At 42.0% G+C, this 68,201-nt stretch overlaps 2 long non-coding RNA genes across 2 annotated transcripts; both read left to right on the forward strand.

The window, feature by feature from the left end:
• Positions 1 to 40,997: 40,997 nt before the first annotated feature.
• Positions 40,998 to 42,356, forward strand: LOC128458113 (uncharacterized). The gene is made up of 2 exons (XR_008341986.1): positions 40,998 to 41,415; positions 42,126 to 42,356. It is a non-coding gene; the product is annotated as an uncharacterized LOC128458113 (long non-coding RNA).
• A 22,186-nt stretch (positions 42,357 to 64,542) lies between these two features.
• LOC128458111 (uncharacterized) lies at positions 64,543 to 67,382 on the forward strand. Its single transcript, XR_008341984.1, has 2 exons — positions 64,543 to 65,218; positions 65,954 to 67,382. It is a non-coding gene; the product is annotated as an uncharacterized LOC128458111 (long non-coding RNA).
• The last annotated feature ends 819 nt before the right edge of the window (positions 67,383 to 68,201 follow it).

The following is a 68,201-nucleotide window of genomic DNA, read 5'->3' on the forward strand; positions in this document are numbered from 1 at the left end:
TGGCATGGTGAATTTTTTTAGCCTTTTTTTTGTGAGTGAAACGATTTTTTTAACTATTTGACCCTGAATTGAATTAGATGCATATTTTTGAGTGACATGAACACATGGAGAACAAATTATTATCCAGCAATTCACTCTAATAATAAAAAGAATTAACTGAATATAATGAGAATCTTTCTTAAACAGAAACCTGTCTTGCTTAACTTAAAACCGTATACATTACTATAAAACAATAGATAGAAAGCAGAACATCCATCCTGAAATAGTGCATATTTTTGGTGCAATAACAAAACAGCAAACAGAACGTCTGTAGAATAATTATAAACAGATGTAAGCTATACCGCCCCGTAAAGCAGTGTCGGCATCTGTGTCACTATCAACCATGCTGCTTTGTTTTCTTCCAATATCTTCTCCTTATTCTTCCTCATCTTCCACTATCTTCTCCACGAGCAACAATACTGTCATATATGGTAGTTTAATGCACTTGCCCATATACTGCGGGTTATACGGTAGTTGCGGACGCATGTGGGTGACGCTGGTGATGGGAAGCTCGGATCATTTTACCGACTCGGTTCTTTGAATCTCGTTCAGTAAAATGTTTAATTCCTGCATTAAAATAATGTATCATGACAGTTTGGATGATTTTAAATGGTCTTTTATTATCACACTAGCATTTAATTATCACGGCAGACAATTACGCTGCACTGAACTGTAAGTAAAGTACCAAAAAGTTAAAATAACGAAACCTGTAATTATTACTTGTGAACGAATATAATTCACGTCTTACTAAACCTAGTCATGCGAAAGTGAACGAGGTAAACAAATCCTTTCTGTTTCCTCTTCTGAGCGATGCAGGTCACGTGGAAAATGATCCAAAGACTCGTACCCGGCAGATTAACTAATCGTTCACCTCCCGACTGTGTCTTCGGATCAATGATTCGTTCTTCTGCTGGATACGAGTCTTTGGATCCTTTTTCACGTGACCTGCATCAGCCTATGCAACAGTCCCGATGCGCGGCCACGAGAAAATGAACGAATCTCTCTTTGAAAGGACTCGTTACTCCCGAGTCCTTGTAAGGATTCGTTCAAAATGAACGAATCGTTCACGAACCACACATCACTAGGTGACGCATGTTGTGAGACACGAGATACATTAAAGGGAGCTGTGCAAATAAGAAGCCTCTATAGCATTGATTTACAAGTACCTCCTCGACCAATGGGATGAGCGTATTCTGTATCATCGTACTCGTGTGTGAATATGCTGTCAGCTCATTGATCCCAGAGCAGGATATTGTCTGGGAACAAGTTTACTGTAAATTTTCATATAAAGCGTTATTCATTTTCCATTGGCCTTTAACTGGCCATTTTTTTAAATCTCACAGTAATATGGGACAAAGTGCGTCTCTTTTCAGCTCAATACGGGACGATTCCGTTTTTCAAGGGACGGTTGTCAACCCTAGCTCTGGATCACTCCGGTTCCTCTGCTGAAACCTTGCTGCTTAGCTTAGCTGTAGCCGCTGTTTCCCTCTAAAATGACCGTGATAAGGTTAGCTAAATCCTAACAGTAACCGGGCCCATCTACTACCTAAACGTGTCAAAACTCCATTACATAATAAAACATTCAGAGTTTCCGTTTATTTCCCTGACGTCACTAAGTGTGTTTTCTTCTCATCTGAACCACGTTCTTCCTAAAGGACAGAAGTACAAGATGCTAAACTGCTTTAACATATTTAAACTAAGTGCATTTTAAAAAGTTTACCTGATGTGACATGATTTTATTCATGATTAATTTAAATGAATCACATTTCTAGTTAATTCGGCTGTCACGTGATCTATCTTTTAGTATCTTGATCTATAAATACCATTTTATTTGTGCATTTTTATTTTTTTATTGTTAATAAAAAGTTGAAAGAGTGAGTGTGTCGTGTTTTCTCCTGTGATGAAGGTGCAGCAGAGAACTGGTTCAGAAACAAACAGAGCAATCGTTTCAGATTAACTTCCTGTTGTAACGTGTTCATGACCTAGTTTCAGAAGCAGTTTGTTGATTTGTCTGGCATCATCGTGTTCAAACAGGTGGGAACACTGCGTGAGTCACGTTCAACTGGGAAAAACAAAGTGAACTGGGTCATAGTTCACTTTGTGACCCAGTTCACACATCATAATCACATTTCTCAGATATGAATCATCACCAATCTTCAGAGGCTGTTAGAAACATCCGAAATATAAAGCGAGACAGGGAGTGAACCTCAGACGATAGAAAATAAATTCACGCAACGTGATGCACTCTGACCTTTGACCTTTGACCTCTGAAATGTAATCAGTGAGTCTGTGAGTCCAAGTGAACGTTAGAGACAAAAGGATTCAGTCGAGGCGTTCGTAAGATAACAAGCTCACGTGAGTCAGAGTGAACGTTACGGGGGATTCGGATAAATGACCTTCACAAGAACATGTGGTCATCGTGACCTTGACCTTTGAACTAAAACACCAAAATCTATTCAGTTCATCTGTGAGTCAAACTGAGTGTTTGCACCAAATGTGAAGAGATTCCTTTAAGCTGTTGCTGAGATATCGTGTTCACAAGGACGGGACGAACAAACAACCTGGAAACACGACGCCTCGGTTTGTTAGATTGATGATTTCTGAACCAGTGTGTTGGAAAGTGAAGAATTGTATTGTCTGAGACGAAGGCACCGTCGACACATGAAAGAAGCACAGAGGAGAAACCTCATCACTGAAGAGTCACCACATGTTGTTCTCTCTGTGAAAAGCTGCAGCGAAGAATTCAGACGGGAACAAAGAAGTTCTCATCAGTGAATCTGAGTTAAATGCACTTTACCATCGAGTTAAACTGTTGCTGCATCTTTTTAAAGTTAAATCGACTTTTAGAACGGTTTGGTTCAAAGTGTCCCTTTCAAAATAAAGTCCCCTGGTTTGGTTCAGAATCATTATTCCTTCATCACACAAATAAAACAGATCAAAAGTCAAAGTGGAATCTTTCTCAAACCAGAGATATTGACGTGATCAGGGCTCATGGGACATCTCCTTGTTTTAATGCTCTGATCATGAAGTTTTTATGTTTATGAGTCTGTGACGCTTCAATTTCTTACTTTACATTTGAGTGAGTATTATATACATGATTGATATGGTTTAATTTTGAATTGTGCTTTTTACTCAGTAAAATTATTTGATCTTAAGAACGAGCTGCTTTCTCTATTCACAATTTAAAATGTTTCAAAGATTTAAAGAAAGCTTCACAAGAGGAAATTCAACCAAGCTGTCGTGCAATACAGACGCAGGAGTCATCCATTTAAAATGTGGTACAAAACAAGTTCATACTGGCCTGGATGTTCCTTTTTAATTTTGTTGTGAACCAGTCAGAGACGACAACCTGCTGCGTCACAAACTCGAAGTGAATAAATAAGAGCTGCTCTCTAAAAGTTTTCATCAGGACTCAGACACTTTTCACTGTCGAACACTCAGGTAAGTGAACAATTACTTTGTTACTCCTACAAATCTGGTTTACTGTAAATATCTTGGGAAGGAAGGAAGGATATCTGCATTATCCCCGAGGGGCCATTTGTTTTACAGCCAGTGGTAAGATATGAAGATCTTCATCTGTGTTCGTCGGATGGAAAGTTTGTTCTGAGACCTTCAGTGGAAGAAACAGATTCTTGTGTTCAGGGCTAAACCTGCAAAAATCTGAGCTCTGTTAAATCATGGGAAAAAACTTTTAAATTAAGTCAGGGCTGGAAAACTATTTTATATGCACAGAAGAAGAAGAAGTGATCTTTAGTTCATCACTGTGGAAACATCAGCAGCAGTTAAAGTCTGTCTGCTTCAGTATCACCGGCCAGTTCCAGTGCTCATGTTTCTGATCAGCTTGGTTTGAATGATATAAAACGGATGGAGTCCCTGTTTGACCCTGTTTAACACAAGATGGCCACCACGTGGACCATCTTTATTAACATAATGTTTCACATCAGCACTTCCTTTATTCAGCCCTAAACCTAAAAAGGCCTCATGGAAACTTCCTGATGATCTGGTGACACCTGCTGGTTGAAGGAAACAGAGTTTGAGAGGCAGAAGAACAAATGATTTTAGTTTGAATGAAGAAGCTGTCATTTGATATTATGTTGTGGGGGGGTCATCACACACAGATATTGAACACTGTCATCACTGGTTTCAGTGAATGTGATGGACCAGTACATGTTGTGATAAATAATATTATCATAATAATTTTTATAATACCATTAATTTCTGCAGAATCACTAAAACTAACATGGACGCCCCAGCCGCCGCCGTCGCAGCCACCGCCGCCAAAGCCAAAGCCGCCGCAGAAGCCACCGCCGCCATGGCTGCCAAAGCAGCAGCCGCCACCAAAGCTGCCGCGGCCCTTTTAGGATCATGGGCGTCTTGATGTGGGATCATGTGAACATCTGTGCAGCGAGATGTTACCAATCTGCTGAATAAACCTGAGAAGCTGTTTTTTGAAAACCAAGTGTCCTGTTCATTTCATCTCTGAAACTCCTTCACAGTTTCTGTAGATCATGTTTTTAACACATAAACCTCCAGAAATCATGATGCGTCACGTTTGGACTCAGGGTTTGAATAAATACATAAGATATGATATGTTAGTGATCTTAAAGAGGTTCTTGTTTCCATTATGCTAAGCTAACAGACGACGGACTGCAGCTTTGTATTTACACGTAGACTCCAGGAAGTGATGCCAATGTGCTGCCTGAAACCTGCATTCTCTGTCTAACCAGCAGAGGGCAACACAAAGAAGTCAGTTTCTAAAGAGGTCTACAAGGTTTCGTATCAATTGATTTAGATTTTAAAATTATTCACATTTCTGATTTCTCTACAAAAATAACGCATTTTAGTTCTCACCATCTCTATGAGTATTCCTACTTCAAATTCATATTCAGGTGAAGTTTTAAGTTTTCCCCTGAATCAAAAATGTGTCCCACACAGACAGGTCTGTGGAGTATACATGATTTATGTAGTCAAATTTTGAATTGTGCGTTTTAATCAGTAAAAGTATTTGATCTTAAGAACGAGCTCCTTTCTCTTTCTTCTCAGTCGATCCTCTTTTGGTTCAGAGGGTCGAAGAATAACATGAAGAACTTTGTGGGACACATTTTTGCACACAACACACACACACACTGAAGATAAGGTGAGTTTCCATTTGAAACACATAAAGACGAGTTCATCTCTTACATATGAAGATGTTGTCCCTCACAGATGTTTGAAGTCACATGTTGTTGTTGACAGGAAGTGAAATGCAACTGAGGTAATAAAAAATGATTTAAAAACACTTATTCAGTGATACAAAGCTCCAAGTGACACGGAGAAAGAAACATTCCCCTTGACTGCTCAGATTCAACCAAGCCGTTGCGTAATAATAATAGGGTTGCAAAATTCCGGGAATATTCAAAGTTGGAAACTTTCAATGGGAATTAACGGGAATATACGGGATTATACGGGAATAAACTGGAATTAACGGGAATGAACTGGAAATGTTGTGGATAATTTATACTAACTGTATTTACCTTGTCATATAAAGACGTAAATATAAACATTTTGTTTTGTCATAGGCTGATTTGAGTCCTGAGGAAACTTTGGGAACATGACTATATGCTTCTCCATCTTTGTGTCATTCTACACATAGGTCTTTGCACAGTATTTGCAAATGTACACAGACTTTCCTTCTACATTGACATTGAAATGTCTCCACACATGAGATAGTGCACAAGGCATTGTTCTGGAGAATAAGATGATAAAAAAGCTTGTCAAAAAACTGAGATATAAATAGTTAGTGTATTTTACAATATACAATACAGAATTTTACAATTGATGGATAAATTAATCGAAATAGGCTAGATGAACAGATGAACAATCCTCAATCAGCATGCTAATATATTTTCCCCAGTAATATCATTGAAACTTACCTGACTAGTCCTGCACAGTATAGCAGGCCTCAATAGCCCTGCTGTAGTGTTCAGGATGCTGGGAATTATCTGTGCATTTGATGGAAGAATGCAAAGTGGAGGATTGAAAATTCATCATGCATTGTGCATTCCTTACATCTTTAAAATATTATTAGTAAAGAATTGAATGATTTTTTTATTGCTCAGCATTTAAATTGTGTATTTTTTTGTTTTTTTTAATTCACAAAATTCAAGAGCTTAACTTCCCTTGGAAAGTTTCCGGAAATGTTCCACCCCTTTGCGGCACTAAATAATAATAATATTTTTTTACATGAGCCAAGCACAGACTAGCGACTTTTTTACACCTGCAGGTGATGAGTTACCATTTAAACACAAAAGATTAATTTTAACTAGAAAATTCCTCCTACTGAGAAATTTCGAATGGGTTCGCAAGTTTTTGGGGGAAGAGAGACATACTGTGTCAATTTGAGAGAGAGAGAGAAAATGTACCAGTAAGAGAGATAGAGAGAGAGATAAAGAGAGAGAGAGAGAGAGAGAGAGAGAGAGAGAGAGAGAGAGAGAGAGAGAGAGAGAGAGAGAGAGAACAAGAGGGAGAGAGAGAGAGAGAGAGAGACTGGCTGGTTTAAGATAGAGAGACAGACTTGATCAGTAGATGGCGCTGTTGGGACAGTGTCTTTATGAAACCAAAGGCCTTCTCTTCGCCTATACGTGAAGTCAAAAGCCTGAAACCACATGTTCCATTTTTCTGGAAAAAGCCAGAGCACAGCGAACTCAGTCTCCCAGGATTCCTCAACTTGACACAGAGGTGTGAAAAGCCACAAGGGTCACTCCTATTGGTCACTCTGGACCCCATGACCTGTGAGGTCCCGGGGCAATATAAGGCCACTTCTCCCCCTCCTCGATCTCTTTCTTCAATCCGTCTGAGGGCGGAAGGATGTCCAGCCTCTCTTGCTGCATTGCAGACAGGAGAAGCCTGATTTCTCCAGCTCGTATCTTCTCTACGCGTCCAACTCTACGAGAGGAGCGCAAAGGTTCAGCTTCCAGCTCATCTCACCAAGGAAACCTCCTCGCAACTCAAGCTCTACCAAACTCCTAGTAGCAACTCAATGTCCTGCAGGGGAACTTCAACCAGCAACTGAGTTCCACAGCTCAACAGAAACGCGAAGGCAGAAACCATACGACCAGCCAAAAGACTTCACAGAATTGCGAACTGAACTGCAACTTCCTTTTTCCCTTTTCCTCGGACGAGTAACACAACTGGGCTTAACAATTATACTAGGCTAAGCAAGACTGTTTATTCGATTTTGTGTGGTGTTTTTTAGTTTGATTTGTGTTGTGATACTTTGGTTATAAGTTATTCGAAAGTAATATTAGTTTGCTAGGCTCCTCAGAGTCTTTCTTTGCATTTCATTCTACACCCTTTGTCTAATTTAGCACCAACACAGACACACGCATATCTCTTCACATAGTTATCTCCTCCCCCGTTACCTGTCGTAAAACCACTTCAAAAGAAGGGGGGCTGTTTCTTTAGGTTGACCAGCGACCATCTTAGAAGCACACAGGAAGGTGCTATATATATTGTTGTTCAATATTTTTTTTTTTTTTTTATATTGTTGTTTTAAAATTGTTGTTTGTATATTGTTGTTTGTACAGTGCACAAACCACACCAAGGCAATTTCCTGTATGTGCAAATATATATGGCAATAAATGATTCTGATTCTGATTCTAACCTTTTGGACAGCCACCATTTTGGGAGAGCTCTGATCTACATAGACACACACACTCACATACACATCTTTTTTTAGTTAGCACATTGTTAGTAATTTGTGTTTTTATACTATATTATATTCATAAAATATTTTTCTTTCAGAAATGTTCTTTCATTAATGTTGCAGCAGAGAATTGGCGCAGAAACAAAGAGAGCCAAGTTTCAGTTTAACTTCCTGACGAAACGTGTTCATGACCTCGTTTCAGAAGCAGTTTGTTGATGTGACTGAACCATCGCTGGCATCATCGTGTTTCCCACAGGCTGGAACACTGTGTGAGTTCGTTAAACTGGGAAAAACAAAGTGAACTGGGTCACATTTAAACTATTGATTTAGTTCATGAGATGTGTAACCCTAACAAACAAACACTGTGGAACACAGTGTTTGTTTGTTCCACAGTGCTCCATCGCTTGGCTGTCGACCAATCTGCTCTGATTGGTCGACAGTCAAGCGATGACTCAGGCTCCAGTTACTACAAAATAGATTCACACTCACCTGGATGTTCACCACACCTTAATTTTGTAGTCAACCAGTGCTCCCTAAAAGTTCTCAAAATGACTCACTCACTGTTCACTGTCGGACAATTAATTTTCTTATTTTGGACAATAAGGTACGTGAACACTCACTTTGTTTCTTCTATAAATCTGGTTTTACTGCAAATATCTTGGGAAAGAAGGAAGGATATCTGCATTATCCCCGAGGGGCAGGCACGTGCACAGACATTTTGGGTGGCAGGTGCAAAAAAAAAAAAAAAAGGGCACCCATTTTCAACTTATACTACTGTTTATTATGAACCCTCATTTGTTTTACTAGTTGATGGCCTGATCTAAGATAAAAGAGAGCTGCTACCCTGAGCTGCTTGCTGCAGTTCCCTGTCCTGCTTTTGGAGTCTCTCTTTTCTGGGCATTATGCTGCAAATTTTTTAAATGAGATAAATCAATGTTGTGCATAATAATCAACAGTATTATGCACTTTTGCATAATCTCTATAAAGCTGACAACACAGTCCCCACATTTTTTTTTACTGTTTTCTGACAGAGTTGAAGTATTAGCAGCATTACACTAATAATATACCACAATATACCTCACCAGACTGGCATGTAGATCAACTTAAGACGTACCTCATTTCAATGATTATGATTTTAAATGAAACAAAACTAGGGAACTTGTCTAATTTGTAGAACAGTAAAACTGCCTTTAATTTCTCTGCCTGCCTGTCTGTCTGTCTGTCTGTCTGTCTGTCTCTCTCTCAGTCTTAATTAAACATGACAAACGTCAGTAAACAGCTGGACAAGGCTTTGAAATCCAGGTTTCCTGAGTTTTGGGGTTTGTTTATTTTTCAGGAATCACGGACCAGTTGTGATAATGTTTTCAGCGGCGCTAATGTTAGGGTTAAGGTTCATTTATCACCAAACACCGTCGGAGGATTGCACAATCACCGTCATTACCTGTTTGTCTGATGCTGCGGGTCAGAGAAGAAGTGGCTGCAGCCATTTGGCTTCAGCGCTGCATGAGGAGGAGGAGCAGGGAGGGGCGCGGGGGGGGGGGGCGACATTCTCACAAGAACTCAAATAAATGCCTCGTCAGATATCAAAACACATTTGGGGGGAATTGATGACAGAGAGAGTAAATTGTATTCTTAAATATTCATTGATGAAGAACAAATGATTTTAGTTTCAATGAAGAAGCTGTCATTTGATTTTATGTTGGGGGGGGGGGGGGGTCATCACACATAGACATTGAACACTGTCATCACTGGGTTCCGTATATGTTGTGATATATAATATTATCCTAATAATTATAATATACCTTTAATCTCTGCAGTATCACTGAAGCCAACATCGACCCCGCAGCCAAAGCCGCCGCAGCTGCAGCCGCTGCCGCCGCCGCAGCCACCGCCGCCGACGCTGCCGCAGCTGCCGCCACCATCGCCGCCAGCGCCGCCGCAGTCGCTGCGGCCACCGCCGCCGACGCCGCCGCCGCATCCATAGCAACCATCAACGCCGCCGCCGCCGCCGCCACAGCCAACGCCGCTGCCGCAGCAATAGCAGCCAAGGAAACCGCCACCGCCGCCGCCTCCGCTGCCGCCGCTGCCTCCGCCGCCGCCGCCGCAGCCCAAGCAACCATCAACGACAAAGCCACAGCCGCCGCAGCCACCACCGCCACCACTGCTGCCGCCGCGGCCGCTGCCACCGCCACCACTGCCGCAGCCGCCGCCGCAGCCACAGCAACCATCGAGAACGCCGCCGCTACCAAGGCAGCCGCCGCAGCCTCCGCTGTCGCAGCCGCCGCAGTCACCGCCGCCACTGCCGCCGCCACCGCCGCCGCAACCCTCGAGGCTGCCGCCGCAAAAGCCGCAGCCGTCGCCGTCTCTGCCGCCGCCGCTATCGCCGCCGCTGCCGCTTAAGGATCGTGTTCGTCTTGATGTGGGATCATGTGAACATCTGAGCAGCGAGATGTTACCAATCTGATGAATAAACCTGAGAAGCTGTTTGTTGAAAACCAAGTGTCCTGTTCATTTCATCTCTGGAACTCCTTCACAGTTTCTGTAGATCATGTTTTTATTTTGTCCAAACGATGTCGAACTGGAGCAGAAACCAGAAACGCTCCAACACATAAACCTCCAGAAATCATGATGCATCATGGTTGGACTTTGGGTTAAAATATATAAGATATGATATGTTAGTGATCTTAAAGAGGTTCTTGTTTCCATTATGCTAAGTTAACAGATGACGGGCTGCAGCTTCATATTTACACGTTTTGCTCACCTTGCGTGTCTTCTGGTGTAAGATCAATGGGCCAATCCGGCAGAGCAATAATCTAAAAAACGTCCTGGCGGATATTCAAACATACTGGTTGTGAATCCCATCAATTTCTCGTATCAGTGAACATTAGAAACTCACTGCCATTTTCACACCGTACACGATTGATTGGCCATACAGACAATATACATGGTAGCGCTGCCTCTTTCGCGTAATCTTAAAATTAACAAAACAGTAACCTCCTCGATTGTGGCACTTATTGTTCACGTCGTGCAATTCCAGAAGTCCTACACTGACTCAATCTCTTGCGTGCCCTCCAGTGGTATCTGCCGGAAACGCGCGTAGTACTCCGGCAAGTATACGAACAACATTTCAAGCGAAAAAATTTATCCCCTCATGTCCTCAGTGCACCGACAGCCAAGATGCATTATTCAACAGAGCTCCAATTCGAAATCATGAACTTGGGAGTTCATACTTTCAAACAGCTATTTCTTTAACAGCTACAATACATATGCATGAGACAAGCGTTTGTTCCAACCTCTCTGCGGTCCTGTTCTCCCTAACCACGAGGCAAATTAGACCTAGGCGGTCATCATAACAAATAAATGTTTAAGCTCGAAGGTCAAGGTGCTTGGTTCCCTAAAGCAGATATAACTCTCACTTTTATAATATTTCTCTGGCGACGGTGTGAATTACTTGTCTGACTTCAGGTGCAGAGCACCAATGAGCTGCCAAATTCTCAGCAATTCTGCGATGCATGCTAGGGTTACCTATTTAATGGGTTGATGATTCCCAGAATTCGGGGAGTTTGAGGGTAACAGCGTTTGTGAATACGTCAAGCAAACAAACGTTGGGGTCACCAATGTGGGAATCGCATTTAAACGCAGAAAACAATTCTCGAAGTTGGGAACACAAGTCTGTGTCCCGTTTATGTTTGTAGCTCAAAACAGAATACAAAATGGCGCTAAATTTCCCAGCAAGCCTTGGGCTCAACATTATCACGTTACCCATCAGGTACTGGGCTCGACGTCATCATGCACATATATATTTAAAGGGACACGATCCCGGCACAGTCATACTTAACATACTAATTAAATAATGGCATGAAAGAACAGTGTATAGAACTACACTGAGAACAAGGGTGAATTATGTAAGTCATATTCACTACAGGGTGAAAAACATAAATATATGCCGCTCTGTTCATTTTTACACTACCTGCGGGTGTCACGTGGCGTACTGAGCAAAAAAAGTATTTTTCATGACGTTTAAATACAGACTTATAAACTCTGGAGCGAATTCAAATGACATAAAGAACTCATGTGCTGATCAGGTCCTGTTCACCAGAGAAACCCAACCAACACACACAACACATTTTCTGTGGCTCCTGGTACTTCACTCGATGGTCTGCTACAATTATTTAAAATAATAAATAAATATATATATTTCAGACGCATGTTCCTGAGAGGTCCTGCGGTTTTCATCTGCTGGATGATAGTTCCACGGAGTCAGGCGCAGCCCTCTCCAACTACAGCGCTTCAATCACTCGGAGTCCCGCAGTCTGAAATAAAAATAATAAATTAAATAGTACAGCATATTCGCGACATCACAAAATCCTCCTATGCAGCTAATGTGTCACAAATCAGCAGTCGCTTTCCTTAGCACTTCGCGATGCATATCATCTCTCATGAAGCCCATTAACAATTCCATCTATGGGACACAGCATCTCACGCAAAAGGTGCCAGTCCGACCTGCGTCTGGACCCCTTCTGCCCGATCACTTAGCAACGTCACTAGTACTGATTATCTGCAGTTATTCACAAATGTACTGTGAGTTTTGGGGATTTTTAAGGACAATGGATGCAGCCTGGCCTTCTCCATTTGTCCTGTATTCCTCATTGCGGATACCTTCTCTCTAAAACAAAACATGGTTTTTCACCAGCATAAACAAGTTTAATCAAAGCAAACTCTTGCCTGCACTCTATTCAGCCATGCGTTCAGAATAGGAAATGCAACTTCTTCAGCCTACCAAGGTATTCCTTTGGCTCATTAGAACAATTGGGAAGATTATCTTCTGCCTTCACTCCCTATATCCGTCCTTGCATAAACACACTCCTTTTGAATCAAAGTTTGAAAACTTGATGTCGGCAAATACATATAACTGGTGGTGGTTCGGGATTATCTGCTCAATCTTTGAGTCATGCTAGCCTGGGCACTCTCCTCACTATATACCTACACTACACTGGTCGGAAGGACCCTTACGTGCGAGCGGCGTACGTGCACCCTATATTTTACTTTCGGTCCAGCGGACCTTATTTTAAGTCTGTCATATGACTTAACTTTTGTTACGGTGGCCGTGCCAAATTGCAATTTGGTGACATTTAATTTCATCCGGTGTTATTATTCATGCCTGGTCCTGGGTGACCGTTTTAAACCTACATATTGCACTCACATGGCTCTAACTCGGTCAGTGGACCTTCAGTTAAGTTTGCCATGCCATTTAATTTCTTTTGGCGGTGTGCCGTGCCGCTTTGCATTTCTGTTGTTATTTATTTAATTTGATCTTGGATTTTAAAATGTTTTCATTTTGCTCAAATGACCTTTTGATTTATGTTGGTTCCCTGCAACCTTTTATTCAGTTCTACATTTGGGACCTGCACTCACCATGGCTTTAACTCGGTCAGTGGACCTTCATTTAAGTTTTCCATGCCACTTTATTTCCTTTGGCTGTGTGCCGAGCCGCTTTTATTTTCTGTTCGTCTTACGACTTAATTTCTGTTGCGGTGTGCCGTGCCGCTTTACATTTCTGTTGTTATTTCTTTAATGTGGTCCTGGACCTTAAAAAATTCATTTGCGGTCAAATTACCTTTTATTTATGTTGTTCCTTGCTGACCTTTTATTCAGTTCTACATTTAGGACCTGCACTCACCATGGCTTTAACTCGGTCCAGCGGACCTTCATTTAAGTTTACCATGCCACTTTATTTCCTTTGGCGGTGTGCCGAGCTGCTTTAATTTATTGTCGTCATGCGACTTAATTTCTGTTGCGGTGTGCTGTACCGCTTTCAATTTCCTTTCAAAAGTTTATTTTATTCTGGTCTCTGGCCTTATTTCAGTTGGTCAACTGACCTTTTATTAAGTTCTACATTTAGAACCTGCACTCACCATGACATTTTACCTTCAGTCCAGCGGACCTAATTTTCATTAAGCAACTAAAAAATTTGTAGCGGTCGCTTTATCGAAATGTAATTACCGTTATATACTATTGATTTAATTATGTTTTACATTTTTTGATACCTGATTATACTTGTGCATACCTCGTCATTCCTCATATCTTGTCCACTTGGGGGTCTAGATGCACTCCAACGAGTCATCTTTATATACGACTCGATAAACGTATAACAATCATCGTTTCCAAAGTATGTATTATCCTCTAGGATACTACAACACAAGGTAAGACTCACCAGTATCTCACTTCCCCTGATCTACATTCTTTGTATTCCTTCTTTTTGGGGTATTCCTGTACTGCACTCTGTTCCACCCCCTTCCTAATCCTGATGACATCACACAGGGGTCTAAAATGCCAAACAACTATACATATTCGCATTCTTTGTGCACTGTAAAAAATAAACTCGTTAAAGTAAAAACCAAGTCTCTCCTGATTGAAATGGAGCTCAGCGTAAGTTCAATAAGGAAGACTTAAACCTGCATACAGATCAGCTGACTGCAGGCAGTCCTAAATATTGGGAACGCCACAGGAGGGCTTAACCTGCATGCTGTCAGCTGATTGTGGGCGTTCCCAAACATCCAATCAGGCCCGCACGGTTTCCTTCAGCCAGTCACATAGCAGCTGTCGAACTTTAAAAATCTCTTCTCTCTCTTCCTCAGCAGTGTCAATGCAGCGACTTGCACAACCCCTCCTCCACCCCAATCTCCTCCAGTCCTGAGATGAACATTCATCACCTCTTTCGGATCCCGATAACAACGGATCGCGGGCTATGGTGGCAGCTGACTGCCTGACAACATACTTGTTACTCGTGGCATCCATTGCACTTCTGTCCATCCTGGAAGAGGGATCCCTCGCATGCGGCTCTTCCTGAGATTTCTACGTTTTTCACTTCAAAAAGGGTTTTTGTAGTTTTTCCTTACTCTTGTGTGGGTAAAGGACAGAGGATGTCACACTTAGAAAGTCCAACAGGACAATGCTCATATATTGGCCATCCAAACAAACAATGACTGATGAACCACCACCAGTGTCTAGACTCCGGGGGGGGGGGGGGTATTCCTGTACGGCGCTCTGTTCCAACCCCTTCCTAATCCTGATGACATCACACAGGGGTCTTAAATGCCAAACAACTATAAATATTCACATTCTCTGTGCACTGTAAACAATAAACTCGTTAAAGTAAAAACCAAGTCTCTTCTGATTGAAATACTGACTAATTATTCACATTTTCATTCTCACCAGCTCTATGAGTATTTCTCCTTCAAGTACAGATGTGGACAGTGGTGGAGGAAGTACTGAAGTTTAGTACTTAAGTAAAAGTACAAGTACCCAGGAAAATAAATACTTAAGTAAAAGTAACAGTACTACATCAACAATCCTACTTAAGTAAAAGTAAAAAGTATTTACTTTTAAATTTACTTTAAGTACTAAAAGTAAGTAACTCTAAGTATTAAAAGTAAAAGTACTCACGCAATGGGTTGCCTCTCAATGTCTAGGCTGTGCCATTTTGATAAAGAATGCAGATATAGCTACTGGTAATACTCATGCCTCTACACATGTCACTACTAGTAATATTTATAAGCAACAACATCTGTTTATTGGAAAGGTTGGTGTACTTATTGTGCTTACCCTCTGTAATACTGTTCACACTCTATCTTACAGTTCAGCGAATGACAAGTTATCTACCAGGGATTATCTGCAAAGTGAATACCGTTAAGCTAAACCAATAAAGACAAGTAACTTGAATGGAAAATTTGACCATTGGTCAGGCAACAAAATATTCATCTTCTGAATATTTTGAAATGGTTTAGACGGAAGGAGAAATGTTATACTTTTATTTTGAAAAGTCAGTTCCTGAAAAAGGAAAAAGATCGCTAAATGGCAGGTGTTCCTCGTTGTTGCATGAAAAAGCATTACGCTTAGTTGTTTAGCACCTGGATGATAAAGGCACAAGGTTTGTGGTTATTTCGTTACTTGTTGTCATTATTATAAACATAATTCTAAACGTCTTTCTACATAAGTACAATAACGAAGTAAAAATACTTTGTAACATTCCACCTCTGGATGTGGATTATTAATAAATGAAACATCAGGATCGGATCTGGACAGAGGATAAACTTCACACACACTAGACGTGATTCACGCTGAGCGAGGAGGGAGATAAAGGTTGAAGGACGAAGATCCAGATCCAAGACTTCAGAATAAAAATAACTGAACCAACGAAAAAAAGAGATGGAGAAAGAAAGAAAGAAAGAAAGAAAGAAAGAAAGAAAGAAAGAAAGAAAAAAAGAAAGAAAGAAAGAAAGAAAGAAAGAAAGAAAGAATGAAAGTCGTGTTGACTCGACCACAGAAAGACACACTACCAAGATTTAAAAAACACTATATAAATGTATAATGTGATGGGATCTATGTTGTATCACAGACCTAATTCATCACACTGTGGGATGATGGACACACATACACACACACACCCACACACACACACACACACACAAACACACACACACACACACACACACAGCTACCTTTCTACCTAATTTTTAAACCAATGCATTTTACAAAATGCTTCTTCCAACTAAAAATCCCATAGAAACAGCCACGTTTTCAGCAGTTGATAAATTATTATCTTATATTTTCATACAGTTGCTGTTTTGCCTGCTGCTATGATCCATCAACTGACATGTTCAAGACTGCAGCGCCCTCTAGAGGACAGGGTGGGTGTTGCAAAAGTGTTCGATCAAACAATTAATTTTATTTGTGCAGATCATATTCACAAACCACAGTTTCCCAAATCGTACTCAACAAGGTGCAACATGTTCTGTCAAGAGAGAGGAAAGAATACATGTTTATTTTTGTATTTTATTTACTCCCTGTAATGTTGAGTTCTTCTTCCTCTAAACCAGGGGTGGGCAATTCATTTTCCAGAGGGGCCACATGAGAAACATGGACAGTTGCGGAGGGCCGGACCAATAAGTGAACTTAATTCTACTCATATTAATTTGATGAGCTTCTACAGATAAGAGTAAATGTTATGGTTAGGCAATGAAAAAGTGAGGCAGGCAAAGTAATAACGCCAACAATATATCACACTTTAATCAACATTTACAAGAACAGTTGTGAACAAATAATGCAATTTTTTGGCAGTATTCCAAACATCAGCTTTAAATTAACTGTATACGAAGCGCTATTACTATTTGCATATAGTCTAATCACCCCATTTGCGGTTTTTTTCTTGTTAAGTGAGAGATATCGAGTCTGTTCATGGGCATGAACAAGTGCACTGAAGTCAGGTTGAATATCTGAGGTGGATATGCGAAGGACAGCTGACAGGTGATTATCAGTGAGAAAGGATCAGTATCTGGATTTGTTAAACTTCATCACAGAAAACGTGTGTTCACATGTCAGTAGATCCAAAGAGAACTAACATCTTCTGAGCATGCCTCGTCACGTATGAAAAGTTCTCCTCTTTGAGAGAAGAATAAAACTCCAGCAGTGACGCTGACTTAAAGTGCTCTGCCAGCAGTGTCCCTGTGGAGGTGATCAACTGATGGTGTGGCTTCTTTCAGAGATGGCATGTGGTTGAGAATGTTACCCTCCAGCTGGCTTGAAAGAAACTGCAACTTTCTCATGAAAGTCTCACCAGGCTGTACATTTCATGTGCACATAGGCCCTTGCCTTGCAGTTTGGTATTTGGCTCATTCATTAATGCAGTGACATCAACAGCAAATGCAAGATCTTCCATCCAGTCCCAGAGCTCTGGGATGTCCTTGCCTTTCTTTTCACAAACTCTTGAATCTCTGCTCTCAGGTCCCATACTGTTTTAAGCACTTTGTCCAGACTGAGCCATCTGACAGCTGTGTGGGAGCCTATGTCCCCATGTTCAGTCTCATGCTCTTCCAAAAGTGCAACGAACTGTCTGTGATTCAGCTCTTGCCCTGATAAAGTTAACTTATTTAGTTACAACATCAGTAACATGATTCAATTTTAGCACTGACTTACACAACACCTCCTGATGTATAATACACAGGGTTCATACACATTTTGACCCATGGATTTCCATGACTTTTCCATGACTTTCAATATCTTTAAACCAACTTTCCATGACCAGACATTTTGTGAGATCTCAGTGTATACATGCTAAAGAGTCTAAATTTAGTATTTAAGCTAACATTGAGAATTTCAAAGCATACAGTAAACCTTCAATTACACAAATGAATGAGTCAATAGTTTGATTGACGTCTGTAGTAACACATGGCATGTACTTTTCCATTTGTAGCCAAGCATGGTTAAATCTACACTTCCCTGGCGTAGTGCATTATCTCACCTGCCTACCCACCGAACATTTAAATTAGTATGAGATAGTACGCCTGCTTATATTTTGAGCGTATTTCTTTTAAAAGCATTTGAATTGATTAAAACTCAGCGTAAATTAACGACATGAAAATATGAATATAACAAATCTCCATGACTTCTCCAAAACATTTGGGATTACATTTTTTTCAAGCACTTTTCCAGGACTGGAAATAAATATTTAACAATTCCATGACTTTTCCAGGTTTTTCATGACCGTGGGTTAATTTCCCTCACTTTATCTTGCATCCGCTTCAAAAGTCGTCCCTTTTATTGACCGCATTGCTGCCAGCTCCTCAGTAATCACAAAGTCTTTCGTCATCCCACGTACAAAGATGAGTAACTGGGCTGTGTCGCAGACATCACAGCCCTCATCCAGAGCCAAGGAGAAACAGTCAAAATCCACTACTTTCTTTAACAGCTGAAGCTCGAGATTTCCGGCGATGTCCTCGATCCTTCTCGTTACGTTTCGTCCGTAAAAGTCTCTCCGTGCTTTGTCTCGTAATGGCGGTTCAAATTGTAATCCTTAAAAACAGCGATCTTTTCTCCACAAACTAAGCACACGGCTTTCCCATCAATATTTCTTGTCTTAACGTGGTCTGACATTTTTGCGGACTTTAACAGCTAACTCCCATCTCTTCTTAACTCCGTTCGCCAAAACATCATCCGCTCGCGGGCATTCAGGATGTACGTCAGGTAGATGTTAAAAAAAGGCACCTTCAAAATAAAAGAAATGTTGTTGTATTCTTTGCATGATGTCCACCTATTTACATGTGATTCCTAATATTCCTTTGACCTCACGCGGGCCGGTCACAGACAGCCAAAGGGCCGGATGCGGCCCGGGGGCCGTACAATGCCCAGGTCTGCTCTAAATGTTTGACTTAAACATGATTTACTGCACAGACATGTTTTATTCAATCACTCTTAACAGATAAAATATGTTGTATGGTGGACGAGGGTTGTCTCTTTTTTTCATAGAACCACAGACATTATTATATTTGAAACTACCATATTGATCAACTCAACTTTACATATTTATTTACATATATGTATATTAATATACATTGATATTGATTGACGTGACCTAATGATAAATATTCAACATTTTAGAATCTAAATAATATTAAGAAAAAATGCTTCAATTTCCATAAAAATCAAATAAGGGACACCTCATTGGCAGGGCCGGCCGACCCGATTGCCTTCACCCTTCCTGGCATGGTGAATTTTTTTAGCCCCTTTTTTGTGAGTGAAACGATTTTTTTACTATTTGACCCTGAATTGAATTAGATGCATATTTTTGAGTGACATAAACACATGGAAAACCAATTATCATCCAGAATTCACTTTAATAATAATCTAAATTAACTGAATAAAATGAGAATCTTTCTTAAACAGAATTTAACAGGGCTGTCCTATTTAACAGGGCTGTCCTATGACAGGGCTGTCCTATGAGTCCCCTGCTGTTTGCTCTGGCGATTGAACCGCTTGCGGCTTCTATTCATCAATGCCAGGCAATTGAAGGAATAACTCGAGGAGACACAACACATAAGCTATCGCTTTATGCCGATGATTTACTTTTGTACATTGCTAACCCAGTATCTTCTTTTCCGCACGTCCTGTCTACTTTGGAACAATTTGGAAAGTTTTCAGGTTACAAACTGAATTTAGAAAAAAGTGAACTATATCCCATAAACAAAGCAGCTCTCGATATCCCATACCCTGCCTTCCCATTCAAGAGAGTGTCTTCCCATATTAAATTGGGGTGGTGGTACCGCAATCTTTTCCCAAGTTGTATAAATTAAACTTCACACCATTACTGGATCAGTGCAGGCAGGTCATAAACCGCTGGCACACGTTACCTTTATCATTAGCTGGCCGGATCAATCTAATTAAGATGAATATTCTTCCTAGGTTTCAGTATTTATATCAATGTATTCCGATTTTCATTCCTAAAAAACACTTTTCTAAACACAACCAAATACTATTTGCATTTATATGGGATAGCAAGACCCCCCGTATTCGCAGAACTTTTATACAAAAGGCCAAAAAAGTTAGGAGGTATGTCAATGCCTAATTTTTTTCACTATAACTGGGCTTGCAATCTTCAAAAGGTTATAATGTGGGCTAATAGTGGTGCAGATGTGGAAACTCCCGCTTGGGTTAAATTGGAATCTTTTAAATTACAACTCCATTCACTGGTTACAGCCCCCTTGCCTCTTAACTTAGCATTTTGGCTTGCAGAGTGCATCGATACAGGCTACTAACCCTAACCCATAAACCCGCAGTCTCTGAATAACCTAAGGACAATTTGGGAACAATACCTAGGCCTTTCATTTGCTGATGGTCAGTGGGCTCAATCCTTGACCGGGTTCAATCCTCGTCCCCCTGTGCGAGGCACGGTCTAATACAGTTTAAGATAGTTCATCGTCTCCATTTCACCAAAGAGAAATTAGCAAGAATATACCCTAATACTGATCCCACATGTGACCAATGTAAGCTAGCCACTGCAACCTGGCTACATATGTTTTGGCTATGTTCGAGCCTCCAAACATATTGGAAGAAAATCTTTGCATCGCTTAGTGACATCTATGACATGACGATTTAACCTCAACCTGTCATTGCACTCTTTGGGGTGATGCCTGAAGGCACAGTAGGGTCGGTTGACATGCATGTTGTGATCGCCTTTACCACTCTGCTAGCTCGACGCCTTACCCTCCTTAACTGGAAGAGGCCGGTGCCACCATCTCATACAAGAAGGCTTAAAGAGATCATGTTCTATTTGAAGCTTGAAAAGATTAAATATACACTGAGGGGAGTTACAGACACATTTGAAAGGGTATGGAGGCATTTTCTTACATATTATGACAATTTAACCCAAATAACAGACTGTGGTCTATTCATAATATCTTTAGCATAGCACAGTGCATTACATGTTTATTTATTTATTTATTGTTGTTGTTAAGGGGATGCTGGGTTGGGGTGGAGGGAGGGCACATGGGAAGGGAATTATGTAGAATGCATTTCAGATGCTGACTGAATTATCCTGCTTTCTAATGTGTTTTGTAATTTACGTTATTAGGATGGAGATTTCCTGCAGATCTTATAGATATCAAGTCAGTGTTCATTGCAGTGATAAAGCTCAATGGTGACCTCGTAATTTTAAAACCTGTCATGGACTGGAAAGTGTGTTTGAGACAAGAGACAATTTACTTGCTGTATAATGTGGCAATTCTAATATCCACAGATTTACAAATTGGAAAAATCATGGTATTATTATTATTATTATTATTATTATTATTATTATTATTATTATTATTATTATATATTTATTCATTATCTTTATCATTCTTTGCTTCTTTTTTTTTCTCAACACATTAACTCTGATTATGCCTGCAATTGAAATGTGATGCATGCTACGCTGCTCTTCTAATTGACTTTATCATGAAATGTATGTTTGGCAAAAAAAAGAATAAAAAACAAGAAAATAAAAAACAAGTAGACTTATTGTTTTTTGTTTCATTATTTTTGTTGGTGTTCATATTGTATTACAACAGTTAAAAATTGCATTTGATATAAACTGGGTCTGAACCTCATTTCCCTAGTAATTTTTTGGGCATATTGCATAATTTGGTTAATCATATGATATTTCATTGCCAAATTTTGTGGAACACTTTATGGAATCTTTCCATCAAGCAAATTGGCCTGATTGTGGGTGTAATTCTGTTCATGTCCAATAGGTATCTAAATTCACAAATTCCTGTAAGAAAAATTAAGGAAGTGTTGGATATGTTGGATATTGGTCACTCTGGACCCCATGACCTGTGAGGTCCCGGGGCCATATAAGCCCGCTTCTCCCCCTCCTCGATCTCTTTCTTCAATCCGTCTGAGGGCGGAAGGATGTCCAGCCTCTCTTCCTGCATCGCCGACAGGAGAAGCCTGATTTCTCCAGGTCGTATCTTCTCTTTGCATCCAACTCTACGAGAGGAGCGCAAAGGTGCAGCTTCCAGCTCATCTCACCAAGGAAACCTCCTCGCAACTCAAGCTCTACCAAACTCCTAGTAGCAACTCAATGTCCTGCAGGGGAACTTCAACCAGCAACTGAGTTCCACAGCCCAACAGAACCACGAAGGTAGAAACCATACGACCAGCCAAAAGACTTCAAAGAACTGCGAACTGAACTGCAACTTCCTTTTTCCCTTTTCCTCGCACGAGTAACACAACTGGGCTTAACAATTATACTAGGCTAAGCAAGACTGTTTATTTGATTTTGTGTGGTGTTTATAAGTTTGATTTGTGTTGTGATACTTTGGTTATAAGTTATTCGAAAGTAATGTTAGTTTGCTAGGCTCCTCCTCCCCAGTCTTTCTTTGCATTTCATTCTACACCCTTTTTCTAACTTAACACCAACACAGACACACGCATATCTCTTCACATAGTTAACTCCTCCCACGCTACCTGTCGTAAAACCACTTCAAAAGAAGGGGGGCTGTTTCTTTAGGTTGACCAGCGACCATCTTAGAAGCACACAGGAAGGTGCTAACCGATTAACATAGACACACACACACATACACATCTTTGTTTAGTTAGCACGTTGTTAGTAATTTGTGTTTTTATACTATATTATATTGATAATAAATATTTTTCTTTCACAAATGTTCTTTCATTAATGTTGCATTAGAGAACTGGTGCAGAAACAAAGAGAGCCACGTTTCAGTTTAACTTCCTGATCGTAACATGTTCATGACCTAGTTTCAGAAGCATTTTGTTGATGTGACTGAACCATCGCTGGCATCATCGTGTTTCCAACAGGTTGGAACACTGTGAGTTCATTAAACTGGGAAAAACAAAGTGAACTGGGTCACATTTCACTTTGTGCATTGCATTTCACAACACGGCAGCTCGCACACCGGGGAGAAACCGCACCGCTGTGACGTGTGTGGGAAAGATGAACGTGAGGCTGCACATGAAGAGTCACACCGATTGCAGATAGAAATTACTGTGGTGTTCTCTGAAAGTCTCACAATGTGCCTAGTTCACTTAGTTTGACATGAGGATGTATATTTTGATATATTTTATTTAGTATTTTTAATCCTTTATTTAAGCAGCGAGGCCACATTGAGGTACAACTTCTCTGAAAGATGTCGATTCATTGAAATAAGAGTGAAAAGCTATGTTTTTATTTGCTCCTGAACATGTGCATTTCTCCACAAAGATGATCAAGAAGCGAGAAGTCTTACTCGCCACCTTCAATCACCAGTTTGACAACTGACAATGAATATACTGGTTACCTGTTTGAACTCAATTCACATACTGGGGAGGACAGTGTTTTTGCATGAACTCACGCAACTTTTATGAGAAATGTGAACTGAAAGCAACTTAATGACAAATAATGAATTTGAACGGTGAACACGTTCATATTGTAGCGTCCTCGCGAATAGATGACAAGAAACTTCTCTCTTTATGTGTAACTTTATTAAAGTCCAACGAACACGACACACTTCTTGTTCGTAACTCCGACACTCCTATCATCCACCACCGTATTCTTCACTCCACTTCCTCATTCACCCTTGACATGCCAACTCATCAGCCAATGAGAGCCTGCCAATACCACAAAACCCTACAGCCATTGATGTAACAGTCTGGCAATTTAGGTTGTATTTGTCAGGCCAAATTCTGTAAGTGTTTTCTGGTTATGTGGTAGATCTCTGTTGTTTGTGTTTGAGTTGTTTTCATGCTTGCACTCTTCGTTTCTGTTTCATGCTTTATTTTGTCGTCTCTGTTCCTTGTGTGTTGTTTCTGTCTTCACTTCCTGTTGTTGATAGTCTACCCCGGTCCTCATGTGTTGCACCTGGTTTTGGTTGCCCCTGCCTTCCCTCTGTGTATGTGGGCCTCTGTCCTTCCCTTTGTCCTTGTCAGATTGTTCTTGCTGTTCTTGTTGTTGTTGCTCTTGTTGTGGTTGTTCGTTGTTTTGTTGCTTTCCTGTTCCGCATTCCTGTCCTGCCCTGTCCTGATCTCCTGAGCCACATGTAAGCTTCCTTGTGCTTTGTTTTTCCCCTGTAGTGTTCACGTTTGTTTAATTAAAATTACCTTTTATTTTAAAACTCTGCGTCTGGGTCCTACTCCTCCCCCCAAAACCTTACAATTGGCCTTGAACTGTCACGTGCCCGACCCCTACCTGTTCACTGACCCTCAGGACATTTCAATACTTTCTCCTGAGGAAATCGCATGCTAGAACCATGTCGCTGCTCAGTGCGGGCGAAATGTCCGCGATGTAGCCTAACCTAAACCAGCTAACTCGACTTCGCACTACGTTACCTATGATTCATCGCACACACATGTGGAAGAAACAAGCAACGTATTCCAAGTGATATCTTCCCTGGCCAGTGACTCGGCTCCGAGCCGTAGTCTGGAGCTCAGCTCACTGGTTATCTTGGCTCTCTTTCTGCCGGTAAACAGCCATCCGGGCCGCTCTGTGAATAAGGAGGAGGAGATGTTTCTTTACTGGGAATGCGTCCACTTTATTTCTCGGATATACAGCAGGAGCATCACTCTCATCAGCTCTAGGTGGTCGTTCACTTCTCGTTATACACACACTTTTAGCGTGTTTCCCCACAATACCCAGGTGCACTACGTCACACACTACAAACTTTCCTTAAAGGGCCAGGCCATACCTGCAACACAACAGCTTTCAGTCTCATATACAATTGGCAAGAGAAAGCAGAGACGCAGACTCATAAACTACAGCCGATGCACGTTATTATTATCTGTGGTATTTTTATACACTGTCTGATAAAGATTCCGACAGTAAAGGGGTAGTGATGGATAAAGTTTTCTTTAACAAGTTAAGTCTTAATTCTCACCTTCCACCTTAAAACTATGAAATGAACTGAACTATGAATTAGTTCAGAATTTAAATGGTGAACTATGTACGTGAACTATTCATGTTTACTTGTATGAACTAGTTCATGAGAGGTGTGAACTTGCACAACACTTGGGGTGGATGACTTACATTAACCATTGTTGTACCAATCTGCTCTGATTGGTCGACAGTCAAGCGATGACTCAGGCTCCAGTTACTACAAAATAGATTCACACTCGCCTGGATGTTCACCACACCTTAATTTTGTTGTGAACCAGTCAGAGCCGACAACCTGCTGCATCACGAACTTGACGTGAACTTTTATAAGGTCTGCTCCCTTAAGTTCTCAAAATGGCTCTCTCACTCTTCACTGTCGGACAAATCATTTTCTTATTTTCGACAATCAGGTACGTGAACACTCACTTTGTTTCTTCTATAAATCTGGTTTTACTGTAAATATCTTGGGAAGGAAGGAAGGATATCTGCATTATCCCAGAGGGGCAGGCACGTGCACAGACATTTTGGGGGGCAGGTGCTAAAACCCCCAAAAAAGGGCACCCATTGTCAAAATTATATATGAAATTAAAAATTATAATAATTAATAAATAAAAAACATAGTTGGATATTTTCAACTTATACTACTGTTTATTAAATACCCTCATTTGTTTTACTAGTTGATGGCCTGATCCAAGATAAAAGAGAGCTGCTACCCTGAGCTGCTTGCTGCAGTTCCGTCCTTCTGCTTTTGGAGTCTCTCTTTTCTGGGCATTATGCTGCAAATTTTGTAAATGAGATAAATCAATGTTGTGCATAATTATCAAGAGTGACTTACATAATCTCTATAAAGCTGACAACACAGTAAACACACTTTTTTTTTTACTGTTTTCTGACAGAGTTGAAGTATTAGCAGCATTACACTAATAATATACCACAATATACCTCACCAGACTGGCATATAGCTCAACTTAAGACCTACCTTTCATTTCAATAATTACTTGATTATTATGATTTTAAATGAAACAAAACTAGAGAACTTGTCTAATTTGTAGAACAGTAAAACTGCCTTTAAATTCTGCCTGCCTGTCTGTCTGTCTGTCTGTATCTCTCTCTCTCTCTCTCTCTCTCTCTCTCTCTCTCTCTTCATTAAGCATGACAAACGTCAGTAAACAGCTGGAAAAGGCTTTGAAATCACGATTTCCTGAGTTTTTTGTTTATTTATTTTTCAGGAAACGTCGGAACAGTTGCGACGTAATGTTTTCAGCTGGGCTAATGTTGTGGTTCATTTATATCCAAACAACTTCGGGGGATTGCACAAACACCGTCATTACCTGTTTGTCTGATGCTGCGGGTCAGAGAAGAAGGGGCTGCAGCCGTTTGGCCTCAGGAGGAGGAGGAGGAGGAGATGGAGGAGTAGGAGATGGAGGAGGAGGAGATGGAGGAGGAGGGGCGCAGTGGGGGCGTGTGAGCGCCGCGGAGCATGTCGGACGACATTCTCATAAGAAATAAATGCCTCGTCAGATATGATCTGGTGACATCTGCTGGTTGAAGGAAACAGAGTTTGAGAGGCAGAAGAACAAATGATTTTAGTTTGAAAGAAGAAAATTTCATTTGATTTTATGTTGGGGGGGGGGCATCACACACAGATATTGAACACTGTCATCACTGGGTTCGGTGAAAGTTAGGGAGCCGTACATGTTGTGATATATAATATTATCATAATAATTATAATAATACCATTAATCTCTGCAGAATCACTGAAGCCATCGACCCCGCAGCCCAAGCCGCTGCAGCCGCAGCCGCCGCCGCCGCCGTTGTCACCGCCGCCGACGCTGCCGCAGCCGCCGCCACCATCGCCGCCAACGCCGCCGCAGTCGCTGCGGCCACCGCCGCCGACGTCGCCACCGCATCCATAGCAACCATCAAAGCCAATGCCGCCGCCGCAGCAGCCACCGCCGCTGCCGCAGCAATAGCAGCCGAGGAAGCCGCCACCGCGGCTGCTACCGCCGCGGCTGCTGCCGCCGCCACCGCCGCCGCAGCCCAAGCAACCATCTTTGACAAAGCCGCAGCCGCCGCATCCACAACCGCCACCACCGCCGCCACGGCGGCCGCCGCCACAGCCACCACCGCCGCAGCCGCCACCGCAGCCACAGAAACCATCGACAAAGCCGCCGCAGCCACCGCAGCCGCAGCCGCCACCGCCGTGGCAACTGCCGCAGCCGCCGCCGCCACCGCCGCCGCCACCGCCGCCGCAACCCTCGGGGCTGCCGCCGCAAAAGCCGCAGCCACCGCAGTAGCTGCCGCTGAAGCCGCTGCCATCGCTGCTGCCGCCGCCGCCGCCGCCCCCCCTTAAGGATCGTGGTCGTCTTGATGTGGGATCATGTGAACATCTGAGCAGCGAGATGTTACCAATCTGCTGAATAAACCTGAGAAGCTGTTTGTTGAAAACCAAGTGTCCTGTTCATTTCATCTCTGAAACTCCTTCACAGTTTCTGTAGATCGTGTTTTTAACACATAAACCTCCAGAAATCATGATGTGTCACGTTTGGACTTTGGGTTTGAATAAATACATAAGATATGATATGTTAGTGATCTTAAAGAGGTTCTTGTTTCCATTATGCTAAGCTAACAGACGATGGACTGCAGCTTTATATTTACACGTAGACTCCAGAAAGTGATGCCAATGTGCTGCCTGAAACCTGCATTCTCTGTCTGACCAGCAGAGGGCAACATAAAGAAGTCAGTTTCTAAAGAGGTTTACGAGGTTTCATATCAACTTATTTAGATTTAAAAAATACAGACTAATTATTCACATTTCTGATTATTCGAGAAAAAGAACGCTCTTTAGTTCTCAACAGCTTTATAGAGAGAGAGAAAGAGAGAGAGAGAGAAAATGTACCAGTTAGAGAGAGAGAGAGAGAATTATGTTTTTTTAGATTTTTCATAAACACTTTATTTACATATTTTTCATTTAATAAACACTTGCTTACAGTATTACAGTATTATTCAATAAATAAATAAATCAAAAGTGCTGATGTAAAAAAAACTCAATCCGTTAAAAAGTGTGGAACAGACAGCTCATTGTTCGTTGCGGTGCAGAGTATCACATGAAGAGACTCGAGATCAGATACCATTGTGTAAAAACTGAACTCGAGTCGGAGTCTGGCCCCGAGGTTTACCAGCCACACCGCCCCCCCCCGCTTGCTGCCCGTCTCTTTTCTGCAAACAAAGTTGAATTTAGGAGGTTTTAAGGAAGTGGGCCATGGATGGGCATGAGTCTGTTTTCAAGACGGATACAAAGCACAATGCAGACACACAAAACAGCCATGAGATACAAAAAGAGACACACTACTAAAAAAACACAAAACTACTACAAAGACACAAAACAACGGCAGAGAGACAAGTGAGGACAAAAGATTTTAAAATGGCCCAAAAGAGGTAAAAATACCATAAAGAGACAGTAGAACTACAGAGTGTGTCTTTCTATGGTTGTGTTGACTCGACCACAGAAAGACACACAACCAAGATTTAAAAAACACTATATAAATGTATAATATAATGGGATCTATGTTGTTGATGTGACCGACATGTTTTATTCAATCACTTATAACAAATCAAATATGTGGACGAGGGTTGTCTCTTTTTCTCATAGAACCACAAACATTAATATACGCTATGAAACTTTATTGATAGAGTGTAACTATCATATTGATCAACTCAACTTTACATGTTAATTTACATATATGTATATTAACATTTGGAGTGACATGAACACATGGAAAACCAATTATTATCCAGAAATTCACTTTAATAATAAACTAAATTAACCAAATACAATGAGAATCTTTCTTAAACACAAACCTGTCTTGCTTAACTTAAAACCGTATACATTAATATAAAAAAATAGATAGAAAGCAGAACATCCATCCTGATATGATGCACATTTTTTGTGCAATAACAAAACGGCAAACAGAACATCTGTAGAAAAACATATAACACATGTAAGCTGTACCGCCCCGTAAAGCAGTGTCGGCGTCTGTGTCACTGTCAACCAGTGATGCCGGTAACGCGTTACTCTAATCTGACCACTTTTTTCAGTAACGAGTAATCTAACGTGTTACTATTTCCAAACCAGTAATCAGATTAAAGTTACTTGTCCAAGTCACTGTGAGTTACTATTTTGTTATTTGTGGTTAAACCGCTGGGCACGTGCCGCGGCTGGGGGTGCACTCGCCCCGTCGCCCTCCTCTCCAAGCCGCCAGAGGCTCGGTGTGCGGCAGGACTCGATGTTCGTTTGGGGGAAGGTCCTCGTCCGTGGCCCCTTACCGCGTCACTGGTGCGGGGGCTTTCATTCTCTTGGGCCGCGGGGCGGTGTCCGTCGGCGGTGCGGAACGCGGTCGGCGGCGGCGACTCTGGACGTGTGTCGGTCCCTTCTCGCGGATCACTTCAGATACGGCGCCCACTGGGGGAACCCTCCATTCGCACGGGGGGCCCCCTCCGGCGGCATCTAATAAAGTGAGTGTTGACAAAACATTGCCGCCTTAACATTTTTATGTTGAGGCGATGGGGGTGTTGTCGGCAGCTGCTGAATGTTACTAATAAAGTCACTTGTAATCTATCTTAGTTACTTTTAAAATCAAGTAATCTGTAAAGTAACTAATGTTAATGCAGGAATTTCATGCAGGAAATGAACGAATGACACGACTCGACGCGATTGAGGCGCTCTGTCAAGTCTTCTCCAGGGCAGGGGGGCTTGGCGGCGTGAGTGGCCCAGACCTTCGTATATGGCCCTCGGGATTAAAAGTTTGGACACCCCTGCTCTATAGCATTGATTTACAAGTACCTCCTCGACCAATGGGATGAGCGTATTCTGTATCATCGTACTCGTGTGTGAATATGCTGTCAGCTCATTGATCCCAGAGCAGGATATTGCCCGGGAACAAGTTTACTGCAAATGTTTTCATATAAAGCGTTATTCATTTTCCATTGGCCTTTAACTGACCATTTTTTAAATCTCACAGTAATACGGGACAAAGTGCGTCTCTTTTCAGCTCAATACGGGACGATTCCTTTTTTCAAGGGACGGTTGTCAACCCTAGCTCTGGATCACTCCGGTTCCTCTGCTGAAACCTTGTTTCCCTCTAAAATGACTGTGATAAGGTTAGCTAAATGCTAACAGTAACCGGGCCCATCTTCTACCTACACGTGTCCAAACTCCATTACATAATAAAACATTCAGAGTTTCCGTTTATTTCCCTGACGTCACTAAGTGTGCTTACTTCTCATCTGAACCACGTTCTTCCTAAAAGACAGAAGTACGAGATGCTAAACTGCTTTAACATATTTAAACTAAGTGCATTTTTAAAAGTTTACCTGATGTGACATGATTTTATTCATAATTAATTAAAATTAATCACATTTCTAGTTAACTCGGCTCTCACGTGATCTATCTTGATATCTTAATCTATAAATGACATTTTATTTGTGCAATTTCATATTGATCAATAAAAAGCTGAAAGACTCAGAGTGTCGTGTTTCCTTCTGTGATGAAGGTGCAGCAGAGAACTGGCACAGAAACAAACAAAGCGACCGTTTCAGATTAACTTCCTGTTGTAACGTATTCATGACCTAGATTCAGAAGCAGATGTTGATTTGTCTGGCATCATCGTGTTCAAACAGGTTGGAACACTGCGTGAGTCATGTTAAACTGGGACAAACAAAGTGAACTGGGTCATATTTAAACTCTTCATTTAGCAACTTCATCATAACACATTTCTCTGAGATGAATCACAATCAAACCTCTGAAATGACCACGCCTCGCTGATACAGCACGGCAGCACGCACACCGAGGGAAACCGCACCGCTGTGACATGTGTTGGAAATGCTTCCACCGAAAGAGGAACGTGAGGCTGCACATTCATGTCTGTCTTGTGTCTCATTTATATGTTCATCATTTGTTCCGCAGTATCTTGATCTATAAATGCCATTTTATTTGTGAATTTTTTAAGTGTTCAATAAAAAGCTGAAAGACTCAGAGTGAGTGTGTCGTGTGTTCTTCTGTGATGAAGGTGCAGCAAAGAACTGGCGCAGAAACAAAGAGAACACTTGTTTCAGATTAACTTCCTGTTGTAACATGTTCATGACCTAGATTCAGAAGCAGATGTTGATTTGTCTGGCATCATCGTGTTCAAACCGGTTGGAACACTGTGTGAGTCACGTTCAACTGGGAATAACAATAGGGTGAACTGGATCACATGTCACTTTGTGACCCAGTTCACACATCATAACACATTTCTCTCTGATGAATCATCACCAATCTTCAGAGGCTGTTAGAAACTTCAGAAATATAAAGCGAGTCAGGGAGTGAACCTCAGACGATAGAAAATAAATTCATGCAACATGATGCACTGTGATCTTTGATCTCTGAAATATAATCATTGAGTCTGTGATTCCAAGTGAACGTTAGAGACAAAAGGATTCAGTCGAGGCGTTCGTAAGATAACAAGCTCACGTGAGTCAGAGTGAATGTTACGGGGGATTCGGATAAATCACCTTCACAAGAACATGTGGTCATCGTGACCTTGACCTTTGAACTAAAACACCAAAATCTATTCAGTTCATCTTTGAGTCAAACTGAGTGTTTGTACCAAATGTGAAGAGATTCCTTTATGGTGTTGCTGATATATCGTGTTCACAAGGACGGGACGAACAAACAACCTGAAAACACGACGCCTCGGTTTGTTAGATTGATTATTTCTGAACCAGTGTGTTGGAAAGTGAAGAATTGTATTGTCTGAGACGAAGGCACCGTCGACACATGAAAGAAGCACAGAGGAGAAACCTCATCACTGAAGAGTCACCACATGTTGTTCTCTCTGTGAAAAGCTGCAGCGAAGAATTCAGATGGAAACAAAGAGGTTCTCATCAGTGAATCTGAGTTAAATGCAGTTTACCATCGAGTTAAACTGTTGCTGCATCTTTTAAAAGTTAAATCAACTTTTAGAACTGTTTGGTTCAAAGTGTCAATTTCAAAAATAAAATCCCCTGGTTTGGTTCAGAATCATTCACTTACACTCAAAACAGGTCAATCTGAGGAGGGCTGCTTTAAATGATCCTTGTGGTATTTTGACCAAAATATGTTACAGACATTTGATTAAGACCCCAAGGAGCCATATCAACTGTGGTGAAATGGGCATACGATGGGTCCTTAAAATTTTTTCAAAGATTTAAAGAAAGCTTCACAAGAGGAAATACAACCAAGCTGTGGTGCAATACGAATGTTTATTTATTATTTTTTACATGAACCACGCGAGCTGATGAGTTCCATTTAAACTGCGTCATTAATTTTAATGATGCAGGAGACATCCATTTAAAATGTGTTACAAAACAAGTTCATACTGGCCTGGATGTTCGCCACACCTTCCTTTTGTGGTGAACCAGTCAGAGCTGACAACATGCTGCGTCACAAACTCGAAGTGAATAAATAAGAGGTGCTCCCTAAAAGTTTTCATCAGGACTCAGACACTTTTCACTGTCGAACACTAAGGTACGTGAACACTCACTTTGTTTAGCACCGCACGTGCCCATAACTATGTTACTGTATATGTGTTGTTCTATATTGTTTTTATATTGTTGTTTTATGTGCAGTGCACCAACGACACACGGCAATTTCCTGTATGTGCAAACATACTTGGCAAATAAAATAATTCTGATTCTGATTCTATAAATCTGGTTTACTGTAAATATCTTGGGAAGGAAGGAAGGATATCTGCATTATCCCAGAGGGGCCATTTGTTTTACAGCCAGTGGTAAAAGATGAAGATCTTCATCTGTGTTCGTCTGATGGAAAGTTTGTTCTGAAAAACTGGAAAACTAGTTTATATGCACAGAAGAAGAAGTGATCTTTATTTCATCACTGTGGAAACATCAGCAGCAGTTAAAGTCTGTCTGCTTCAGTTTCACCGGCCAGTTCCACTGCTCATGTTTCTGATCAATTTGGTTTGAATGATATAAAATGGATGGAGTCCCTGTTTGACCCTGTTTAACACAAGATGACAACGTAGACCATCTTTATTAACATAATGTTTCACATCAGCACTTCCTGTTTTCAGCCCTAAACCTAAAAAGGCTTCAAGGAAACTTCCTGATGATCTGGTGACACCTGCTGGTTGAAGGAAACAGAGTTTGAGAGGCAGAAGAACAAATGATTTCAGTTTGAATGAAGAAGCTGTCATTTTATTTTATGTTGGGGGGGGGGGGGGGGGGGGGATACTGAACACTGTCATCACTGGGTTCGGTGAAAGTGACGGACCAGTACATGTTGGGATATATAATATTTTCAAAATAATTTTAATAATACCATTAATTTCTGCAGAATCACTGACATCAACATGGACGCCCCAGCCAAAGCCGCCGCAGCTACCGCAGCCGCCGCCAAAGCCGCCGCCGAAGCCACCGCCGCCGCAGCTGCCAAAGCAGCAGCCGCCACCAAAGCTGGCCATTAAGGATCATGGTCGTCTTGATGTGGGATCATGTGAACATCTGAGCAGCGAGATGTTACCAATCTGCTGAATAAACCTGAGAAGCTGTTTTTTGAAAACCAAGTGTCCTGTTCATTTCATCTCTGAAACTCCTTCACAGTTTCTGTAGATCGTGTTTTTAACACATAAACCTCCAGAAATCATGATGCGTCACGTTTGCACTTTGGGTTTGAATAAATACATAAGATATGATATGTTAGTGATCTTAAAGAGGTTCTTGTTTCCATTATGCTAAGCTAACAGACGATGGACTGCAGCTTTATATTTACACGTAGACTCCAGAAAGTGATGCCATTGTGCTGCCTGAAACCTGCATTCTCAGTCTGACCAGTAGAGGGCAACACAAAGAAGTCAGTTTCTAAAGAGGTCTACGAGGTTTCATATCAACTGTTTAGATTTAAAAAATACAGACTAATTAGTCACATTTCTGATTATTCGAGAAAAAGAACATAACACTTTATCTACATATTTTTCATTTAATAAACACTTGCTTACAGTATTACAGTATTATTCAATAAATAAATAAAACAAAAGTGCTGATGTAAAAAAAACTCAGTCTGTTAAAAAGTGTGGAAAGGACAGCTCATTGTTCGTTGCGGTGCAGAGTATCACATGAAGAGACTCGAGACCAGATACCATTGTGTAAAAACTGAACTCGAGTCGGAGTCTGGCCCCGAGGTTTACCAGCCACACCGCCCCCGCTTCCTGCCCGTCTCTGTTCTCTACCCTGTTCTTTCTACTGATGTAAATGGCCATCTTTGCCTCACCTGAGAGGTGGTTCAGGAGCTGCCACTTATCTTTATTTGTTTTGTTGTAGGCAGCTCCCATGATAAAAACCTTCTCAGTAAAAGTGAAGTTAAAATCAGTAAAAACCGCAGTTAAAATAGCGAAGAAACTTTTCAGTCTCTTGCACTCAGTAAAAACGTGATAAATAGTCTCACTCAGGTCGCCAAAATGGACACTTGTTAAGAACGGTGGGATTAAGAATAGAAATAAAAGCTTTGGAAGCGACGGCGCCGTGTCAAATTCTCCACTGAAGGTCGCCCGTTCTTTTCTTGAGGGGAGGTTTGTATAAAATCCTCTACTGAGGGCAGGGTCCATGCTCCCCACCACAGTGACCACACAGTGGGGACTCTGTTGCTCAGTCCGATCTGGTGGCTGCACTTAATAGGGGGCCGTTCTTTTCTCCCAGGCCTGGGCTCAGGATAATCTCTGAGTAGAGGTCTGCAGCATCTGGTGCGGTCTCCCCCCTCTGGTAGAACCTCAGGAGGTCCTTTTCACTTATGGAGAGCCTCTGGGTCCAGAGCTACAGGAGCCTCTGGGCCACCCGGGTAGACTGCAGCCCCAGCAGGGGGCCCAGGGCCTGGGTGTTGTTGTGTACCGGATCCACTGCATCCACCAGCTGCTGTAAGGTCACTGTTCCAGACCGGGTCAGCACCGCCATTAGGCCAGGTGTTGATGTGTTGCTGACGTCCAGTCTATCTCCATTCACAAGTGGTTCTCTCAACAACCAGTACAGAGAGTCTGCTTTTTTGCACCTTTTTTTGTTAAAAAGGCCCATGAATTGGAAACCCCTTGATAAAAAGGAGGCAACCCACTTAATTTTAAGAATTTAGAAGCTATTAAAAAAAGAGCATCATCCAACCCCAGGTTATTGGCACGCCTAAGGATGCTGCCGGCCACATCTTTCCACACCAGATCTGCAGGACCTGTGAGGTATCTTTTGAGTCTAAAAGTTGCAGTCCGGCTGGCCAGGTGGACCCTGTCCCCCCTCCTCCCTGGCTAAAAAACGCACCCCCCTACAATGGAAGAGGGAGGGAAAAACATCCATGCTGTTTAAAATGTTAGAAACAATAACAGAAAACAATAAATTAATTAACACACATATTGTTGTCCTTTTCATCACTGCTAAATTGTCTCTTTGCTTTGAGCACCAGTTTTTTTTATTCTAAAAACGTTCTGGTCTGTGAGGCCAGACTCTTCCATCTGGCTCACGTGGAGTCTGGCCGAGGAAATAAAAGGACCTAGATCTGGGAAGTGGTCTTCAAGTTTAAGACCGTGTCGATTTTTTGTAATTTGTAAAAACGATTAAAATTTGTCTACTGTGTGCATGTTATTTTTTTTAAATAAGTCAGTAAAAACAGAACATGGAGAAACCAACCTATAAAAATGTGTCTTTAAAAGAGAAGGTTTTGTTGAGACGGAGATTATATATTGTTCCACACATTAAATACACAGCATAATAACAAATGTATTAATATTATTAATATATTAATATATTATATTAATATTAAGTGTCAAGTGCCGTGTTTTGTCTCTCTCTTGTCTCCTCAAGGTGGGTGCTCTGGAAGCACCTCTAATGGCACAGCTGAGGCCACTCTGGCTTCAGGGTGGGGCCAATAGGAACCTGAGCAGAGTGTCAGCTGTCGCCAGAGGGCCAAGCAGCAGTTTGGTAGAAGTCGTGGTGTGTGGACATACCGTGTGGACATACCGTGTGGTCATACCGTGTGGACATACCGTGTGGACATACCGTGTGGTCATACCGTGTGGACATACCGTGTTGACATACCGTTTGGACATACCGTGTGGACAGACCGTGTGGACATACCGTGTGGACATACCGTGTGAACATACAGTGTGGACAGACCGTGTGGACATACCGTTTGGACATACCGTGTGGACATACCGTGTGGACATACAGTGTGGACATACAGTGTGGACATACCGTTTGGACAAACCGTGTGGACATACTGTGTGGTCATACTGTGTGGACAGACCGTGTGGACATACTGTGTGCAGTGTAGGTGTTTGTGTTACGTTTTCCCGTTTCTAGTTGGGACAGTGTTTTGTGTTAACCTATACTTCTTTAATAAATACTTGTTTCATTTAAAAGCGCATCCAGTGGCTTTCTCGTTTTTGGTCCTGTTTATTTTCTTGTTGTTTGTCCCTCATACCCTAGACATCTTAGGGATGTAACATTAAGACAGTAATTTGAATTGATATTAATACTTACATTATTATTTTTTTTAAGTGGTTGTGTCGTGTTTTCTTCTGTGATGAAGGTGCAGCAGAGAACTGACGCAGTAACAAACAGTGCAACCGTTTTAGTTTAACTTCCTGTCGTAACGTGTTCATGACTTCGTTTCAGAAGCAGTTTGTTGTTGTGACTGAACCATCGCTGGCATCCTCGTGTTTCAAACAGTTTGGAACACTGTGTGAGTCACGTTCAACTGGGAAAAACAAAGTGAACTGGGTCACATTACACTTTGTGACCCAGTTCACACATCATAACACGTTTCTCTGAGATGAATCACCACCAAAACTGAGGTCAGGCTCCAGTTACGACAAAACAAGTTCAAACTGGCACGGATGTTCGCCACACCTTAATTTTGTTGTGAACCAGTCGGAGCCGACAACCTGCTGCGTCACAAACTCGAAGTGAATAAATAAGGGCTGCTCCCTAAAAGTTTTCATCAGGACTCACCCACTTTTCACTGTCGAACACTCAGGTACGTGAACACTCACTTTGTTTCTCCTACAAATCTGGTTTACTGTAAATATCTTGGGAAGGAAGGAAGGATATCTGCATTATCCCCGAGGGGCCATTTGTTTTACAGCCAGCGGTAAAAGATGAAGATCTTCATCCGTGTTCGTCTGATGGAAAGTTTGTTCTGAAACCTTCAGTGGAAGAAACAGATTAATGTGTTCAGGCCTAAACCTGAAAAAATCTGAGCTCTGTTAAATCATTGGAAACAACTTTTTAATTAAGTCAGGGCTGGAAAACTTTATATGAACAGAAGAAGAAGAAGTGATCTTTATTTCATCACTGTGGAAACATCAGCAGCAGTTAAAGTCTGTCTGCTTCAGTATCACCGGCCAGTTCCACTGCTCATGTTTCTGATCAGCTTGGTTTGAATGATATAAAACGGATGGAGTCCCTGTTTGACCCTGTTTAACACAAGATGGCCACGTGGACCATCTTTATTAACATAATGTTTCACATCAGCACTTCCTGTTTTCTGCCCGAAACTTAAAGAACCTCATGGAAACTTCCTGATGATCTGGTGACACCTGCTGGTTGAAGGAAACAGAGTTTTAGAGGCAGAAGAACAAATGATTTCAGTTTGAATGAAGAAGCTGTCATTTTATTTTATGTTGGGGGGGGGGGGGGGGGGGGGATACTGAACACTGTCATCACTGGGTTCGGTGAAAGTGACGGACCAGTACATGTTGGGATATATAATATTTTCAAAATAATTTTAATAATACCATTAATTTCTGCAGAATCACTGACATCAACATGGACGCCCCAGCCAAAGCCGCCGCAGCCACCGCAGCCGCCGCCAAAGCCGCCGCCGAAGCCACCGCCGCCGCAGCTGCCAAAGCAGCAGCCGCCACCAAAGCTGGCCATTAAGGATCATGGTCGTCTTGATGTGGGATCATGTGAACATCTGAGCAGCGAGATGTTACCAATCTGCTGAATAAACCTGAGAAGCTGTTTTTTGAAAACCAAGTGTCCTGTTCATTTCATCTCTGAAACTCCTTCACAGTTTCTGTAGATCGTGTTTTTAACACATAAACCTCCAGAAATCATGATGCGTCACGTTTGCACTTTGGGTTTGAATAAATACATAAGATATGATATGTTAGTGATCTTAAAGAGGTTCTTGTTTCCATTATGCTAAGCTAACAGACGATGGACTGCAGCTTTATATTTACACGTAGACTCCAGAAAGTGATGCCATTGTGCTGCCTGAAACCTGCATTCTCAGTCTGACCAGTAGAGGGCAACACAAAGAAGTCAGTTTCTAAAGAGGTCTACGAGGTTTCATATCAACTGTTTAGATTTAAAAAATACAGACTAATTAGTCACATTTCTGATTATTCGAGAAAAAGAACATAACACTTTATCTACATATTTTTCATTTAATAAACACTTGCTTACAGTATTACAGTATTATTCAATAAATAAATAAAACAAAAGTGCTGATGTAAAAAAAACTCAGTCTATTAAAAAGTGTGGAAAGGACAGCTCATTGTTCGTTGCGGTGCAGAGTATCACATGAAGAGACTCGAGACCAGATACCATTGTGTAAAAACTGAACTCGAGTCGGAGTCTGGCCCCGAGGTTTACCAGCCACACCGCCCCCCGCTTCCTGCCCGTCTCTGTTCTCTACCCTGTTCTTTCTACTGATGTAAATGGCCATCTTTGCCTCACCTGAGAGGTGGTTCAGGAGCTGCCACTTATCTTTATTTGTTTTGTTGTAGGCAGCTCCCATGATAAAAACCTTCTCAGTAAAAGTGAAGTTAAAATCAGTAAAAACCGCAGTTAAAATAGCGAAGAAACTTTTCAGTCTCTTGCACTCAGTAAAAACGTGATAAATAGTCTCACTCAGGTCGCCAAAATGGACACTTGTTAAGAACGGTGGGATTAAGAATAGAAATAAAAGCGTTGGAAGCGACGGCGCCGTGTCAAATTCTCCACTGAAGGTCGCCCGTTCTTTTCTTGAGGGGAGGTTTGTATAAAATCCTCTACTGAGGGCAGGGTCCATGCTCCCCACCACAGTGACCACACAGTGGGGACTCTGTTGCTCAGTCCGATCTGGTGGCTGCACTTAATAGGGGGCCGTTCTTTTCTCCCAGGCCTGGGCTCAGGATAATCTCTGAGTAGAGGTCTGCAGCATCTGGTGCGGTCTCCCCCCTCTGGTAGGCCCTCAGGAGGTCCTTTTCACTTATGGAGAGCCTCTGGGTCCAGAGCTACAGGAGCCTCTGGGCCACCCGGGTAGACTGCAGCCCCAGCAGGGGGCCCAGGGCCTGGGTGTTGTTGTGTACCGAATCCACTGCATCCACCAGCTGCTGTAAGGTCACTGTTCCAGACCGGGTCAGCGCCGCCATTAGGCCAGGTGTTGATGTGTTGCTGACGTCCAGTCTATCTCCATTCACAAGTGGTTCTCTCAACAACCAGTACAGAGAGTCTGCTTTTTTGCACCTTTTTTTGTTAAAAGGGCCCATGAATTGGAAACCCCTTGATAAAAAGGAGGCAACCCACTTAATTTTAAGAATTTAGAAGCTATTAAAAAAAGAGCATCATCCAACCCCAGGTTATTGGCACGCCTAAGGATGCTGCCGGCCACATCTTTCCACACCAGATCTGCAGGACCTGTGAGGTATCTTTTGAGTCTAAAAGTTGCAGTCCGGCTGGCCAGGTGGACCCTGTCCCCCCTCCTCCCTGGCTAAAAAACGCACCCCCCTACAATGGAAGAGGGAGGGAAAAACATCCATGCTGTTTAAAATGTTAGAAACAAAAACAGAAAACAATAAATTAATTAACACACATATTGTTGTCCTTTTCATCACTGCTAAATTGTCTCTTTGCTTTGAGCACCAGTTTTTTTTATTCTAAAAACGTTCTGGTCTGTGAGGCCAGACTCTTCCATCTGGCTCACGTGGAGTCTGGCCGAGGAAATAAAAGGACCTAGATCTGGGAAGTGGTCTTCAAGTTTAAGACCGTGTCGATTTTTTGTAATTTGTAAAAACGATTAAAATTTGTCTACTGTGTGCATGTTATTTTTTTTAAATAAGTCAGTAAAAACAGAACATGGAGAAACCAACCTATAAAAATGTGTCTTTAAAAGAGAAGGTTTTGTTGAGACGGAGATTATATATTGTTCCACACATTAAATACACAGCATAATAACAAATGTATTAATATTATTAATATATTAATATATTATATTAATATTAAGTGTCACGTGCCGTGTTTTGTCTCTCTCTTGTCTCCTCAAGGTGGGTGCTCTGGAAGCACCTCTAATGGCACAGCTGAGGCCACTCTGGCTTCAGGGTGTGGCCAATAGGAACCTGAGCAGAGTGTCAGCTGTCGCCAGAGGGCCAAGCAGCAGTTTGGTAGAAGTCGTGGTGTGTGGACATACCGTGTGGACATACCGTGTGGTCATACCGTGTGGACATACCGTGTGGTCATACCGTGTGGACATACCGTGTGGACATACCGTTTGGACATACCGTGTGGACAGACCGTGTGGACATACCGTGTGGACATACCGTGTGGACATACCGTTTGGACATACCGTGTGGACATACCGTGTGGACATACAGTGTGGACATACAGTGTGGACATACCGTTTGGACAAACCGTGTGGACATACCGTGTGGACATACAGTGTGGACATACCGTGTGGACATACCGTGTGGACATACCGTGTGGTCATACTGTGTGGACAGACCGTGTGGACATACTGTGTGCAGTGTAGGTGTTTGTGTTACGTTTTCCCGTTTCTAGTTGGGACAGTGTTTTGTGTTAACCTATACTTCTTTAATAAATACTTGTTTCATTTAAAAGCGCATCCAGTGGCTTTCTCGTTTTTGGTCCTGTTTATTTTCTTGTTGTTTGTCCCTCATACCCTAGACATCTTAGGGATGTAACATTAAGACAGTAATTTGAATTGATATTAATACTTACATTATTATTTTTTTTAAGTGGTTGTGTCGTGTTTTCTTCTGTGATGAAGGTGCAGCAGAGAACTGACGCAGTAACAAACAGTGCAACCGTTTTAGTTTAACTTCCTGTCGTAACGTGTTCATGACTTCGTTTCAGAAGCAGTTTGTTGTTGTGACTGAACCATCGCTGGCATCCTCGTGTTTCAAACAGTTTGGAACACTGTGTGAGTCACGTTCAACTGGGAAAAACAAAGTGAACTGGGTCACATTACACTTTGTGACCCAGTTCACACATCATAACACGTTTCTCTGAGATGAATCACCACCAAAACTGTCAGGCTCCAGTTCCGACAAAACAGGCTCATACTGGCCTGGATGTTCGCCACACCTTAATTTAGTTGTGAACCAGTCGGAGCCGACAACCTGCTGCGTCACAAACTCGAAGTGAATAAATAAGGGCTGCTCCCTAAAAGTTCTCATCAGGACTCAGACACTTTTCACTGTCGAACACTCAGGTACGTGAACACTCACTTTGTTTCTCCTACAAATCTGGTTTACTGTAAATATCTTGGGAAGGAAGGAAGGATATCTGCATTATCCCCGAGGGGCCATTTGTTTTACAGCCAGCGGTAAAAGATGAAGATCTTCATCCGTGTTTGTCTGATGGAAAGTTTGTTCAAAAAATTGAGCTCTGTTCAACGGAAACAACTTTTAATTAAGTCAGGGCTGGAAAACTCTTTTATATGAACAGAAGAAGAAGAAGTGATCTTTAGTTCATCACTGTGGAAACATCAGCAGCAGTTAAAGTCTGTCTGCTTCAGTATCACTGGCCAGTTCCACTGCTCATGTTTCTGATCAGCTTGGTTTGAATGATATAAAACGGATGGAGTCCCTGTTTGACCCTGTTTAACACAAGATGGCCACGTAGACCATCTTTATTACATAATGTTTTACATGAGCACTTCCTGTTTTCTGCCCGAAACTTAAAGAACCTCATGGAAACTTCCTGATGATCTGGTGACACCTGCTGGTTGAAGGAAACAGAGTTTTAGAGGCAGAAGAACAAAAGATTTTATTTTGATTGAAGAAGCTGTCATTTTATTTTATGTTGGGGGGGGGATACTGAACACTGTCATCACTGGGTTCGGTTAAAGTGACGGACCAGTACATGTTGTGATATATAATATTTTCAAAATGATTTTAATAATACCATTAATTTCTTCAGAATCACTGACATCAACATGGACGCCCCAGCCAGAGCCGCCGCAGCCACCGCAGCCGCCGCCAAAGCCGCCGCCGAAGCCACCGCCGCCGCAGCTGCCAAAGCAGCAGCCGCCACCAAAGCTGCCGCGGCCCATTAAGGATCGTGGTCGTCTTGATGTGGGATCATGTGAACATTTGAGCAGCGAGATGTTACCAATCTGCTGAATAAACCTGAGAAGCTGTTTTTTGAAAACCAAGTGTCCTGTTCATTTCATCACTGAAACTCCTTCACACTTTCTGTAGATCATGTTTTTATTTTGTCCAGACAATGTCGAACTGGAGCAGAATCCAGAAACGCTCCAAAACATAAACCTCCAGAAATCATGATGCGTCACGTTTGGACTTTGGGTCAGAATAAATTCATAAGATATGATATGTTAGTGATCTTAAAGAGGTTCTTGTTTCCATTATGCTAAGCTAACAGACGATGGACTGCAGCTTTATATTTACACGTAGACTCCAGAAAGTGATGCCAATGTGCTGCCTGAAACCTGCATTCTCAGTCTGACCAGCAGAGGGCAACACAAAGAAGTCAGTTCTAGATAGATAGATAGATAGATTACTTTATTCATCCCCGAAGGGAAATTAAGTCGTCATAGCAGCCGGTACATTTGAATACAATAAAATACAATACAATAGACTAAAATATAAAATATAAAATATAGAATATTGCGGTAGAAAGAATAAAAACAGAAACACAAGATAAATGGGTAGATAAGGTGCAGTGGCAGATGATGGTAAAAGTACTGATGATATGATGGTAATGTTATTGTTAGACAGTATATAAAAAATAGTACAGTATATATAGTATATAATATATATTTATATATGAAAGTAATTATACCAATATAATAGCAGTATATAGTAATAATAGCAGCAACAGTATATATAATAATAATAATAGTAAAATATAATAATAATAACAACATGTACACATGTATAAATATGTGTATATAGACTTATATATAGAAAGAATATATAAAGAGTATGATATAATATATGATATATAGTACGGGTATAAATATGAGTATTTGGTGATACAATAGATAATATAATATACTATGAGTGTAAGAATATGTAGACTGAGTGTGCAAAAGACAATATTATTGTATAAAATGATGAATTGAGACAGGTATGTTTAGTGCAGTTCTGTGATGGTGGCTCTGACAGAGGTAGAGGAGTTGTATAGTCTTATTTCAGTTGGGAGGAACGACTTCCTGTATCGTTCCTTAGAGCAGCGGGTTGAATGAGTCTGTGGCTGAAGCTGTTCCTTAGCTTGTCCAGTGTTTTGTGGAGGGGGGGGGGGGGAGGGAGTGTCCATGATTGCCAGCAGTTTTGCCAGCATCCTGTCCTCCACCACCTCCTCCAGGGTGACAAGCTTAGAGCCAACCACAGACTCTGCCTTCCTAATCATTTTTTTCAGTCTGTTGGCGTCCTTAGCCTTGATGCCCGCACCCCAGGACACCACAGCAAAGAAGATGGTGCTCGCCACAACAGACTTATAGAACATCTGCAGCATCTTGTTGCAGACATTGAAGGACCTGAGCCTCCTCAGGAAATAAAGCCGGCTCAGGCCCTTCTTGTAGACGGCCTCTGTGTTGGTGGACCAGTCCAGTTTATTGTCCAGTGTGACACCCAGGTACTTGTATGCAGGGACCACCTCCACAGCCGTCCCACCGATGCAGACAGGAGAGGGAAGGGGCTTGTTCCTCCTGAAATCCACCACCATCTCCCTCGTCTTCGCACGTTGAGCTGCATGCGGTTCTCCCCACACCACTTCACAAAGCGGTCTACCAGGTCCTAAAGAGGTCTACGAGGTTTCATATCAACTGATTTATATTTTTTTAGATACTGAGTAATTATTCACATTCTGATTATTCGAGAATAATAACAAACTTTAGTTCTCAACAGCTTTATGAGTATTCCTCCTTCAAGTTCACATTCAGGTGAAGTTTTAAGTTTTCCTCTGAATCTAAATGTGTCCCACACAAACAGGTCTGTGGAGTATACATGATTTATATAGTCAAATTTTGAATTGTGCGTTTTAATAAGTAAAAGTATTTGATCTTAAGAACAAGCTCCTTTCTCTTTTCTTCTCAGTCGATCCTCTTTTGGTTCATAGGGTCGAGAAATAACATGAACAGCAGGAAAGACAAATAAAGTTTAGTAACATTGGCATGAGTCACACACACACACATACACACAAACACACACACACACACGCACACACACAAACAGGCACACACACATTCACACACACACACACACACACACACACACACAGTTAATCTCTTTCATATGAAGATGTTGTCCCTCACAGATGTTTGAAGTTACGTGTGGTTGTTGACAGGAAGTGAAATGTTCCAACTGAGACAAATAAAGTTTAGTAACATTGGCATGAGTCACACACACACACATACACACAAACACACACACACACACACAAACAGACACACCCACATACACACACACACACACACACACATGCACACACACACACACACACACACACACACACACACAGTTAATCTCTTTCATATGAAGATGTTGTCCCTCACAGATGTTTGAAGTCACATGTTGTTGTTGACAGGAAGTGAAAGGTTCCAACTGAGGTAATAAAATATGATTAAAAAACACTTATTCAGTGATAAAAAGCTCCGAGAGACACGGAGACAGAAACATCCCCCTTGACTGCTCAGATTGATGGGGGGGTTAAGCAGAAATTTGGGGTGGCCCCCTTTTCATATTTTAACATTTTTAAAAGATTTACAGAAGGCTTCAAAATAGGAAATTCAACCAAGCCGTTTTGTAATAATAATAATAATTATTAAAGATATTTTTTAGATTTTTCACAAAAACTTTGAAATAAATACTTGTGTTTTTCTGATGAAACTGAAACTCTTTTCCTGGATGCTCATAAACGGTTTTTCCCCTAAACCTTTCCAGCTTGGAAACTTCTTCCTCAGGAAGTCGTCGTTTATCGAGTCCTGACGGAACGTTGGTAAGACGACTTCCTGGTTCAAGTTATTTTTATCCTCTGGAAAACTCCCACTCACAAACACATGAATTGTGTGAGATTTTGTTTCTTTCAGAGTTAATGTCTCTTTCACCAAAGTAATTCTTAATTTATGATTCATTTCTTTCTTTTGCGTCACAATATGTTGGTTTCATATCTGTCTTGTGTCTCATTTACATGTTCATTATTTGTTCCGTAGTATCTTGATCTATAAATGCCATTTTATTCTTGCATATTTTTTTTTTTAAGTGGCTGTGTTGTGTTTTCTTCTGTGATGAAGGTGCAGCAGAGAACTGACGCAGTAACAAACAGTGCAACCGTTTTAGTTTAACTTCCTGTCGTAACGTGTTCATGACTTCGTTTCAGAAGCAGTTTGTTGTTGTGACTGAACCATCGCTGGCATCCTCGTGTTTCAAACAGTTTGGAACACTGTGTGAGTCACGTTCAACTGGGAAAAACAAAGTGAACTGGGTCACATTACACTTTGTGACCCAGTTCACACATCATAACACGTTTCTCTGAGATGAATCACCACCAAAACTGACGTCAGGCTCCAGTTACGACAAAACAAGTTCATACTGGCACGGATGTTCGCCACACCTTAATTTTGTTGTGAACCAGTCGGAGCCGACAACCTGCTGCGTCACAAACTTGAAGTGAATAAATAAGAGCTGCTCCCTAAAAGTTTTCATCAGGACTCAGACACTTTTCACTGTCGAACACTCAGGTACGTGAACACTCACTTTGTTTCTCCTACAAATCTGGTCTACTGTAAATATCTTGGGAAGGAAGGAAGGATATCTACATTATCGCAGAGGGGCCATTTGTTTTACAGCCAGCAGTAAAAGATGAAGATCTTCATCTGTGTTCGTCTGATGGAAAGTTTGTTCTGAAACCTTCAGTGGAAGAAACAGATTCATGTGTTCAGGCTTAAACCTGCAAAAATCTGAGCTCTGTTAAATCATCGGAAAAAACTTTTAAATTAGGTTAGGGCTGGAAAACTCTTTTATATGCACAGAAGAAGAAGAAGTGATCTTTAGTTCATCACTGTGGACACATCAGCAGCAGTTAAAGTCTGTCTGCTTCAGTATCACCGGCCAGTTCCAGTGCTCATGTTTCTGATCAGCTTTGTTTGAATGATATAAAACGGATTGAGTGCCTGTTTGACCCTGTTTAACACAAGATGGCCACGTGGACCATCTTTATTTACCTAATGTTTTACATGAGCACTTCCTGTTTTCTGCCCGAAACCTAAAGAACCTCATGGAAACTTCCTGATGATCTGGTGACACCTGCTGGTTGAAGGAAACAGAGTTTTAGAGGCAGAAGAACAAATGATTTTAGTTTGAAAGAAGAAGCTGTCATTTGATATTATGTTGGGGGGGGTGGTCATCTCATACAGATATTGAACACTGTCATCACTGGGTTCGGTGAAAGTGACGGACCAGTACATGTTGTGATATATAATATTTTCAAAATAACTTTAATAATACCATTAATTTCTGCAGAATCACTGACACTAACATGGACGCCCCAGCCAGAGCCGCCGCAGCCACCGCAGCCGCCGCCAAAGCCGCCGCCGAAGCCACCGCCGCCGCTGCTGCCAAAGCAGCAGCCGCCACCAAAGCTGCCGCGGCCCATTAAGGATCGTGTTCGTCTTGATGTGGGATCATGTGAACATTTGAGCAGTGAGATGTAACCAATCTGCTGAATAAACCTGAGAAGCTGTTTCTTGAAAACCAAGTGTCCTGTTCCTTTCATCTCTGAAACTCCTTCACACTTTCTGTAGATCATGTTTTTATTTTGTCCAGACGATGTCGAACTGGAGCAGAATCCAGAAACGCTCCAACACATAAACCTTATGAATTCATGATGCGTCACGTTTGGACTTTGGGTTTGAATAAATTCATAAGATATATGTAAGTGATCTTAAAGAGGTTCTTGTTTCCATTATGCTAAGCTAACAAACGATGGACTGCAGCTTTATATTTACACGTAGACTCCAGAAAGTGATGCCAATGTGCTGACTGAAACCTGCATTCTCAGTCTGACCAGCAGAGGGCAACACAAATAAGTCAGTTTCTAAAAAGGTTTACAAGGTTTCATATCAACTGATTTAGATTTAAAAAATACTGACTAATTATTCACATTTCTGATTATTCGAGAATAATAACAAACTTTAGTTCTCAACAGCTTTATGAGTATTCCTCCTTCAAGTTCACATTCAGGTGAAGTTTTAAGTTTTCCTCTGAATCTAAATGTATCCCACACACACAGGTCTGTGGAGTATACATGATTTATATAGTCAAATTTTGAATTGTGCGTTTTAATAAGTAAAAGTATTTGATCTTAAGAACAAGCTCCTTTCTCTTTTCTTCTCAGTCGATCCTTTTTTGGTTCAGAGGGTCGAAGAATAACATGAAGAACAGGTAAAAGAAGTTCAGAGCAAAACAAGTCAGAGCTAAAGTTAAACAGCAGGAAAGACAAATAAAGTTTAGTAACATTGGCATGAGTCACACTCACACACATACACACAAACACACACACACACGCACACACAAACAGACACACCCACATACACACACACACACACACACACAGTTAATCTCTTTCATATGAAGATGTTGTCCCTCACAGATGTTTGAAGTTAAATGTGGTTGTTGACAGGAAGTGAAATGTTCCAACTGAGGTAATAAAATATGATTAAAAAACATTTATTCAGTGATAAAAAGCTCCGAAAGACACGGAGACAGAAACATCCCCCTTGACTGCTCAGATTGGTGGGGGGGTTATTCAGAAATTTGGGGTGGCCCCCTTTTCATATTTTCAAATTTTTTAAAGATTTACAGAAGGCTTCAAAATAGGAAATTCAACCAAGCCGTTGTGTAATAATAATAATTATTATTAAAGATATTTTTTAGATTTTTCACAAAAACTTTATTTACATATTTTTCATTTTATAAACACTTGCTTACAGTATTCCATTATTATTATTATTATTATTACATAATTATTCAATAAATAAATAAAACAAAAGGGCTCATTTAAAAAAACTCAGTATGTTAAAAAGTGTGGAAATGACAGCTCATTATTCGTGACGGTTCAGAGTATGTCATTAAAACACCAAATTATTTTAAAAGACTCGCGACCGGATACCATTGTGTAAAAGCTGAACTCGAGTCGGAGTCTGGCCCGGAGGTTTACCCCCCACACCGCCCCCGCTTCCTGCCCGTCTCTGTTCTCTACCCTGTTCTTTATACTGATGTAAATGGACATCTCGGCCTCACCTGAGATGTGGTTCAGGAGCTGACACTTATATTTATTTGTTTTGTTGTAGGCAGCTCCCATGATAAAAACCTTCTCAGTAAAAAGTGGCGTTAAAATCACTAAAAACGGCAGTTAAAATAGTAAAGAAACTTGTCAGTCTCTTTCACTCAGTAAAAACGTGATAAATAGTCTCACGCAGGTCGCAAAATGGAGACTTGTTTAAAACGGTGGGATTAAGAATAGAAATAAAAGCGTTGGAAGCGACGGTGCCGTGTAAAATCTCCACTGGAGGTCGCCTGTTCTTTTCTTGAGGGGAGGTGTCTATAAAATCTTCCACTGTGGGGGCTCTGTTGCTCAGTCCGATCTGGTGGATGCTTTTGACACAGTTCCTGTATAGTGTCTCTTTGTCCGCTCTGTGTATTGTTAGTTTTTGTTTGTTTATTTCAGTGTAGAGGGGGCCGGTCTTTTCTCCCAGGTCTGGGCTCAGGATAATTTCCGGGTAGGGGTCTGCAGCATCTGGTGCGGTCTCCCCCTTCTAGTTGGCCCTCAGGCGGTCCTTATCACTTATGGAGAGCCTCTGGGTCCAGATCTCCAGGATCCTCTGGGCACCCGGGTAGACTGTATGGTATATTCTATGCAGCCGAGAGGTCGATGTTTTTTGTTGAAGTTGTTTATGATGAAGGAAGGTCTCCGAGGACCCAGTACTTTCAGTATAACAAAGTTTATTACAAGAAATTAAAGGTCGGGACGGGCATCTAGATACCCGGAGATACACAAGCTAAAAGTGATCTGACTTGCAGGGGTCGAAAGCACATTTATATAGGGAGGTTGGTTCCGCGTAGGACTTCAGGTAAAACACATCCAACATGGGATTTCTGACTAAATAAGGACATGTTTATGTACCTGAAGATGAAAACACATTGGTCAAGAACCTTCCTTCTGCACCCATCCATTAGCTCGTCATCCCAAAAAGTTAGAGAGCAAATAAGATGAACATCTGGAGGACTCTCTGAGAATGTCTGGAGTCCAGAGGACAGGCATCATAAATGTAAGCCTGTCATTGTGTTTTAAGCACATGCCAACATGTTTTACTTTAACGAATACACGACAACTGCAGTCCCAGCAGGGGGCCCAGGACCTGGGTGTTGTTGAGTGCCGGCTCCACTGCATCCACCAGCTGCTGTAAGGTCACTGTTCCAGACCAGGTCAGCGCCGCCATTAGGCCAGGTGTTGATGTGTTGCTGACGTCCAGTCTGGCTCCATTCACGAGTGGTTCTCTCAACAACCAGCACAGAGAGTCTGCTTTTTTGCACCTTTTTTATACAGGGGCGGCTGTGGCTGAGGGGTAGATTGGTCGTCCTCCAACCTGAACGTTGGAAGTCCACACACATTAGACGGAGCCACAGCTGGGATAAAACCAGTACCCTCCCTCTAAGAGACATTTTAGGGAGCAGCCATTTGCATTTTAAAAGCCTGTTTTCTATTTTTTCCTGTGATGTTCTCCCAGTTCTTTTTACATATATCGTTTCCTAAAAACACAGAGGTATTTTATTCCCTCCCTCTTCCATTGTAGGTTTTGGTGGAGAACTGGGAGACCGCCAGGCCATTCCCCGACAGCGAGGGCTTTGCTTTATTCCAGTTGACCCTCGCTGCCGATGCCACGCTAAAATCTTTTAATATTTTGGCTAAAATATCCACATCTGTCTGGTCTTTAATAAAAACAATAAGATCATCAGCGTAAGCAGATAAACTGATGTTGCTACTAAAACCAGGATAAAACACACTTTGAATGCTAGATCGTATTCTGTGGAGGAGAGGTTACAGGGAGAGTGCCTAGAGCATCCCTGACTGAGCACAGCCCTGCCTGACACCTCTAAACACACTGAAAGGAGCACTCAGACTGCCGTTGAACTTTAACACGCTCTCAACTTCACTGTACAGCACCTTGATCTTAGCTATGAAGCCAGCGCTGAACCCAAACTTCTCAATTACTTTCCACAGGAAGCCTGGTTCAAAGCGGCCAAAGGCTTTTCTTGGTCTAGGGAAATCAGGCCCATATCTACATCTAATGAACTGGAGACATCCAAAATTTGAGGTAGATCCTTACAGAACTGCTCTGTGCCTGTCTGCTCTTTTTTTTCCCTCAGAAGAGTACAGTGCTTGATATAAACTCACATCGCGCTCTCTTATCTGGCGTGGTTCCATTGACTCTTCCCCTGTGTATGCGAGCAGGGTGTGAATTACTCTCCTCTGACCGTTCTTGTTCTCCAGACTAAAGAAGTAGCTGGTTGGAGCATCCATTTCACTAATGTTCTGGAACCGAGACCTGACTAACGCGCCCTGTACTTTACTTTCTAACAGGTCGGCTAAAGCCATTTTTTCTTTTCTTTGAGGCTTTCAATATAACCTCGATTTCCGGTTGGCTGACTTAAATGTTCTAGTTCCACTATGTCGGTCTCTAGATCTTTCATAGATCGGGTGGCGTCTCGTATGACATTGAGGGTGTGTTGTTGACACAATAGGCGTATTTGTGTCTTGCCATGGTCCCACCACTGCCTAAGACTGCTACAGTCACCCTTCCTCTGTCTAAAAACACCCCAGAAATACGTAAAGATATTTTTAAAATTCTTATCGAATGTTAAAACAGAATTAAATGCCAATACGTGCTCTTCCGTAAAATATTCCTAACAAAAAAATTAGATAAAAGCAGGGAATGATCAGTAAGAACAGCAGGCATGATAGCGCAGCTTTTAAAAATGTTAAAGTGATGTTTAAAAAATGCGGTCTAGCCTGGCTGAGGATTCCCTACTCTCTCTGATGTGGGACCTGGTGTACTGTCTGCAGTCTGGGTGCATCCTCCTCCACACGTCCACCAGGCCGTGAGAGCGGACCAGCTGCTTTAAGGCGTGCTGAGAGGCTGGATGAGGCCCTGCTTGATTGCGGTCTAAAATCGCATCTTCAGTGCAGTTAAAATCCCCACCCAAGAATAAAAAATCTTCCGTGGCACAATCATTAAGCATCTCAATTATTTTCAGTAAAAACGGCTTCCTCTCTGCACCGGTTGCTGGAGCATAAACGTTAATAAAAACAGCAGTAAAATGGTCGAACTGAACTTTGGCTAAAAGAAGCCTCCCCTGGATCACATGTTTGACCTCCAGCGAGTTCGGTTTAAAAGCCGTGGAGAAGAGGAAGCCCACTCCTCCACTCAGAGAAGTGTTGTGACTTAAAATGGCCTCCCCTCCCACTCCCTCCTCCAGTCAGACTCATTATTATAATCATTGTGCGTTTCTTTTAAAAACATTACATACATTTGTTTCATTTTCAATGTTTCATAAATAAGAGTTTTTTTTCCTTTGATCTCTTGCACCGTTCACCTTTAAAACCCCAACTTTAAAAACATCCATGTTGTTTAAAATGTTAGAAACAAAAACAGAAAACATAAATTAATTAACACACACATTAGTGTCCTTACCATCACTGCTCAATTGTCTCTTTGCTTTGAGCACCAGTTTTTTTCTTCTAAAGACTTTCTGGTCTGTGAGGCCAGACTCCTCCCTCTGGCTCACGTGGAGTCTGGCCATGGAAATAAAAAGACCTAGATTTGGGAATCGGTCTTCAAGTTTAAGATTTTTTTATGATATGTAAAAACAATTTAAATTTGTCTACTGTGTGCATTTAACTTTTTGGACTGCTGTTAAAAAGCAGAACATCGCTGCTATCAGACACACACTCACTTTTACTCACACCACTCTCCATTTGTACTTTACTGTTCTTTGCCTCATTTGAACATGCTTGATCTCTTGTGTTTGACAGTTTTTTTTGATTTTATTGCTTCTTCCTCCATCTCCTCCTCCTCCACCCGTTCACTCCACGCCACCCTGCCCTCACCTGCTTCTCCTCCTTTCCTTTCACTGTCCCCTCCATCCTGCTCAGAGCCACACCCGGTGTACTGATGGAACTCACCCCTCGGTCACAGCCTCGCCTCTCCACGGAGATGTTGGCAGAGAGGGCCGTGGAGCAGCTGTCGGCCGCTCGGACACGGCGGCCAGCCCTGCGGCTACCGTCCCCCCGGGGGCGGCGGCCGGCACCGTAGGCAAGGTCCGCCGGGCAGCGGGTCCCTGTCGCTCCGGCACCAGAGGATCAGGGGCCCGTCGCTCTGGTACCGGAGGAGCAGCGGGGGCCTCCGCCCCAGCGCTCTCAGCCGCATCAGGACCGGGCGGAGCTGGGTCACTCCACTTCGGACAGGCTCTCACCGTGTGTCCCTCCTCTTCGCACCCGAAGCACTTCATCACCGATGTCGTGGTGAACATCAATAGTCGTAATCATCTACTTTGACATGGAAGCGGGGGTTGAGCTCCTCGTTCCGGTTGTTAAGTATCATGTAGAGCTGTCTGCGGTGGGACACTACGTGTTTCAGTAACGGAGACTTACATCCAGACAACAACTTCCTTATCGGGGACGCTACCTTCCCGTGCCTGGACAGCTCTCTGCTGAGGAACTCATCAGTGATGAACGGAGGGACATTGGACAGGACCACCTTGGTAGCGGGTTGGGATAAAGGCAGTACCTGTACAAAACAGCTGTTCACGGTGATACCTGTCTCGACGAGCGAGTTCACCTTCTCCACGCGGTCCAAGAACACGACCACGGCGCTGTTCATCCACACGCCCGACACCATGCAGCTGTGACCGACCTTCTCCCCCACAGTGAGCCCGATGCTCTCCACGCTGCAGGGGAAGCTCACACATATCTTAACCCTGTGTTTCCTTGTCAGTGTTTTAAAATTCATGCTAGCAATGGCGGTCGCCAGGCCACGAGCAAGACGCTGGTTAGGGGAAAGGCACCCACAGAAAGACCCAAACCACCAGGAAATGAACTACTGTGACTCTACTGTGCTATGTGATTGAAAAAATGAAACATTTACAACAAACAAAAATAAAAATAAAGAACGAAATCGCACTCGTTCTGTTGCTCGCTCATGCACCATACTCCAAGCATGCACCGAGAGAGAGAGAGAGAGAGAGAGAGAGAGAGAGAGAGAGAGAGAGAGAGAGAGAGAGAGAGAGAGAGAGAGAGTGGATCAGTGGATAGCGCTGTTGGGACAGTGTTTTGGCAAGACCATGTTTAATCAAAAGCCTGAAAACACATGTTCCATTGTTCTGGAAAAAGCCAGAGCACAGGGAACTCAGTCTCCCAGGATTCCCAAACTTCACACAGAGCTGTGAAAAGCCACAAGGGTCACTCCTATTGGTCACTCTGGACCCCATGACCTGTGAGGTCCCGGGCAATATAAGGCCACTTCTCCCCATCCTCTGTCTCTTTCTTCAATCCGACTGAGGGCGGAAGGATGTCCAGCCTCTCTTCCTGCATCGCCGAGAGGAGAAGCCTGATTTCTCCAGTTCGTATCTTCTCTTCAAATCCAACTCTACGAGAGGAGCGCAAAGGTGCAGCTTCCAGCTCATCTCACCAAGGAAACCTCCTCGCAACTCAAGCTCTACCAAACTCCTAGTAGCGACAATTATACTAGGCTAAGCAAGACTGTTTATTCGATTTTGTGTGGTGTTTATAAGTTTGATTTGTGTTGTGATACTGTCGTATATTTTATGTAGCCGAGAGGTCGATGATGTTGTAGAAGTTAATGTTGATGAAGGAATTTCAGCGGACCTCGTTCTTGTTTGTATAATATGTTTATTACAAGAAGTTTCACAGTTCAGACGGGCACCATGGTATACCTGGAGAAATCACCCAGACCAAATAACCTCTGCAAGACTTTTATAGGGGAGAGGTTGACAGCAAAACTATAGATAGAATCACATAGCCTATAGGTCTCTTCCTAAATATGGACATATTTTCGGTAACTTAAATTGAGTTGTCCGCTATATTTTTACCCCTCCCTTAGCAGGTCAGATACTATTCACTAGGTCAAAGATCATTCCAAGAAAAGAGGTGAACTAATAATAGTACTTACAAAGCCTGAGAATTTCCAGACTCAAGTAACCTAAGATGGTAACATGTCATCATAATTTATATTCATGTTAGAAAGATCCATTAGCTGAATTTACGACATATTCCCCCCTACGAGACTCAACAAAGTCTCGTAAACATACAGGTGTATAATTAGCAAATTGTGTAAGGAAATTACTTTAAGCAAATACATACGGAACTCTCAGCAAATAAAAACAAAGTAATGTCCAAGGTCAGGCTGGTCGACCCATCGAATCGTCCAATGGACCTTTTCCTGCCTAGCCCCACTATCCGTAAACATCAAGAAAAAGAAAACATCTGACGTCCCAGTATATTTTCCTAATAACAGAAAACATAATTTTCCAGGTAATTAACACACGAGAATATAATTCACTTTTAATATTGCTCATGCAATATTTAAGACATAAGAATGTATAACACTGCAGTTTCTCAGCAGCATTGACTCCCAGTTATAGTTTTGATGACGTTTTGAATCTGGACATTGAGTCTTTCAATCCCTTCGTATTGTTCATGTTTGAAGTGTCTGAACACATCGGAGTCAATGAACAATCCACCATTCTCATAGTGGTCTTCCCCCAATATGTTCAAGAATGAAAGGAAAAAAAGAAAACCAGTATCTTTGCATACAGAACAGATACGACATCAATACAGATTAACACTCTATAATTAATTGTGAAATTATAAGTCACATTCTTCCATTTCCCCCCTGGAAACAAATCACTAATATAATAGGAAACTGCTCCTACTGGTATCATGTAGCCCCCCTTTCTCATGAACTGCCTGTTTAAGAGACCAGTCAGGGCCTGAAGTCGGGGTAAATGCTCTTTTTAAGTTTCTTTTAATGTCTGGTTATAAATAGCACTGACATAGGCATGTGAAGTGTAACTTTCTCTGTTAGATCCACAACAGAGAATAATTTACTATCATTCAGAACTTGCTAAAGGAATTTAAGGATTTGGAAAAGACGAAGCACACTGTTGTACTTCAACGTTGACAACTTAGAAATCTTGGATGAATCGTAAATCATGTCATCCTCCGTTCTTTTTCTAATGTTTCTTCAGTATTCTCCTCCTCCATATTCTCTCAGTTGTTGCACTCACAGGCAAAGTAGCCTAATTGTCATAAAATTATAACATTCTTCTGAAATTTGGATCGAATCTCTCTCTCTCTCCAGGTCTGTGCTTGATCAAAAGCTGACTCTTGGTAGGAGATGACTGGAGCCACCGATAATGGCTGGAACGATTGGAGCTGAATCTGCTTCAGCTGTGATTGTAGTGATTAATCTAGTGGAGCCTGATTCTGTATAACCAGAGCTTGCTTCTTAATTTTCTTATTATCCACCAGTTGTATTTGATTGAGTTTTCTAAGGACCTCTTGGTCCTGTTCTTTCTGCTCATGTTTGTTTTTCCTATACACCACCACGTGATGGGCTATATGATCTGTATAGACACCTTTTCCCTGCTTCCAAGACCAACCACCTCTGCCAGTTTGCTCCTCACTGTTAACGTTAAAGCCCCAAAATGTCAAATTAAACTGAATTTGTTCACATATTAAACCCTTATCTAAGTATTGTCGAAATTTAATGAAAACCATCTTAGAAGTTCACAGGAAGGTACCTACCCTTTTCGACAGCCGCCATTTTTGGAAAACTCCGATTTACATAGACAGACACACTCACATACACATCTTTGTTTAGTTAGCACGTTGTAATTTGTGTTCTTATACTATAATATATACGCAGTAAATGTTTTTCTTTCACAAATGTTTTTCATTAATGATGCAGCAGAGAACTGGCGCAGAAACCAAGAGAGCAACCGTTTTGTTAAACTACCTGTCGTAATGTGTTCATGACCTCGTTTCAGAAGCATATTTTCACTTTGTGACCCAGTTCACACATCATAAACACATTTCTCTGATCACCAAACTTCAGAGGCTGTTAGAAACATCAGGAACTTAAAGTGAGTCAGGGAGCGAAACTCAGACGATAGAAAATATATTCACTCAACATGATTCACTCTGACCTTTGACCTTTGGCCTCTGAAATCTGAGCAATGAGTCTGTGAGTCCAAGTGAACTTTAGAGACAAAAGGATTCAGTTGAGGCGTTCGTTAGATAACAAGCTCACGTTAGTCAGAGTGAAAGTAACGGGGGATTTGGATAAATCACCTTCAAAAGAACATGTGGTCATCGTGACCTTGACCTTTCAAAAGGTGCAGCGAGGAATTAAGACGGAAACAAAGAAGTTCTCATAAATGAATCTGAGTTAAATGAACTTTACCATCGAGTTAAACTGTTGCTGCATGTTCGCCACACCTTAATTCTGTTGTGAACAGACAGACAGAGCGACAACCTGCTGCGTCACAAACTCAAAGTGAACGTTTATAAGGGCTGCTCCTTCAAAGTTCTCAGAAGGATTCACACACTTTTCACTGTCGGACACTCAGGTACGTGAACACTCACTTTGTTTCTCCTACTCTGTTTTCAAGACGGATACAAAGCACAGTGCAGACACACTAAACAGCCATGAGATACACAAAGAGACACACTACTACAAAGATACAAAACTACTGCAAAGACACAAAATGACGGCAGAGAGATAAGTGAGGACAAAATATTTTAAAATGTTTTAAAATATTTTGTCCTTATATTTTGTTGTATTGTCTCTTTATGGTAAAAATACCATAAAGAGACAATACAACAACCGAGTGTGTCTTTCTATGGTCGTGTTGACTCGACCATAGAAAGACACACTACCAAGATTTACAAAAAACTATATAAATGTATAATGTGATGGGATCTATGTTGTTGTATCACAGACCTAATTCATCACACTGGGAGGATGGACACACACACACACACACACACACACACACACAAGCTACCTTTCTACCTTATTTTTCAACCAATACATTTTACAAAATGCTTCTTCCAATTAAAAATCCCATAGAAACAGCCACGTTTTCAGCAGTTGATAAATTATTATTATCTTACATTTTCATACAGTTGCTGTTTTGCCTGCTGCAATGATCCATCAACTGACATGTTCAAGTCTGCAGCGCCCTCTAGAGGACATGGTGGGTGCTGCAAAAGTGCTCAAACGACATTTTATTTGTTCAGATCATATTCACAAACCACAGTTTCCCTCATCGTACTCAACAAGGTGCGACATGTTCTGTCCAGAGAGAGGAAAGAATACATGTTTATTTTTGTATTTTATTCACTCCCTGTAATCTAGAGTTCTTCTTCCTCTAAACGTTTGAATTAAACATGATTCACTTTACTGCACCGACATGTTTTATTCAATCACATATAACAAATAAAATATGTTGTATGGTGGACGAGGGTTTGTCTGTTTTTCTCATAGAACCGAAAACATTAATATACTCTATGAAACTTCATTGATAGAGTATAACTATCATATTGATCCACTGAACTTCATTTATTAAATTACGTATGTGTATAATAATATACATTGATATTGATTGACATGACTTAATGATAATATTTAAATATTTAAAATCTAAATAATTTTAAGAAAAAAAGCTTCAATTTCCATAAAAATTGAATCCATCGTTTTTAAGCTATTAATATGAAAAAAACCACGGACATTGCTCCAGTCATTAGCCGGGCCCCATGCTGCGTCCTGCGGGTGAAGGGAGGAGGTGAAGCCGCTTTGAATGCTTTGAATCACTCACGCCAACACCCACTTCTCCTGATGACACCTAGCTGCTTAGCTTAGCTGTAGCAGCTCTTTCCCTTTAAAATGACATTGATAAGGTTAGCTAAATGCTAACAGTAACCGGGCCCATCTTCTACCTACACGTCTCCAAACTCCATTACATAATAAAACATCCAAAGTTTCCGTCTGTTTCCCTGACGTCACTAAGTGTGCTTACTTCTCATCTGAACCACGTTCTTCCTAAAGGACAGAAGTACGAGATGCTAAACTGCTTTAACATATTTAAACTAAGTGCATTTTAAAAAGTTTACCTGATATGACATGATTTTATTTATAATACATTTAAATTAATCACATTTCTAGTTAATTTGGCTCTCACGTGATCTATCTTGATCTTGAGGTTGAAAGACTGACAGTGAGTGTGTCGTGTTTTCTTCTGTGATGAAGGTGCAGCAGAGAACTGGCGCAGAAACAAAGAGAACAACCGTTTCAGTTTAACTTCCTGTCGTAACGTGTTCATGACCTAGATTCAGAAGCAGTTTGTTGATGTACCTGAACGATCGCTGGCATCATCGTGTTTCAAACAGGTTAGAACACTGTGTGAGTCACGTCAAACTGAGATAAACAAAGTTAATGGGTCACATTTCACTTTGTGACCCAGTTCTCTGAGATGAATCACCAACAAACGTCTCAAATGACCACGCCTAGCTGAAACAGCACGGCAGCACGCACACCGGGGAGAAACCGCTGTGACGTGTGTGGGAAAGGCTTCCACCGAAAGACCAACGTGAGGCTGCACATGAAGAGTCACACCACTGCTAAATGACCCTCTGTCAATGAGGGGAGGTGTAAATGAAGGTCTTCTAGTTGTGAGGTCGTCTCTCACAAACTTTATCTTGAGGGTTATGTTCACGGCACCGATGGATCATTACACACAGCGAATGAAATGACGTGAGAGGTGCGGCTCATCCTCAGGTTGCAGATAGACATTATTACCAGCACTTTGTATTACATCATCGTTGCATCGCCTCAGGTTTTACAGTCGAACATTTAGAAAACAGACTCCAGTCCGAGCGGAGACACTTCAGAGCTCTGAGTCCCTTCATGTGTAAAACCATCACACATTTTTATCAACAACTTTTCTAGCTTGTTATATTCTCTCGTTACATTTCTATTTTGGTAATTTCACATTTCGCTTTTCAATAATGTTTCTGTTAATGTTTGTATTTAACATTCAGTCGACTGCATCATGTCAGTGAGATTTTCATTATTTCACGTTCTGAGGTTTGCATCATGTTCAACGTGCAACACAGACATTCCTCTATTTGCTGGAGAGTTCTCACGCAGCTCTTGTGTTGGACTGTGGTGTCTGAAAGTCTCACAATGTGCCTTTCAAGGATTTCTTTCTAATTTACATCAGTTTGATCTCCGAGTGTTTTAGAATTCACTTTATGAAACAGAGAAGACTGAGGAGTCGCAGCAGTTTACAGACATGAGGATGTATATTTTTATATTTTTTATTTATTATTTTGAATCCTTTATTTAAGCAGTGAGTCCACATTGAGGTACAACTTCTCTGAAAGTTGTCGATTCATTGAAATATGAGTGAAAAGCAAAGTTATGTTTCCTCGTGAACTCCACAAAGATGATCAAGAAACGAGACGTCTCACTGGCCACATTCAATCACCAGTTTGACAACTGACAATGAATATACTGGTTACCTGTTTGAACTCAATTCACATACTGGGGAGGATGAGTCACATAAACCATTGTTGACCTGTGAATCACTAAATGTACTAATATCACAGATCTGCATCCAGAGTTTTAATAAATCACTTTTTGAAATAAAGATGTTTTTCTGGAGCTGATGATAGAAAAGGTTAACGAGTGTCTTGTCTCTGTTGAGGGCTCTGCTCTGATTGGTCGACAGTCAAGCGATGACTCAGGCTCCAGTGAAACCAGTTCCCAAACTAAACACTACAACTGGTTTCACTAGTTTGTACCAACATGATGGTGATGAAGACATTTATTACTCAGACTCAGGGTCCAGATCAAACACATAGAATGAGACACTTACATAAATATGATATCATAACTTTATTTATATAGAAACTTTTAAAACACAGGAGCTCTGCAAATTTAAGATGAAAAGATAAAACACGATACAGACGAGAAAAGACTTCATTTAAAATGATAAAGCAAATTATTAAAACAGTAAGAACAGAACATGGAGAAACCAACCTACAAAAATGTGTCTTTAAAAGAGAAGGTTTTGTTGAGACGGAGATTATATATTGTTCCACACATTCAATACACAGCATAATAACAAATCTATTATTATTATTAATATATTAATATATTATATAATATAAAATGTTATGTGCCGTGTTTTGTCTCTCTCTCGTCTCCTCCAGGTGGGTGCTCTGGAAGCACCTCTACTGGCACAGCTGAGGCCACTCTGGCATCAGGGTGTGGCCAATAGGAACCTGAGCAGAGTGTCAGCTGTCGCCAGAGGGCCAAGCAGCAGTTTGGTAGAAGTTGTGGTGTGTGGACATGCCGTGTGGACATACTGTGTGGACATGCTGTGTGGACATGCTGTGTGGACATACTGTGTGGACATACTGTGTGGACATACTGTGTGGACATACTGTGTGGACATGCTGTGTGGACATACTGTGTGGACATACTGTGTGGACGTAGTGTGTGGACATACTGTGTGGACATACTGTGTGGACATACTGTGTGGACGTAGTGTGTGGACATACTGTGTGGACATACTGTGTGGACATGCCGTGTGGACATACTGTGTGGACATACTGTGTGGACATACTGTGTGGACGTAGTGTGTGGACATACTGTGTGGACATACTGTGTGGACATACCGTGTGGACATACTGTGTGGACATACCGTGTGGACGTAGTGTGTGGACATACTGTGTGGACATACTGTGTGGACATGCTGTGTGGACATACCGTGTGGACATACCGTGTGGACGTACTGTGTGGACGTACTGTGTGGACGTAGTGTGTGGACGTAGTGTGTGGACATGCTGTGTGCAGTGTTAGGTGCTCCTTTTTCCCGTTCCGTGTTGGGACGGCGGTGTGATTAACCTATAGTTCTTAATAAATACTTGTTTCATTTAAATCAGAATCAGAATCAGAACCAGAAAGGATTTATTGACAAGTAGGTTTGCACCTACCTGGAATTTTCTTTGGCTAAAAAAGGTGCATACATTGAACATAAAACATAAAAACACAATAAGTACTTCACCTAAGAAAGAAATCACTATATAAAATACAAAAAAAAAAAAAAAATATGCAAGATATAAAAAGTTAAATAAAAAGTAAAATGCAAAACAGGAGAGAAAGTGGATGTGCAATATGCAATATACTGTTATGTGTGTTAATGTAACACTGAATTGAGGCGGGCCCGGGCCTTGTTGATGAGGCCAACTGCAGCCGGGAAGAAGCTGGTCTTGTGGCGGGAGGTTTTGGTCCTGATGGCCCGCAGCCTCCTGCCGGAGGGAAGAACCTCAAAGAGTTTGTGACCCGGGTGGGAGGAGTCAGCCACCATCTTACCTGCCTCAGGGTCCTCGAGGCAAACAGGTCCTGTAGAGATGGCAGATTGCAGCCGATCACCTTCTCAGCAGAACGGATGATCCGCTGTAGCCTCCTTTTGTCGTTAGCGGTGGCAGCAGCGAACCAGATGGTGATGGAGGAGGTGAGGATGGACTCGATGATGCAGGTGTAGAAGTGCACCATCATTGTCTTTGGCAGGTTGAATTTCTTCAGCTGCCGCAGGAAGTACATCCTCTGCTGACCTCTTTTGGTGATGGAGCTGATGTTCAGCTCCCACTTGAGGTCCTGGGAGATGAAGGTGCCCAGGAAGCAGAAGGACTCCGCAGTGACGACTGGGGCGTCTCTCAGGGTGATGGGGGTGGGTGGGGCTGGGTTCCTTCTGAAGTCCACAACCATCTCCACTGTTTTCAGAGCATTGAGCTCCAGGTTGTTCAGATCACACCAGGTCACCAGATGGTCAATCTCTCACCTGTAGGCGGACTCGTCCCCATCAGAGATGAGCCCAATGAGGGTGGTGTCATCAGTGAACTTCAGGAGTGTGACGGACTGGTGACTGGAGGTGCAGCTGTTGGTATACAGGGAGAAGAGCAGAGGGGGAAGAACACAGCCTTGAGGGGAACCGGTGCTAATAGATCTGAATTCAGAGAGATGCTTCCCCAGCCTCACGCGTTGCCTCCTGTCAGACAGGAAGTCTGTGATCCACCTGCAGGTGGAGTCAGGCCCACTCAGCTGGGAGAGCTTCTCCTGCAGCAGATTCGGGATGATAGTGTTGAAGGCAGAGCTGAAGTCCACAAACAGGATCCTGGCGTAGGTTCCTGAGGAGTCCAGGTGCTGGAGGATGAAGTGGAGGGCCATGTTGACTGCATCGTCTACAGACCTGTTGGCTCTGTAGGCAAACTGCAGGGGGTCCAGGAGAGGGTCAGTGATGGCCTTGAGGTGACAAAGCACGAGGCGCTCAAATGCCTTCATCACCACAGAGGTCAGGGCGACGGGTCTGTAGTCGTTGAGTCCAGCGATCTTAGTTTTTTTGGGGACAGGGATGATGGTGGAGGTCTTGAAGCAGGCTGGTACGTGACATGTCTCCAGTGAGGTGTTAAAAATGTCCGGACACAGCTGATCAGCACAGTGCTTCAGGATTGATGGAGAGACAGAGTCTGGCCCAGCTGCTTTGCGGGGGTTCTGTCTCCTGAAGAGTCTGTTGACGTCCCTCTCCAGGATGGAGAGAGTCGTCCCTGTGGTAGGGGAGGAGGGGGGGACTCTTAGGTGGGAAGTGGTGGAAAGGTGCAGGCCATTGCAGTGGTGGGGAAGGTGCAGCTGATGGGCTGGAGGGTGGTGTCATGGGGGATTGTGTCAGGACTGTCCCATTGTCTACCAAAGCGACAGTAAAACTCGTTTAAGTGGTTGGCCAGGCGTGAGTCCTTAGTGGAGTGGGGGGCTCTAGGCTTGCAGTTTCTAATCAGCCTAAAGGCCGAATTATAGTACTGCGACTGCAACCGCGGCTGGCCACGCAGTTGCATCGACGGACTCGTTTTGGTAACCCGCTCGGAAAAGTTGGAAGCCAGCCAGCTGCAGCACAGAGTCCGGTACAGATCCACACAGCCACGTCTCCGTGAAGCACAGAACTAACTAATAGCTGGAGTTCGTCCAGCTTGTTGCACAGTGAGTGCACGTTGAAGAGGAATATTCCTGGAAGCGCTGTGTGAAGTCCTCGCCGGCGGAGACGCACAAGCAAACCGGCCCGTTTACCTCTCCTCCGCCGCTTCACCGTGTGAACAAAGGTGAGGGCACCTTTGACCAGAATGTCCAAAATTTCTATAGATGAGGCAATGAAAGTCGGAAATAAATATCCGGAGTTATGTCCCTGATGTTCATGAGCATCTCTCTGATGAAAGAGCTCCCGATATTTATGCAAAAAACTGAATTAACTAACAAAACAAGACAAAACATCGCGCAACAAAACATAGAGGCAGCCGTTCGCGGCGCCATCTTATAAGCACATACTATGGTACAAAAACGCATTCTATGGCTTTCTTTTTTTTGGCTAGGTTTATTTTCGAATTGTTTGTCCCTCATACCCTAGACATCTTAGGGACGTAACATTATGACAGAAATTTGAATTGATATCATTACTGTTTTTCTGATGAAACTGAAACTTTTTTCCATGGTTTTTCCCCTAAACCTTTCCAGCTTGGAACCTTCCTCCTCAGGAGTTCGTTGTTTATCGAGTCCTGACGGAACGTTGCTAAGACGACTTCCTGGTTCAAGTTACTTTTATCCTCGGGAAATGTCCCAGTCACAAACACATGAAAGTGAAACTGAGATTTAGTTTCTTTCAGAGTAAATATCTCTCTCACCAAAGAAATTATTAATTTATGATTAATTTCTTTCTTTTGCTTCACAATATTTTAGTTTCAAATCTGTCTTGTGTCTCATTTATATGTTCATTATTTGTTCCACAGTATCTTGATCTATAAATGCCATTTTATTTGTGCATTTTTATATTGTTCAATACAAAGCTGTGAGACTCAGAGTGTGTCTAGTTTTATTCTGTGATGAAGGTGCAGCAGAGAACTGGCGCAGAAACAAAGAGAGCAACCGTTTCAGTTTAACTTCCTGTCGTAACGTGTTCATGACCTAGATTCAGAAGCAGTTTTTTGATGTAACTGAACCATTGCTGGCATCATCGTGTTTCAAACAGGTTAGAACACTGTGTGAGTCACGTTAAACTGGGAAAGACAAAGGTAATTGGGTCATATTTCACTTTGTGACCCAGTTCACACATCATAACACGTTTCTCTGAGATGAATCACCTCCAAACCTCTGAAATGACCACGCCTTCCTGAAACAGCACGGCAGCACGCACACCGGGGAGAAATCGCACCACTGTGTCGTGTGTGGGGAAGGCTTCCACCGAAAGACCAACGTGAGGCTGCACATGAAGAGTCACACCACTGCTAAATGACCATCTGTCAATGATCATTACACACAGCGAATGAAATGATGTGAGAGGTGCGGCTCATCCTCAGGTTGCAGATAGACATTATTACCAGCACTTTGTATTTTCATCATCGTTGCATCGCCTCAGTTTTTACAGTCGAACATTTAGAAAACAGACTCCAGTCCGAGCAGGGACACTTCAGAGCTCTGAGTCCCTTCATGTGTAAAACCATCACACATTTTTATCAACAACTTTTCTAACTTGCTATATTCTCTCGTTACATTTCTATCAGAGTTTTAATAAATCACTTTCTGAAATAAAGATGTTTTTCTGGAGCTGAAGATAGAAAAGGTTAACGAGTGTCTTGTCTCTGTTGAGGGCTTGCTCTGATTGGTCGACAGTCAAGCGATGAGTCAGGCTCCAGTTACGACAAAACAGGTTCATACTCGCTTGGATGTTCGCCACACCTTAATTTTGTTGTGAACCAGTTGGCGACAACCTGCTGCGTCACAAACTCGAAGTGAATAAATAAGAGCTGCTCCCCAAAGGTTTTCATCAGGACTCACACACTTTTCACTGTCGAACACTCAGGTAAGTGAACACTCACTTTGTTTCTCCTACAAATCTGGTTTACTGTAAATATCTTGGGAAGGAAGGAAGGATATCTGCATTATCCCAGAGGGGACATTTGTTTTACAGCCAGTGGTAAAAGATAAAGATCTTCATCCGTGTTCGTCTGATGGAAAGTTTGTTCTGAAACCTTCAGTGGAAGAAACAGATTCATGTGTTCAGGCCTAAACCTGCAAAAGTCTGAGCTCTGTTAAATCATTGGAAACAACTTTTTAATTAAGCCAGGGCTGGAAAACTCTTTTATATGCACAGAAGAAGAAGAAGTGATCTTTAGTTCATCACTGTGGAAACATCAGCAGCAGTTAAAGTCTGTCTGCTTCAGTATCACTGGCCAGTTCCAGTGCTCATGTTTCTGATCAGCTTGGTTTGAATGATATAAAACGGATCGAGTCCCTGTTTGACCCTGTTTAACACAAGATGGCAACGTGGACCATCTTTATTAACATAATGTTTTACATGAGCACTTCCTGTTTTCAGCCCTAAACTTAAAGAACCTCATGGAAACTTCCTGATGATCTGGTGACACCTGCTGGTTGAAGGAAATAGAGTTTGAGAGGCAGAAGAACAAATGATTTTAGTTTGAATGAAGAAGCTGTCATTTGATTTTGTTTCATCACTGGGTTCGGTGAAAGTGACGGACCGGTACATGTTGTAACATTATCATTATAATTATAATAATACCATTAATCTCTGCAGAATCACTCATACTAACATGGACGCCCCAGCCAGAGCCGCCGCAGCCACTGCCGCTGCCGCCAAAGCCGCAGCCGAAGCCACCGCCGACGCAGCCGCCAAAGCAGCAGCCGCCACCGCCGCCGCCGCAGCCGCCGCCGCCGCCCTTTAATGATCGTGGTCGTCTTGATGTGGGATCATGTGAACATCTGAGCAGCGAGATGTTACCAATCTGCTAAATAAACCTTGAGAAGCTGTTTGTTGAAAACCAAGTGTCCTGTTCATTTCATCTCTGGGAGCAGAAACGCTCCTACACATAAACCTCCAGAAATCATGACGCATCACTCAGAAACTTGGGGTGGCACCCTTTTCACATTGAAATTTTTTCTATAAGATTTAAAGAAGGCTTCAAAATAGGAAACTCAACCAAGCCGTTGTGTAATAATTATTATTATAATTTAATTATAATTTTTACACGAGCCACGCAACAGACTTGATGAGTTCATTTAAACACTGAAGATTAATTTTAAGTAGAAAATTCCTCCTGCCGAGAAATTTCGAATGGGTGCCTTACTAGCGGCCGGATCCAATGACAAAACATTTTTTTGGGGGAAGAGAGACAGACTTTTGTCAATTTGAGAATGAGAGAGAGACAAAATGTACCAGTTAGAGAGAGAGAGAGAGAGAGAGAGAGAGAGAGAGAGAGAGAGAGAGAGAGAGAGAGAGAGAGAGAGAGAGACTTTATCAGTGGATAGCGCTGTTGGGACAGTGTTTTGGCAAGACCATGTTTAATCAAAAGCCTGAAAACACATGTTCCATTGTTCTGGAAAAAGCCAGAGCACAGGGAACTCAGTCTCCCAGGATTCCCAAACTTCACACAGAGGTCAGAAAAGCCACAAGGGTCGCTCCTATTGGTCACTTTGGACCCCATGCCCTGTGAGGTACCGGGGCAATATAAGGCCACTTCTCCCCCTCCTCTATCTCTTTCTTCAATCCGTCTGAGGGCAGAAGGATGTCCAGCCTCTCTTCCTTCATCGCAAAGAGGAGAAGCCTGATTTCTCCAGGTCGTATGTTCTCTTCGCATCCAACTCTACGAGAGGAGCACAAAGGTGCAGCTTCCAGCTCATCTCACCAAGGAAACCTCCTCGCAACTCAAGCTCTACCAAACTCCTAGAAGCGACAATTATACTAGGCTAAGCAAGACTGTTTATTTGATTTTGTGTGGTCTTTATTAGTTTGATTTGTGTTGTGATGTTTTGGTTATAAGTTATTCGAAGTAATGTTAGTTTGCTAGGCTCCTCAGAGTCTCTCTTTGCATTTCATTCTACATCCTTTGTCTAACTTAGCATCAACACAGACACACGCATATCTCTTCCTAAATGTATCTGTATCTGTATCTGTATCTGTAGTTATCGCCTCCCCCGCTACCCATCATAAAACCACTTCACAAGGAGGGGGGTTGTTTCTTTAGTTTGACCAGCGACCATCTTAGAAGCACAGAGGAAGGTGCTACCCTTTCGGCCAGCCGCCATTTTGGGAGAATTCTGACTAGTGGCAGAAACTTGGACTAGTGGCAGAGAAGGTCTCTGTTTCGACTCCACAGAGAAACAACAAAAGACGAACCTGGATTGATCTGTCCAAAAATCCAAGAGGATTCTCCCTACCCTGTCTAGTGCCCCTGAGCAAGGCACGTTACTCCCCCAACGTCTGCTCCCCGTGCGCCGTACATGGCTGCTCACTGCTCTGTGTGTCCTGCACCAGATGGGTTAAAAGCAGAGATTAAATTTCCCTACCTGCATGAGTGTGTCTGTGCATGTCTGTGCCTGTGTTTTGGACAAATAAATGTATCTTAATCTTAATCTTAATCTTTACATAGGCACACACTCACATACACATCTTTGTTTAATTAGCACGTTGTTAGTAATTTGTGTTTTTTATACTTTATTATATTCATAATAAATATTTTTCTTTCACAAATGTTCCTTCATTTGGTCACAGGAGTGTAATGATCCAGCCCTTCTACTTCTGCCTTTCAATGCTGACTGTTGCCAAGTAGCTGTTTGCAGTGTTGAGCCAGTTCACACTTAAAATGATCTAGTTCAACTTCAGAGGGTTAGTTAAGGACATTTTTAATTGGGATGATTTAGGTGTCAGTTGTCCTGTGAGCGTCACGTCTCGTGTTCTACTGAGCACAAGGAGAGAACAGAGAGGAGGAGGAAACAGAAACTCCAGCTCGGTACAAACCAGCTGCAGCTTCTGCTCAGATCATGAA

Source organism: Pleuronectes platessa, chromosome 16 (genome assembly GCF_947347685.1).
Source record: "Pleuronectes platessa chromosome 16, fPlePla1.1, whole genome shotgun sequence".
Classification (NCBI taxonomy): domain Eukaryota; kingdom Metazoa; phylum Chordata; class Actinopteri; order Pleuronectiformes; family Pleuronectidae; genus Pleuronectes; species Pleuronectes platessa.